The following is a 72,089-nucleotide window of genomic DNA, read 5'->3' as shown; positions in this document are numbered from 1 at the left end:
TTAAGATGTTGGAAGTAGGGAAGTAAGCAGGTTGGGTCTTATAAGACCCCATTTTGAAACAAGCCTTAAAGTTAGACCCAATCTAATGAGGGTCGGGTATGACTGAAATTTGTGGATCCAATCTAATTCTAAAAATTATATCTCAATTCCAATTAATCATTTCAAGTTGAAATAAAAACAAAAACTGACCATATAGTATGAACAAATGACACATTTCCTGAAATGCTCATAATTTTTGGAAATCCGCCTCAAGTCCAAATTTGTAAATGCTTAAATTTTTTAGGACATTTTTACCCTTCACACTGATGAACTTTCTAACATGTGAATCTCCTTTAAGTAACGATTATAAAGGAGGTGAAGAAATTCACATATATATAGTACACCATTCACGAGCTAGCATATGAGTCTCATTTAAGTAAGTGATCATCAAGGAGGTTTTCAAATGTGTGAAAAAATTCCCATATATATAGTATGACATTTGCAAGCATCCATATGAATCTTCTTTAAGTAATTGATCATCAAGGAGGTTTATAAATGTGTGGACAATTTTGCATATATATAATATGACATTTGTGAGCTACCATGCGAATCTCCTTTAGATAACTAATTGTCAAGGAGGTCTGCAAATGTGTGTGGAGATTCACATATATATAGTACAACATTCGCGCGCTACCATTTGAATCTCTTTTAAGTAACTACACCAACACATTTGCAGACCTCCTTGATGATCAGTTACTTAAAAGGAGATTCAAATGGTAGTTCATGAATGTCATGTTATATATATGTGAATTTTCTCACACATTTGCAAACCTCCTAGATGACCTGGAGATTCACATGGTAGCTTGCAAATATCGTACTATATATGTGTGAATATTTTCACATATTTGTAGACCTCCTTAATGATCAGTTATTTCAAGGAGATTCACATGGTAGATCGCGAATATCATACTATATATATGTGAATGTCCACACACATTTGCAGACCTCCTTAACATTTAGTTATATAAATGAGATTCACATGGTAGCTAGCGAATGTTGAACTATATATATGTGAATTTTTTCACACATCTGCGGACCTCTTTAACAATTAGTTTTTTAAAGGAGATTCATATGGTAGCTCATAAATATTGTACTATATATGTGTGAATATCCCTACATTTGCAAACTTCTTTGATGATTAGTTACTTAAACGAGATTCACATGGTAACTAGTGAATGTCATACTGTATATATACATATTTTCCCACACATTTGCAAAGGCTTCAAATCGCAAAAAAAAATGATGGACACATGTTCGGCATGCTCAATCTGCGTCGAATGCCCAACACGTCCGACGATTAGGTACTACTATATATATATATATATATATATTGATGCATAGGAGCGCAACCACTAGTGAAACACTGCTGCCTAACATCTTTTCCCCATAAAAATGTTGTTTAGTGTCAAAATCAATGAAAAAAGTCCTTTAGCGGAGGTTTTGACCACCATTAAAGGTCCCAGCGAAAAAATGGACCGTTAACTGCGGTGAAAACTAACACTAAAGAGATTTTTTAAAAATAAAGCGAGCATCTTCTTGGGGCTTTAGTGATAGTTTTGGCTGCTTGCTAAATCCCCACTTTTATGTGATTTTGATGTTGAACAACATTTTTGTAGGGAAAAGATGCTGAGCGTCAGTGTTTCACTCGTAGCTGCACACCTAAGGGTTGTGCAACTACCATTCTCTCTCTCTCTCTCTCTCTCTCTCTCTCTCTCTCTATATATATATATATATATATATATATATATATATATATATATATATATATATATATGTGTGTGTGTGTGTGTGTGTGTGTGTGTGTGCACCCTAACTTGGATATCTTTCTCCGCCCCTATTTATAATACCCAAGATGTGACCCATTTTTTTATAGGTTTACATTTTGAATTCGATCAAACTCTTGAATTTACTAAAATTGCGTCTGGTTGTGTATAATCGATTTGGGTTATCGGGTTTGGATATGCATGCACAACTTAGTAATACGGGTCTGGATTGGGTAAAATATGATTGCATAAATATTTGTGCATTAAGCACCTGATTGCTTTCCATCAGGCCTTGGGTCCCACAACTGAGAGGCCCTGTCCCCAAGATGAAGGGTTAAAAGTTGCACCTCACTTTTTCACTAGTTGCACCCCTAGTTGAAAGTTGCAATCCCAACTAAAAATAATAATTTTATAGAATCCATTCGGGTTAAAGTTAAGCAAATAAATAGTATGGAGAACTCATATAGATGCAATATAAAAGTACATAGGATGTGATTTAGCAAACCGGTTTGCGACAGTCCACTGAGGCATACGTCGATAAGCGGTTGGCAGCTATCCCCTACACTCCTTTAGAGAGAGAGAGAGAGTTTATGGCAATAAAATCTGGATCGTCCAACTGTGGATAAGTTGATGGTCCACATAGACAATCCAATTATCCACAGTTAGATGATCCAGATTATATTGCCATAAATCTCTCTCTCGCTCGTTGGCACATCTAACCTCATATATGGGACCAAATTACATGATTCATTTAGTGGTGGTCTGCTTTTGGATCTTCTAATTCTAATGCATACGCCCACTTTTTAAAAAATCTGCAACTTACATCTCACCAAAATTTTATGATCTAAAAATATATATATTATTTTATTATAAGAACAGAATCCAATGTCGATCTTTGTCAATTTGGTCATGTTAAACATATCTACATTATCAGATTAAGCCAAAAGAACTTGCACTTATTAAATTTTCAGGTCAACTGCATGTGTGGTGTGTGCGTGCACGTGCACGTGTGAATCCCATTCCTAACCGGCCATTCTAATGCTACGGCCCTTACTAGGGGTGGACATCGGGTTGGCCCGGCCCAGACCCATTTAGAGATCGAACTTACATGTTTTCAGTGCGACCTGACCCGGAGATGGCCCAACCCATTTACTAACAGACCGGGTTCTTAACAGACTCAGGTCTGAAGAGCTGCTCATGACCCAGCCTATTGGCTCAATGGGCCAGTGTAAAGAGGGAAACCCGGCCCAAACACATTTGTCAGTTATTTTTTTAATAAATTTAATTAATTAATTCTTATAAAATTAGTGCAACTAATTAGGTAAATAATAATAATTAAAAAGTTCTCATGTGCCTGACTAATTATCTTTCTAGTTTTCATAAAATTAATGCAATTAATTAAGTAAATAGTAATAGTTATCAAGTTATTATGCGATTAGTTAAATTTTTTACTTTTTATATTATTAGAAAATGCAAAAACAAAAATCTTTCTATTACTATTTTATTAAAAGCAACAAGATTTTTTCTTGCTAGAAAAGAGTAGTTGCTATTGACCCTCATCCTTATAGAAAAAGAAAAAAAGTTATTAGAAGGATAATAAGATCATAAGACATGTTATCTACACTAATCGAAGGTGAACCATCACCCCATTTAGATAGAAGAAGAGAATCACATTCCTAAAATGCTGGCGAGTGACTATTTGACACCTTCATTAGCGATGCTACTTTCCTTTGAAAGGGATCCAAATCCAAGCCCAGATTCTAATAATATTTGATGGGGTAGCATTGAAACCAAATCCAAAATATACTTGAAAATAATGAATAATCCAGTAAAAAAAATGATGAAAATGAGGATCTAGAATACCGACCAGAGATGAAACACCAAGCCCTTATGACCTGAACTGATCACATCCTAACACCTTAGCCCATCTGACTTTTTTCAGCTATACCCAAACCCGAACCTTGACCTGAATAAAAATGGGTTGAGTCGGTCCAATTAATCTTACACCCCATTAAAGAATGGGTCTATTGAAGACTCAACATGATTCTATGCTACTCGATATATACCCAAACCCATTAACTTATATGGATCTATAATTTCCATTCATACCCGAACCCAAATTAAATTTGGTCGAGTTTGGTCAAAGTTTAAGACCTGACTAGAACCAGACTGAGTCAAATGATGATCGAATTGCTCATGCAAGGCATGGACTTGGTTGAGGTTGACCTATACATAGATGAGCTGCAAGAGCTGCACCACTTTCTGCCATATCTTAGGTGAATATATACGAACATGAGTCTAAATACACCTGTTTTTGGCCCTACTACATGTTAACTGATCTCTAAAATGATTGACCTGGCCTAGACCCATTTTTTAGAACACTCATAGAGATGCAAATTCACACAAACTCTTTAATTTTCACAATACATTTCGTAAAGAAGCAAATAAACGTCTCTTGATTTTGAAAATCTTTTGATTGTGATATAGTTGAATGGGTTCAGTCAGATATAGTTATAGTTGTATTACGAATAATTTTGGGTCAGACAAACTTGGATTGGGTTGTTCAAGGACTTATGTTGGGTTTCACATTGATAACAACCCTAGTCATCTTTGTACGTAAGTAAGGGCGGATAACTGGTCGGGTGGCTCGATGGGCCAATCCGACCCCTCCCGTCATGGGCTGGGTTTGGGTCAAGCTTTTAGTTGATAGGTAATAGCCTGGTTGATAGGTAAGTATCTCAGTTATAAATCTTGCCTCTAGCTTCATCAATAACTATGAGCTGGATATCCTCTAGAATGCCTTGCCTCTGCATGCATCTCGTTGTTAAAGACATATGTATAATGGTGAGATTCTCTGGCCGTTAGATATTACCATTAAAATACTTTAACGACTATATTTAATGGTTATAAGATCTCGCTGATATAAATCAATAACGACGAGATCTGGATCTTGTTGTTATAGGGTTTTACTCTAGAACAATGATAGTTATGATGCCATTATAGGATTTTACTCTATAATTGTGATAAGTATATTATTGTTATAGGGTTTTTATATTTCTCTCTCTCTCTCTCTTCACTCTCCCTTTTCACACTGCTCCTCTCACCTTCTCTCTATCTACCTGAAACCCTGTAACCATCAGATTAGCAGGTGCCACCTTGATCTCCCTCACTCTGCATCTCAATTTCCTTCCAACCATTGGAGGACTCACCCATTGTCAAAGCATCGCGCAAAGCAGTGAGTGTGCACTTTCCCCTCTCTCTGCTTCTCTCTCAATCGATCCCTTCAGGTGAGGCGATCCTTGCTTGAGCCCCCTATCTCTTAAACGTTACTCGCCCGAGCCTCCCTCGTCTGCCTTAGCTCCATGGATGTGTCGTGCTCTCAAATCGGTGTAGCAGTTGGAGAGCTTGCCAAGGGATTTGAGAATCCAATTGTTGAGTTTGACCATAAGGATGTGGGAGGCAAAGGAGGACGTGGAAGATTAGAAGGAGGGGTTTGAGGGTTAGGGTTTGGTGGTATTGTTGGGAGGCAGAGGAGGAGTGGGCGTTTTACAACTCTATTTTTATTCGGTATGGTGTTTACAGGAAGTTTGAAGGAGAAATGGTTGACATGGGAAAGAAGAAAGGATGGATTTTAGGAGAGAGAAAGGGAGAGGGAGGGAGGAAGATGTTGGAGTGGGAGATGATGGTTAATCAAGTAGAGGAAAAATACTACTAGAGTATGGAGCATGGAGTTCCAAGAAGGATATTTGAAACAATGACATAGTTATCGACCATGAAAGCAGTACTTTTCATTAAAAACAAAAAAGAAAAAAAGCTTTTGAAGGCTCAATGAAATATTAATAGAAGGTGCCATCTTTCATTCAGGTTGAAGAAACTAAGAGAAAGGGAAGACTTGAAAGTTCACCATAAATTGTGAAACAAACCAAAGATTGTGTTTAGTAAAAATGAATGTTGTTTGAATTGTATTGAACTGGTCTGAATCAACTTATTTGTATCAAATCAATTCTTCACTAATTTTTGAGAAAATCAACTGAATCAGTCTTTTAGTATTTAGCTTTTAAAACTATAGTATATATTGAATGCATACAAAATTCAAATGTTTTGCTAAATATTTGTTTATTTATGATTGAACTTTAGGGTTTTTTTATGTTTTAGTTTTTGTTTTGGTATATTCTATTGTATGAATAAATGCTAAATCCAAAATTTTATTCTGACTAGAGTTAAGGTTTTAATAATACATGTTTATTTATCCTTTGATTTTAGGATTTTTTTTGTGTTAGCATTGTATCATGTATGTGTATTTTATTGTGTGAATGAAAGAAAAATATGTTGTTTTCTTTTGTTTTATTTAGGATTATAAAGTGATTTGATGCACCTATTTTTTGCAAAGAGGGTTTAAAATGTATGCATGTTTGTATCTATGGTATCTTTCTAGTTATCACTTGAGTTTTTTTTTCTTTTCTTCAAATTGATTTATTTATATATAAATTGATTATATATATAAATTGATTTATATATATGTTGATTTATATATATAAACTGAACTTATATATATACCACTGATCAAAGATTCTCTTGTTGAATATAGTGGGGTCACCGTCTATGAATATGGATCAATCGTGGATACATATTCTTAACAAAAGTTTAGAACCTTATACATATGAAATTTATCAATTTCTTGAAGCGTCATGTGTTAATGTTGATTCTGTTGCTCGGATGTGATGCCGATGTCAAGATTGCAATAATAACAAATTTAAAGTTCTACAATTAATGAAATTACACTTGATTTGACACGATTTCAGCACAAAGTATATTCAGTCTCATGTAAGTATGAGCTAAACCCACGTAGATGCAGTGCATGTACATCATTAAGAGAGTGAGGATAGGATAGAGGTTCATGATTGAGTTAAAAAAATGTTGGACAACATTGGATATAGCTTCAAATGCTGATGACCGACACAAGCCCCTTAAAGACTTAATGGGTGATGTCTGGAGTGATCTATATTGAGGTTCTACAAAGTTAATAAAACTAACTTTCATTCTCAAGTTGTTACGTATCAAAATAATGAATAATTAGAGTAATAGATCGTTCGATAAGTTGATTGATTTTTTGAAGGAGGTGTTGCCTGAGTAAAAAAGATTGTCAAACTCTTACCACAAGGCAAATAAATTTATGAATCACACCAGCTTTGATTACGCAAAAATATATGTACTCATGAAAGTCTATGCACTTTTCTAAGAGGAGCATGAGAATAACAAAACATGCCCAAAGTGTAGTGCTTAAGATAGAAACCAGACAAAGGCAAAGGAAAGAAAGTTTCTCAAAAAGTGTTATAATATTTTTTCTTAAAATCAAGATTGTAGCACTTATTCATGATAATAAAATTAGCATCAAATATGTGGTAGCACAAGACCTGATGTGAAAGTGATGAGAACATACTAATTCATCCATCATATTCTGTAGTGTGGAAGGAATTTGATAGAGAACATATATTGCGTACAACAAAACCTCGCAATGTTCATCTCGACTTAGTGAGTGACAGTTTCAATCAATTCAGAAATATGAATCAGTCATACAACACGTGACCCATAGTATTATTGTCGTCTAATATGCTTGTATGGATGTGTATAAAAGATTCTTTCATATAGCTTTGTATACCCATCCTTGGGGTAAAGGCACTTGAAAGTGACATAGATATTTACTTGCAATAGTTAATCAAATATTTGCAAGAGTTATGGGATGAAGGCACTAGCACAAATGATGTATTAACTAAATAGATATTTCAAATATGACTTGTGATAATGTAAACTATCAATGATTTTTCAATATATGCCAACTTATCAGGATGGTTTACAAAGAGAAAATTTGTGTGTACAAATTGCAATATCGATATAGGGTTACACAACTTGAAGTTTGGCAAGAAGACGTGTTACATGGCACACTATTGATTCTTACCATATGATCGCTTATGGCATTGTCAAAAGATAGAGTTTGATGGTAAAGTGGAGCTTAGAGGGCCACCAAATGAATTATCTAGATCTGAACCAGATGTACAGTTAGATAATGTTACTGTTGATTTTAGAAAACTATAGGTTGGTGGAAAAAGGAAAAAACATGATAACCAATATTATCTAAATTGAACAAAAAAAAAATATTTTTTCAACATCCATGTTGATCATCACTGAAACTAAAATACAACTTAGATGTAATGGATGTTGAGAACAACCTAGCGACAATATCTTATATACACTGCTCGATGTGAAAAAAAAACACACAAAGGATAACGAAAATGCATGAAAAGATTTAAGACTCAAAAAGATTGTATCTATATACACTATTTATAGTCTTTGGTTATATTATGTTACACATTACAGTCTTTAGTTATTCTGTTATTTCCTAATATGTATGACTTCTCCTACTGTGTGACTAGCCATGTAGCTCACATCTTCTTGTACAATGTATATTGCCTTCTGCTTTAATGGTATTTTGAATTGGGAAAACTTTATGATCATCTAGGCTTATTCTAATGCTTTCATATATCAGTGCTGATAGAGTTACTATCATTCTCATTTCCTTTTTTGTTACATATTACTGATAGAGATCTCTGATTGCATATTTCCTTTTACATTCTTAATCAGGTTGGGTCTTCAATAAACCTGATGTAATATGTTCTGGTCATGACAGGTTCGGGATTCATCTCTGATCGGTATTCCAGATCCTCATTTTTTGTACTGTATTCATGATTGTCATGTATATTTTGAATTTGGTTTCATCCCTACCTCATTGGATATTATTCCAATCTGGACTTGGATTTGGATCCCTTCAAAGGGAAAGTAGCTTAGCTTGGATGAAGGTGTGGAAAACCTATTCACTCACCAGCATTTTAGGAATGTGGTTTCCCTTCTTCTATCTTATGATCTTATTATCATTTTATTAAATTTTTTCCTTCGCTCAAGAGAGAGAGAGAGAGAGAGAGAGAGAGAGAGAGTACCATCAAAGGGAAGGTTCGGTTGAGAAATCAATATCTAAAGAGCTGGACCAACCATACAACATTTGATTTGTCAAATTAATAGGTAATTATGAATAGTGAAACAAGTTTGTATTATGAATCCAGTACATGATTTTAGAGAAACAAATTTCCAAAATAATTTTAATTTATTGCAATTTATTGGCACTTACAAGGTTGTTGTAACACAACCATGACATTGTATAGCAATCCAATTTATTCAGTTACCGTCTGCATGTTATTACATAGAAACGTCCCGTTTACCCTATACTGGGGACCTGAATAACTGTCCCATCCCTCTTGCTAACCCAAACCCATACCCTTTCGCAGTCAATATTAAGAATTACCTTTGAGCCTTCTTTAACAATAAAGGCCTTCACATTAGGGTTCTCCCTCTCAATGGTGGTTGCTGCAATTTGCCCATTCGCACCTACCAATTCTGGCCAAGAGCTCTTACCTGCAACTGAATTGTTTCATCTCCCTCGCATTAGCATCACATGGTCCAGCAGAAAAGCAGCAAAACAATGAAATAATACAATTGCTAGTTACTGTAAAGCCATACAACTGCACTGAAATTGGGGCAGTCCAAATCTGCCCCACAAAGACCCAGACTTGCTGAAATGGCCCAATCAAGATCTAGGCACGGCGGGCAGCTCTAGGATAGATGTTTGATATAGAGGGCTCCTTGTATTACGTCTTCTAGGAATTGATTACTCATCAATTCTTTTCATGTTGTAATTCTTCCTATCATGATATTAAATATATTATTCTGTTCTTTCAACAAAAAAAGAATCAATATATTTAAAAAAGAAAGTAGAGGAAGCGGGTGACAAGGAGTCACCACAACTCGCTTACAATACCGCAATACAGAACGACTCAGCAGACGAAAGAAAAAAACATCATACAGACGAAAGAAAAAAAAAGAAAAGAAAAGCTATGCCGATATAGAAACGTATGTGTACATGACTCGCCGGGTTCGACATAGTTTTAAAAAGATATTGAAATACGTTTGTGTGTGTCCATATATATATATATATATATATATATATCAAACATAACAAAATGTTATTTTTCTGAAAGAATAAAGTGGCTTTTTTTCTAAACAAAGAAGGGTAATAAAATGTTTTGCTCTATTACTAATGTAATTCTTGATTCTATGATACCATATAGGGTGTTCTTTTCCATACATTTATATATCAAAAGGTGTCTACCGTAATTCATAAAAGGTTTTGTCCGCTGCCACGTGGTCTGAGTTTGGGTCCCATTCTCTCCAGGTGGCAGCCACATGGCTTGGGTCAGGGTCAGGGGTAGGGGCCGGGCCAGGGCAAGTAGTTAGCAAAGCATTTGCCCGAGCAGTGGGGTGGTTTAGATACAGCTGGAAAAAGATAGCCATAGATACCCTGATAGGCATCATTACCGAATTTCTCAACGAAGAACAAAATGAAGACTCACCTACATGACATGAGTAACTTACAATTTACAGAACAAACCTTTTCGTTCTGATGCAATACACCTATATATGTGACATGAATAATATATGGTCATCAATCCATACCTTCGCAAATGTCTGCCATTTCTCTCTTTGAAGACGTTCACCTACGGTTAATTATAGCAAGCCATTGCTAGTGGGTATTTATAGATTTGGCTTGATAGTTATCCTTACATTTCGTAAGGTGGTGAATGCCTTGTTGGAGTGGTTTTCTTAAATATATATCTTCAAAAAAGTATGCCTTGTTTGAATGTTGACTATGATTTTGTGGTCTTGCTCTCTCCTTATGCTTCCATTACGAAGGATGTATAAGTCGGTTTGATCCCATGGCTGAAGTTTCTAATCAGCTGGCCATCTTAATTGAACGTTGACGATATTGCTCCAACCAATTCATACCTCTCTCTGTCTCTAATTGAAAAGGGTGTTGTGCATGTGTTGGACATTTACAGATTTGGTTTGATAAAGAGCACTGGGTTTCTCTTCAGCTGGCGCTCCTTTTTAATTGGAACTTGACCATATTGGCTTACGGTTTACGCCTCTTCACGAAAGCTGATCTGGTAAGATGTCAAAATACTTTTATTTGAAAATCATGATTTTTGTGAAAGAAAAACACGATCAAAAGGTAATTCCTACCAAATTGACCTTTTTTTTTTTTTTGAAAGAAAGGTAATTTCATTAAAGTATTAAGAAGAATTGAAGTAATATAACGTTTCAGCAAGTGATGAGATATCACTTGCTGAAATAAATTTATCAAAAAATTACATACCTGCAATGAAGGCAGTATCAAACCATCCAGCCAGTTAGAATACTTGGGTTTGAAAGATGACCCTGTTGGTTCTTGGAGGAGAGCGCCCCTACAAACATCCGGTTATCTTGCATATCCCTGCTGCTCCGGAACACCAAAACCAGCAGAGCAGCAGAGAGCCATATCCTACCGAAGAAAGCGCCAGCAGAAAAAAGTCTACAATAGACACCCGACCAGACACCATTACTGTATACATTGAGGTAGAGAATCCTGGCTCCCAGGAGGACAAGGCGTAACAGGTTACATGAGCCCCCTGATACAACTGCCCCCTTGCCAGTAGAACCTCCTCCAATCTGAACACTTTTGAGCCAAGCACAAAATTTCAAGAATTTGAATGAGAATTTTTGTAAACAATACAAAAATTTCTATTCCCTGCGTTATTGGCATGTGTGAGTGATTGTCTTAAACTAGTGTTTTCAGCTTAACTTTGATACAGTGACAATTAGAGGCTAACTGATAAATAAATTAAGAAAGTTGATCAGTCAGTAATTAAATTAAGCTATTAATTTCTTTGATTAAATAAATTAAGTGGGTGGCTAATTACCTTTGAAAAATCATACCTAACTATGCGAGTTAAAAAAACCATAGTCATTAGAAAACTTTAGCTAAGTATGAAATAAATAAAAAAATTAATTATTCTCTTGTGTGGAAAATTAAATTGATGTCTAACCGTCAATATTGGTGATGTTCGCTAATTAGGATTTATTAGTATATAATTATTAGACATTAAGCATTTATTCACTAATTGTAATTAATTAGTGGCGGGTCGCTAATTAACAAGCAAATAATGTAAATTATACTTAAAGTATTAAGTGAATTTTTAAATTTTGACTTATAAATATAATTATTTTTAAATGAGACCTAAGATGCAGATGATTAACAGATTCCAAAAAAATTGAATATTCTTGTGGATTTAGACCCACATCGGTTTGGTTTGGACTCAACTGGTTGAAAAATCCAAAAGGGGAACAAAGGAGAATTCAAACTTTTTATAGGAGGGAGTGGGCTCACTTCACCCCATCTCCTCGTAGGGTTTGAAAGCCTAAGAGGAAAGGTCGTGTGACCCATATGGGCTCTCTTTTGAGGAAAGATCAAAATAGAGCTTTTCAAAAAGAGGAGTTTCACCTCTACTTTTTTGTTTTTTTGCTATTCTAGTGAAAGCATGGGAGACATGCTTGTAAAGGGAGAGAGGTGGCTGGAGGCTGACCAATCTCAATCCTCCATCAACCCTACATCTTTATCTATTCCCCCCCCCCCCCATTTCATTTCTTATAAATCATGTTTAACACAATTCACTTTTTGTGAGGTGTCTCCTCCGTCCTCTTCTCTACCTTCTTCTATCTTATGATCTTATTATCATTTTATTAAATTTTTTCCTTCGCTCAAGAGAGAGAGCGAGAGAGAGAGAGAGTACCATCAATATCTAAAGAGCTGGACCAACCATACAAGATTTGATTTGTCAAATTAATAGGTAATTATGAATAGTGAAACAAGTTTGTATTATGAATCCAGTACATGATTTTAGAGAAACAAATTTCCAAAATAATTTTAATTTATTACAATTTATTGGCACTTACAAGGTTGTTGTAACACAACCATGACATTGTATAGCAAGCCAATTTATTCAGTTATCGTCGGCATGTTATTACATAGAAACGTCCCGTTTACCCTATACCGGGGACCTCAATAACTGTCCCATCCCTCTTGCTAACCCAAACCCTTACCCTATTGCAGTCAATTTCTTGAGTTACCATTGAGCCTTCTTCAACAATAATGGCCTTCACATTAGGGTTCTCCCTCTCAATGGTGCTTGCTGCAATTTGCCCATACGCACCTACCAATTCTGGCCAAGAGCTCTTACCTGCACCTGAATTGTTTCATCTCCCTCGCATTAGCATCACATGGTCCAGCAGAAAAGCAGCAAAACAATGAAATAATACAATTGCTAGTTACTGTAAAGCCATACAACTGCACTGCAATTGGGGCAGTCCAAATCTGCCCCACAAAGACCCCAGACTTGCTGAAATGACCCAATCAAGATCTAGGCACGGCGGGCAGCTCTAGGATAGATGTTTGATATAGAGGGCTCCTTGTATTACGTCTTCTAGGAATTGATTACTCATCAATTCTTTTCATGTTTTTTCTAAACAAAGAAGGGTAATAAAATGTTTTGCTCTATTACTAATGCAATTCTTGATTCTATGATACCATATAGGGTGTTCTTTTCCATACATTTATATATCAAAAGGTGGCTACCGTAATTCATAAAAGGTTTTGTCCGACGTCCCAAGTAGCTGCCACGTGGTCTGAGTTTGGGCCCCAATCTCTCCAGGTGGCAGCCACATGTCTTGGGGCAGGGGCAGGGGCAGGGGCAGGGGCAGGGTTATGTAGTTAGCAAAGTATTTGCTGGAGCGGTGGGGTGGTTTAGACACAGCTGGAAAAGGATAGCCATAGATACCCTGATAGGCATCATTACCGAATTCCTCAACGAAGAACAAAATGAAGACTCACCTACATGACATGAGTAACTTACAATTTACAGAACAAACCATTTCGTTCTGATGCAATACACCTATATATGTGACATGAATAATATATGGTCATCAATCCATACCTTCGCAAATGTCTGCCATTTCTCTCTTTGAAGACGTTCACTTACGGTTATAGCAAGCCATTGGTAGTGGGTATTTATAGATTTGGCTTGATAGTTATCCTTACCTTTCCTAAGGTGGCGAATGCCTTGTTGGAGTGGTTTTCTTAAATATATATCTTCAAAAAAGTATGCCTTGTTTGAATGTTGACTATGGTTTCCGTACGGTTCCAAACTTCGTGAAGGATTTTGTGGTCTTGCTCTCTCCTTATGCTTCCATTACGAAGGATGGATACGTCGGTTTGATCCCATGGCTGAAGTTTCTAACCAGCTGGCCATCTTAATTGAACGTTGACGATATTGCTCCAACCAATTCATACCTCTCTCTGTCTCTAATTGAAAAGGGTGCTGTGCATGTGTTGGACATTTACAGATTTGGTTTGATAAAGAGCACTGGGTTTTCCTCCCTCTGCTGGCGCTCCTTTTTAATTGGAACTTGACCATATTGGCTTACGGTTTACGCCTCTTCACGACAGCTGATCTGGTAAGATGTCAAAATACTTTTATTTGAAAATCATGATTTTTGTGAAAGAAAAACACCATCAAAAAGTAATTCCTACCAAAAAGTAATTCCTGCCAGTTAGAATACTTGGGTTTGAAAGATGATCTTTTCACTAGTTGCACCCCTAGTTGAAAGTTGCAATCCCAACTAAAAATAATAATTTTATAGAATCCATTCGGGTTAAAGTTAAGCATATAAATAGTATGGAGAACTCATATAGATGCAATATAAAAGTACATAGGATGTGATTTAGCAAACAGGTTTGCTACAGTCCACTGGGGCATACGCCGATAAGCGGTTGGCAGCTATCCCCTACACTCCTTTAGAGAGCGAGAGAGTTTTATGGCAATAAAATCTGGATCGTCCAACTGTGGATAAGTTGATGGTCCACATAGACCATCCAATTGTCCACAGTTGGACGATCCAGATTATATTGCCATAAATCTCTCTCTCTCTCTCGTCAGCACATCTAACCTCATATATGGGACCAAATTACATGATTCATTTAGTAGTGGTCTGCTTTTGGATCTTCCAATTCTAATGCATAAACCCACTTTTTAAAAAATCCGCAACTTACATCACACCAAAATTTTATGATCTAAAAAAATATATATATTTTTTATTGTAAGAACAAAATCCAATGTCCATCTTTGTCAATTTGGTCATGTTAAACATATCTACATTATCAGATTAAGCCAAAACAACTTGCACTTTTAATTTTTCAGGTCAACTGCATGTGTGGTGTGTGCGTGCACGTGCACGTGTGAAACAAATTCCTAACCGTCCGTTCTAATGCTACGGCCCTTACTAGGGGTGGACATCGGGCTGGCCCGGCCCAGGCTCATTTAGAGATCGGACTTCTGGGTTTTCAGTGCCGCCTAACCCCGAGATGGCCCAACTCATTTACTAACAGGCCGGGTTCTTAACAGGCTCGGGTCTCAAGAGCTGCCCATGACCCAGCCTATTGGCCCAATCGGCCAATGTAAAGTGGGGCCTGGACCAAACACATTTCTCAGTAATTTTTTTAATAAAATTAATTAATTATTTATTATAATATTAGTGCAATTAATTAGGTAAATAGTAATAATTAACAAGTTCCCATGTGCTCAACTAATTATCTTTTTAGTTTTCATAAAATTAATGTAATTAATTAAGTAAATAGTAATAGTTACCAAGTTATTATGTAATTAGTTAATTTTTTATTTTTTATATTATTAAAAAATGCAAGAACAAAAATCTTGCCGTTATTGCTTTATTAATAGCAGCGAGATTTTTTTGCTAGAAAATAGTTGTTGCTATTGACCATCATCCTTATAGTGAAACACTACAAGAAAAACATTAATTAGTGACATATTTTTCTGTCTCAAATTTACAACGGATTAGCTAGAGAAAACTAGTCGTCTTTAAAATTAGAATTTGCGATGGAATTAGCGACCGAAAATTTTCTGTCGTAAAATCTGTAGCTAATTAGCGATAGAATTTTTTTGTCTTAAACTCTGTCGCAAATTCGCAATGAATGAGCGACAAAAATTTTCTGTCGCTAATTAGCGACGGATTTTGAGACAAAACTTTTTTGTCGCTAATTTTTTATTTAAACTAGCCTATATAGGGCGCAAAATTCTCCCACCCTATCTCTCTCTTGCTCTCAAACGGAACCCTTGCCCCCCATCGTCTGGCCTCTCTTTCTCCGACCATCTCCATTGTCGACCTCTCCTCTCTCTCATTCGAGCCCTTGCCCCTGCTCTCTCCCTCTCTCTATCTCCCTTTCTCTTAGTTGATCCCTTGCCCCCATCATCGGCCCTCTCTTCGGCCACCACCGTTGTCGGCCCACTCTCTCCGACCACCATCGTCACTAGCCTCCTCTCTCTTAACGAAACCCTTGCCCCCATCGTCTGCCCTCTTTTTCTCTGGCCATCTCCATAGTCGACCTCTCCTCTCTCTCAGCCGAGCCTTTGCCCCTGCTCTCGACCACCTGGAGAGCCGTCACACCCTACCACCATCTGTTGTCGCTGGACGCTACCACCGTCGGTGAAACCCTACCACCCCAGGAGCCAGACCTTATATTTGTCATCGTTCACTAAGCAACCCTCTCTCTTAGATTAACCAAATTAGCCCGACGGGGAAGAGGGCGGCCTCGAGAGGATGCTCACCCCTCAGAGGAAGGGGTGGCCCAGATGGACACTCACCCCAGGAAAGGTCGATGCCGGCGGAGCCGACAAAAGCTCTGTAGCTGCCTCCTCCCTTGCGATGGGGAATGCCTTCCTGGAAGCCCATCCTCTACCAAGGACTTTGCTCGAAGACAATGGCGGAGTTGTGACGCCCGACACATTTTCTTCTTCGAGGGAGGCACAGATCTAGAGGTGGTTTAGTGAGCCCGACATGCTCGACCAGGCGTCACTTGTCGAAGCATGCCTTGTGAGTTACTATACATCAGTGCATTAATTTTATGTTATCCAGGCCTTCTAATTGACATAATTGCTACTATTCTATGCATCAGTGGTTTGGACATGCTTACTTTCATTTGCTCTATTTATTGTATGAAAATCTGACTTTTTAGTTTTCACTTCTTGATCCAGGAACCAGGCTGATGTTGATTCCATCATGTTAGAGCTTGATGGAACTCCCAATAAATCAAAGCTAGGGGCTAATGCTATTCTTGGAGTGTCACTGAGCATATGCAGAGCTGGTGCAAGGGCAAAGGGCATACCTCTCTACAAGCATATCCAGGTACTATTTGTTGGCCTCTGAATTCTTTATCACTTCATAGAGCGTGATAAGATGGAGAATGATATAAAAGGGAAGTTTCTTGAATCAGATTTTGTGCATGAGAATCTCTATGGTACAAGTATTGTTGTCGTGGAGGCAGTAGCAGATGCGGGAAAGGTATGCATACAAGTTGTTCCTTTGTGAGCAATCCCTCTCCTTTAAACCATGAAGTTTCAGTTTACACTGGGCATGTTTGGTCATGTTGTAGAAGTGCATTATTGACATCAATGTTCAAGGAGCAAAATATGTTAAGATGAGTTCCCTTGAAGCAATATTTGTCTTTATCTGCCCCCCAAGCTTTGAAGAGCTTGAGAAGTGTCTTCGTGAAAGGTAGTTTTGAATATCTAAACCTCTAAGCTTAGTCCAATTATTTATCTTCGTCAAGCTGAATGCAATTGTGCTGATTATAAACAGAGGAACTGAAACAGAGGAACAAATCCAGAAGCGTCTTAGAAATGCAAAAGCAGAGCTTCAGCAGGGTAGATCCTCCGGTGTCTTTGAACATGTATTGATCAATGATGATTTTGAATTAAACCTGCTATGAAAATCTCAAGGAACCCAATCCATCTATTTTGAGTTACACTTTCATTTGATTTACAGAGGTATCAAGATTTAGTACTGACCATATAGACTTTGATGTGTAGAAAATCGTGGGCCTCAACCATGGATTTGGTGAATTAAATCAACCAAGTAAGCACATGAGATTAGTTAGCTAATATGTCTCAATCATTTTATAGTTAAGATAAATAAAAATCAAAGCCAGTTGTTTAACAATTTAATGGAGTTTGGATGAAGGACTCAAACTAAATTATACTTAAATCAACATTCATTGCTTCATGTACATTGGTTAAGCATCTTAGTCACCCCATCCAAGAGGCAAAACAATTGTGCCACCTCTTAGTATGAAGTTATCGCTCATTTTAAGTGAGACTTATGATTTACAAGTGACCTTGCCATGCAGCAATGAAGAACATTGAGCTACTCATTGGTTATTCTGTTTTGCAATTGGTTACATGTCCATCCACAGTTGGTAACGTTGACATTGAGCGTCAACAATTACTCAGGCAGCAAATGATTCATCTTGGAGTTCTAGAACTTGCTTCAACTTCTTTGCCTCTGCACTCAAACTCATAGGTAAGTTTCTTTTTCATTTCTTTAGTACCAAAGTACTATATGGATCTGAAATATTTCAAACAATTTTTTAAAATTTTGTGATGGATTAGCGATGGATAATATCCGTCACTAATATTTGGTTTTGCGATGTAATGTAATATGTCACTAAAATAGCGACAAATTAGCGATGGATATGTATTCATTGCAAAACCAATTCTGTGCTTATTTAGCGACGAACTCATGATGGATTATGTTCATCGCAAATCCGTCACAAATTAGTGACAGATCAATTTTGTTGCTAATTACCGACCAAGGATATGCGACGAACACTATCTATCTCTAATCCATCGCCAATCCATCGCTAAATGCATTGATTAGCCATGGATAGCGTATGTCGCTAATCCACATTTTTCTTATAGCGAAAGAAAAAAATTTATTAGAAGGATAATAAGACCATAAGACATGTTATGTACACTAACCGAAGGTGAATCATCACCCCCATTTAGATAGAAGAAGGGAACTGCATTCTTAAAATGTTGGTGAGTGACTATTTGACACCTTATGCTACTTTCCTTTGAAAGGGATTCAAATCCAAGCCCATATTTGAATAATATATGATGAGGTAGGGTTGAAACCAAATCCAAAATGTACATGACAATCATGAATAATCCAGTAAAAAAATAGGATGAAAAATGAGGATCTAGAATACCAACCAGAGATGAGATCCCAAGCCATTATGACCTGAACTGATCACATCCTAACACCTTAGCCCATCTGACTTTTTTCAGCTATACCCAAACCCGAACCTTGACCTGAATCAAAATGGGTTGAGTCGGTCCATTTAATCTTACACCCGATTAAAGAATGGGTCTATTGAAGACCCAACCTAATTCTATGCTACTCGATATATACCCAAACCCATTAACTTATATGGATCTACAATTTTCATTCATACCCGAACCCAAATTAAATTTGGTTGGGTTTGGTCAAAGTTTAAGACCTGACTGGAACCAAACTGAGTCACATGCTGATGGGATTGCTCGTGTAAGGCATGGACTTAGTTGAGGTTGACCTATACGTAGATAAGCTGCAAGAGCTGCACCAATTTCTACCACATCTTAGGTGAATATATATGAACATGGGTCTAAATACACCTGTTTTTGGCCCTACTACATGTTAACTGATCTCTAAAATGTTTGACCTCGCCTAGACCCATTTTTCAAAACACCCATAGGGATGCAAATTCACACAAACTCTTTAATTTTCACAATACATTTTGTAAAGAAGCAAATGAATGTCTCTTGATTTTAAAGATCTTTTGTTTGTGATATAGTTGAATGGGTTCAGTCAAATCCAATTATAGTTGTATTATGAATAATTCTAGGTCAGAGAGATCTGGATTGGGTTGTTCAAGGACTTATGTTGCATTGTGCATTGATAACAACCCTAGTCATCTTTGTAGGTAAGTAAGGGCGGACAACTGGCCGGGCGGCCCGATGGGCCAAGTCGACCCTTTCCGTCATGGGTTGGGTTTGGATCAAGCTTTTAGTTGATAGGTAATAGCCGGGTTGTGTAAACACCCCAAATTTTCACTCACAATCGCAAACACCTCCACTCAATCATTGAGACATGTTCTCTGGGACTTTCGAAAATCAAATGGGTAGACATCTGAGCCTGGACCCCACAGAGGTCAAATTTTCATTTTCAATCCTCAATACTTCTATATTCTAGCTCAAATATTCATCTTCAGTGGCAAATTTTCAAAATCTTGTCTATATCAGGGGTTTGAAATTATAAATCTTTTGCTCAGAGTGCATTTCCCTGAAAATATTGCATGTCATTGCATATCAGTGCATAGCATTCCACATCATTCCACTGCACAACATGTCATCTCGAGGTCCAGAACTCCAGTTTTGAAATTTTCAATCCAGATTCGAATTTTAAAAGCTTTCTCAAAATCAATTCCAAACCCTGGGTTTTAAAATTGACATTTTATTATTGGTTAAACCCCTAGGACCTTACATTTTGAAATATTTCCTGAGAAAAAAATCTGGATTTCTTTCAAATTTTTTAAGCTGGATCCATTTTGCCAAGGGGGACGAAACTCTGAATTTTGAAGTTCATTTCAAATATATAAAAGCTTTTTATTTTAGTTTAAAAGTCTTTATTTCAAAATTTTTATAAATCATTTTAGTTCCTTTGGTTTTTCAGATAATTTTTAAATCATTCTTTTAAAAATAAGTGGGGCCCACTCCAAGTGGTGCCACATTTAAAAGAAAATTTCAATTATGTTAGGTTTAGTTAGTAAATTCTTGTTTAGGTTAGAATTTTTAGAAAAAATCCAAAATAAAGCCTAAGACTTTTCTTTTTCTTTTTAGTTCCAAGTTTGAATTTCAAACAAAAGCTTTTTCGAAAATTCGAATGTGGGCCCACCCCAATGTGGCACCACATTTGAAACTTTTCTTTTATTTTCAAGTTAAAAACCTTTTCTAAAACCAAAGGTGGGCCCACTCCAATGTGGCACCACATTTGGGAAATTTTGAAACAACATAAATTTTTTATTAAGAAATCCCCTACTTCCTTTCCCCACTTTCCTATTCCTCCTATTTCCCTATTCTTCCCTTCTTTTTCCATTTTCTCCTTTTCTTTATTTTTTTATTTTATTATTTTTTTTATCTAGCCTAGAAGGAGGAAGTGGACCCCACTAGGGAGGTCGACCTCCTCCCCCCTCTTCTATTCTTTCCTTTCTTCTCCCTTTCCCTCTTTCCTTTTCCCCTCTTCTCTTCTTTCCTTTTTTCCTCCTTCCTTTCTTTCCTTCCTTCTTTCTCCTTTTCTTCCTTCTTTCTTTCTTTCTTTCTCTTTATTGCCACCCTCTCCTATTAATCCCTCTCTTTCTTTCCAATTCCTCAGAAGCACAAGAAGCCACGGTTGTGCATTCCCTCCCTCTGGCTCCAGCAGCCACTCCCTCTTTTTTTTCCTTCTCACGCAGGCACTTGTGGTAGCTCTCTCCTCCTTCCTCCAGCTGTTGCAGCAAGGTTTCCACCAACCTATTCAGCCCCTCCCTTGACAGTAACACCTTCAACCTCCATTTGGTAGCAGCCTTAGTGCCGCAACCTCTTTTTCCATTGCAGCCAGCTTCCTTCACCGTAGCAGCTCCAGCCTCCACTTGGTAGTAGCCATTCTGGACGGTGCAAGTGCAAGCCCAAGGTAAACCGAGACACTCCTTCATTTTGCATTCTTATTCACTACCATCCTTTTTTAGAAGAATGAATCTGATATAAGACCGATTTAAAGCTCAGTTTCAGGAGGAGGTGGTGGATTGTTTTGAGTTTTTAATGGTATGCAACAGATAGTATAATGTTTTGAATGTTTAGACTATGTAAATGAGGTGGTTCATCCATTTAATAGATCTAACCTTCCCATTTCAATAGTCAATATCAATGAAATGTCATATCTCCCTTTTAGTTTCTGATTTATTATCATATTTCATGTAGTTTTCATGTTTAACCATTGCATTAGGTTAGTTTTAGTATTTCATAATCGTTTCATTTATATAACATAGTTTTTATTGATGCTCTGTAGTGTCTTAATCCATATATGTAGTATAGTCGTTATTTCATGCAGAAATTTCTGTCAATAAATTTTGAAATTTTTATTGTGAATACTCTTATATGTCTTTGATTTCCTGCAAAAAACCTGGATCATTTTAAGTCTATAGCCACACTAAAAAAATAAAATACCAAATCAGGTTTTCAATACTATGAAAATGTTGGTTACATCAGAGGCTGATTTTTTAATTTGAGATCTCCCTCATGGAAGATCCGATTAACAATCTGAAAAATACATTGTGTTCATAAAAGAACCCAGAATTTTATTTGATTTTACTGGAATTTTTTGCTACAGCCTGCTATTTTTCATAAATTGGGTTATACAGGCCATTTCACATAGCCTGTTACAGATCGCCAGAGCTCTAGATCGACTTAGGTCGATCATAGATCCCGGCCTGTAAGTCGGATACAGGGTCTATCAGAAGAAGAATTAATCTTCAGAATATTTACTATCAGTACTTAAAGTTTCAGGATTTTTTGACAATGCGTGCTATTTTTCCAGGTATTCTAGAGTAGGCCTGTCATTTTTCATTGATTTTAGGCTTGCCGGAATCCGATCTATGTTGCCGGAGTTGTAACTCTCCAACCATACATTGAATCACGTATCTGTAAAAGACAAATATGTTCTTCTAGCTGTCTACTGTCACTCTATAAAATTTAGTGAATTTCTATGGTAAGTTGGTACCCGAAAATAGGCTGACATTAGGATAGGTGCATATTTGTAGACAAAAATCATGCTTTTTAGGGTTTTATTTAATTTCTATATTAAAATAATGCCATAAAAATATTTTATTATTCTATTCAGTTCCTAAGGTTAATATAGTCGTCCATGTCAAATTTTGCATAGTTTTAAGTTCAATTGCTAGATGTTTTAATCAAATTATCAAAAAAAGATGTCTAATTCGCATGAAATACAAGTGAAATTCAATATTTTGGAGATATTTTAGGAAACTTTGCATTTTTAGAGTTTTGTTGCGTATATAGCCATATCATGACATCTCATGTTAGATTTTATTCCCATATACATTCATTTGAATTTCAAAATTCTCATTTTTACAAAAGTTTTCCTTAAAAACCCTGATTTTAAGGCCATAGTCTTCTTATCAGGGGCATTTTAGTTAATTTTATCATAATTTTGAATTTCAAAATCCTTTATTTTCTTATTTTCTTATTTTCTTGCATTTACATCATTTTCCATCGTGTTTATCTCAGGGAGGAATGGAATTGGGTTTATATCTGGATAAAATCTGATAATTTCTCGATATTGTCGAATAAATTCAGAAAAACCTACATATCTGCGCTAACCCATTTTCTAGTTTTTCAGGGATATTCAAGTGGAGGACATTATTTATTTCTTTTTTTTATTTGATACAAAATCAAATGTAACATTGGAATAAGAGTTTACATTTCCTGCATAGAATATGATTGCATTACATACAGTTTGCTTTCATAATTTTTAATATTTAACGAATGATAATTCATGCAAAATTTTGAAATCCACTATGGTTGACATGAATGGCACATGCACGAGCTTTTAGAAAGTTGACAAACTTGATGGCGTTTGTATTTATGGCCATAGTCAGAATACAAACGAGACCCAGATTTATCATCTTCGTATAAGCCACATTCAACCTACACTCTTAGGCTATTTTCAAAAATCACTGCATCTTTCAAATGATTCTTTACAAATTCCTTAGAAAATATCTTTTTGAAGTTATATTCATTCATTCATATTAGTTAATTCACATCATGAAAGCATTTCAAAGGGGCATATGCCTTTTTACTGATTTATTTCACTAAGAAATCGATTTTCTCAAAAAGAGTATTCAAATTATTTCAAAAATCGATTTTCTCAAAGTTTTCAATCCATTTTCTATCTAAAAAGAGATTTTTAAAGTGGTTCAAGATTTTCCAAGGATTATCTTTTCCAAATCTTTTTCCAAATATCAGAAGCAAACACAATGTTTTTAAAATGTGCATTTTTCAAAAATTTCATAGCACATGCATGATTCTTTGTGCATTTAGGAATAGAATATCGAAATTGATAACTGAGCTATAGTTAAGCATATGATTGATCATTGGTTTAATTACCCCTGGTTATGGCGTTAGAAATGATTGAACCGCGTACCGACAGGCGAATCCCATTCTACGAAATTTTCTCGCGAATTTAAAAAATGGAGGCGAGTTATTTTCAAAAACCATTTCCAAATCTTGGTCAGGTTTGACTCGCAGAATTGTTTCTCTTTCTCATAGAGGGAGGAAAAATTTTTGTGACGATAACAGGTTGATAGGTAAGTATCTCACAGTTGTTACTCTACTAAGGTTATAAATCTTGATGCTATTAGCTTCATCAATAACTACAACCCGACTATTATGTTAAAGACATGTATAATGGTGAGATTCTCTGGCCATTAGATATTCCCATTAAAATACTTTAACGCCTATATTTAATGGCTAGAAGATCTTGTTGATATAAATCAATAACGGTGACATCTAGATCTTGTTATTACAGGGTTTTACTCTAGAACAATGGCAATTATGATGCCATTATAGGATTTTACTCTACAATGGCTATAATTATGTTGTTGTTATAGGGGTTCTCTCTCTCTCTCTCTCTCTCTCTCTCTCTCTCTCTCTCTCCCTTTTCGCACTGCTCCTCTCACTCTCTCTCTATCTATCTGAAACCCTGTAAATATCGGATTAGCAGATGCTGCCTTGATCTCCCTCACTCTCTATCTCAATTTCCATGCAACCATCGGAGGACTCATCCATTGTCCAAGCATCATGCAGAGCAGTGAGTGTGCTCTTTCCCCTCTCTCTGCCCCTCTCTCAATTGATCCCTTCAGGTGAGGCAATGCTCACCTGAGCCCCCTCTCTCTTAAACATTCCTCGCCTGAGCCCCCCTCGTCTACCTCAGCTCCACTGACAATTGTGCCCTCAAATTGGTCTAGCAGTTTGAGAGCTTTCCAAGGGATTTGAGAATCCGATTATTGAGTTCGACCATTAGGACATGGGAGGCAAATGATGACATGGAAAATGAGAAGGAGGGGTTTGAGGGTTTGGGTTTGGGTTTGGGTTTGGTGGTATTGTTGGGAGGAGGAGGAGGAGGAGTGGGATTGGTGGTCAGAGCATACATTTTACAACTCTATTTTAATTGGGTATGGTGTTTACGGGAAGTTTGAAGGAGAAATGGTTGATATAGGAAAGAAGAAATGATGGATTTTAGGAGAGAGAAAGGGAGAGGGAGGGAGGAAGATTTTGGGGTGGGAGATGATGGTTAATCAAGTAGAGGAAAAATACTACCAGAGTATGGAGTTCCAAGGAGGATATTTGAAACAATGACATAGTTAACGACCATGAAGCAATACTTTTCACCAAAAATGAAAAAGAAAAAAAACTTTTGAAGGCTCAATGAATTATTAATAGAAGGGGCCATCTTTCATTCAGGTTGAAGAAACTAAGAGAAGGGAAGAAACTTGGAAGTTCACCATAAATTATGGAACAAACCAAAGTTTGTGTTTAGTAAAAATGAATGTTGTTTGAATTGTATTGAACTGACCTGAATCAACTGATTTGTATCAAATCAATTCTTCACTAATTTTCAAGAAAATCAACTCAATCAGTCTTTTAGTTTTTAGCTTTTAAAACTATAGTATATATTGAATGCATGCAAAATTCAAATGTTTTGCTAAATATTTATTTATTTATGATTGGACTTTAGGGTTTTTTATGTTTTAGTTTTTGTTTTCGTATTCTATTGTATGAATGCATACTAAATCCAAAATTTTATTCTGGCTAGTGTTAGGGTTTTAATAATACATGTTTATTTATGCTTTGATTTTAGGATTATTTTGTGTTAGCATTATATCATGTATGTGTATTCTATTGTATGAATGCAAGGAAAATATGTTTGTTTTCTTTTGTTTCATTTAGGATTCTAAAGCAATCTGATCCACCTATTTTTCGCAAAAAGGGTTTAAATTGTATGCATGTTTGTATCTATGGTATCTTTCTAGTTATCGCTTGAGTTTTTTTTTCTTCAAATTAATTTATTTATATATAAATTGATTATATAAATATATAAACTAATTTATATATATATATATATATGTTGATTTATATATATAAACTAAACATATATATACCACTGATCAAAGATTCTCTTATTGAATATAGTGGGATCACCATCTATAAATATGGATCAATCGTGGAAACATATTCTTAACAAAAATTTAGAACCTTATTGATGCAGAGCATCCTGAAGATCCGAGCTTTGAAGATGAATTGGATCCAAATTTAATTTGCAAGATCCGATCCAAGATGCGATCCATGGCAGATCCAATCATGCAGGACTATTTGTGTCCAATTGGATCTCTGCCAACACAAATCCATGTTGAATATCATATTTTAAATTCTAAGATATTTTGCATTTATCTTCTTAGAGATTATAATTTTGTTTGTTGATTCTATTTTGTCATATTAAGAAATCATATTAAATATTTCTTTTTATTTTTTTTAGGTACCAGATTCTATGGATCCGGATAGTTCTAGTGCCCTATAGGATCTTTTTGTGATACTAGAGGGTGTACGGGGTAATTGGGTAGTTTTATTTTTATTTTTTATAATTTTGATGTTGGATCCAAAGTAATATGTATATAAAGATCTAGTTTGAATATTAGATCTTATAACAAGATCCAATACCACTACTTGGATCCATATTGGTGCACTAGAGTTGGACCAATATGGACTTAGGTCAATGATATTCAAGCTTCCCTTGACCAGCCACATCATCCCATCCTCATTGGGCATGATTGAGGTACCTCCCTGCTGGTCCAATTAATTCAAAAGGGTATTGTGCCATTGGGCCAACTTGAGGTGCAATGAGAGCTAGAACTTGTTTGAATTAATCTCTCATTTGCCTTAAAGGAGGTTGTCTCTCACGTGACCAATGAGAGAACTTGCTCTCTTGGTGCCCCTTAAATTCCAGCTGAAAAATTAGGTTGGGGTCTTTTTGGCTTCAATCTTTTGGAAAAAAAATTCGAAAATGGCGTGGGAAGAGAATATTTGAAGGGTGAACACAGTTCCTATATTTTGACCGTATCTCCTTAGATAATGGTTCAAAATTTATGATCTTTAGCTTGTTGGAAAGCTAAGATCCTTCTCTACAAGTTTGTTGTTTACCATTTGGCTTAGTTCATCTCAGTTAAGCTACTAAAGTCTTGGACAAGTTTCTTGATGATGGCATCAAGGAAGAAGGTGATGCAAAACCTTGTACGGCTATGCGTGTGAGGGTGTTGCTGATCGTGTGATCAAGGTTTGGAAACCTTGGTACTGGTGTTTGAGATGTTGGAGACATTAGGCTGATCGTGGTCTACCATTGAAGCCAAGTTTGTGTTCATTTTGTGACTGCAAAGGAGATAAACAAACTCTACTCTTGTTTTCTCATGTTTAGCATTTTTTTGAGTTTCATTATTTTTGTGATGTTCTATTACTGCTCTTGATGATTGTAATCTTCAAAAAACTTGTTTATGATTGATTGAATGAATGTCCTGAGATTTTTATGTTATTGGATGTTCTCAAAGTTTGTTTTATAATCCTGCTCATTGTGGGTTGCTTACACTCAATTTCTTTCAAGAAACATGTTTTCTTTCTTACTCGGGTTGTCAAACATGATCCTAGTAAATTGATCATATCGACCTGGATACAGATCAGATTCAGGAGTTCTTTAGCTTGTTGGAAAGCTAAGACTTAGACCTACAATATTGTTGTTGAAGCCTTTGCATGATTCATCCACCTAAGTCCTCAAAAGTTATTGTTAAGTCTCAGACAAATAAAACCTATCTGTGTCTTGTCCTATACAAAACACTCCTAGACAGTGTTCCATATTTACTAGATATTTTCTTATTCCCTACTTGAAATTGTGATTGGTTTATTTTTGTAGAAAGTTAAGACGTGGGTCTATAACTTTCATGTTTACAGATTTTGTTGAATCATCTCGTAAGTTACTCAAAAATATGGTTCTTTCTGAGTCTTTAGAACATCTCATTATTTAAAATTCTTGTTATAATTTCTTGAATAGGTTTTCATATTTTCTGAATATCTTGATGTTCTCTGCCTCATTTATAAATCTCAAACCCACTTTGGTTAGAGAACATCCTATTAGTTCTTATTGTTGTTATGAGTTTTACTTGATTCATTCATCTGAATGCTTGAAATTTATGTTAGTTCGATTGCATGATTAGAACTTTAGTTCATGTTTTACAATGAATAAAACCTACTGTACCAAAAATTTAAAATTTTGTAGAGACCCGTAGGAATCTCCAAAAAATACAAACTTTTGTTTTTTGGAAAGGTCTTGAGTCTAAATCTTTTGTTCAAAGTTTTCTGAAACTCCATCATTAGAGGGTTCAAAATCCCCCTCGAACTACCTGCCTGCCAAAATCCAAACAGTTTGTCAAAGGTTAGTTTAACTAGTTCAGTTCTGTGTCTATGGATCGGTTAATTCAGGTATGTTTCCTATGATTTTGGACCCATTAGAAAGGTGCATGCATCACACAACTTTCTCCTTTGGACCGTCTCTGTTGAAACAGAGTTCTTAGGTCCCAAATTTCTGCTTTCTCGAGTCTTATTCGAACTCATCCACATATCAATAGCTTTTGCGCATATCGAGATCCATTTGAGTCTTGGATCATGGATCGGCTCTTGTGTTGAGTTCACATCACTTATACATATGAAATTTATCAATTTCTTGAAGCATCATGTGCTCTTGTTGATTCCGCTGGTAGGATGTGATGCCCATGTCAAGACTGCAATAATAACAAATTTAAAGTTCTACGATTAATGAAATTACACTTGATTGAACATGATTTTAGCACAAAATATATTCAGTCTCATGTAAGTATGAGCTAAACCCACCTAGATGCAGTGCATGTACATTATTAAGAGAGCAAGGATAGGACATAAGTTCATGATCGAGTCAAAAAAATGTTGGACGACCTCATTATGGGACAACATTGGATCTAGCTTCAAATGATGATGATGAATACAAGCCCCTTCAAGACTTAATGGGTGATGCCTAGAGTGATTTATATTCCGGTTCATTCTCAAGTTGTTATATATCAAAACAATGAATAATTGTAGTAATAGATCGTTTGACAAGCAGATTGATTTGTTGAAGGAGGTGTTGTCTGAGTAAAAATGATTGTCAAACTCTTACTATATGGCAAATAAATTTGTGATCACACAAAAATAGATGTATGTATGAAAGACAGTCCGCTTTTCTGAGAGAAGCATGAGAATAACAAAATGTGCCCAAAAGTGTAATGCTTAAGATAGAAACCATACAAAGGCAAAGGAAAGAAAGTTTCTCAAAAGATTTTATGATACTTTTCCTTAAAATCAAGATTATAGCGTTGGTTCATGATAACAAAATTAGCATCAAATATGTGGTAGCACAAGACCCGATGTACAAGCGATGAGAACATACTAATTCATCCATCATATTCTATAGTGTGGAAGGAATTTGATAGAGAACATATATTGCGTACAACGAAACCTCGCAATGTTCATCTCGACTTCGCAAGTGATAGTTTCAATAAATTAAAAAATATGAGTCAATCATACAATACGTGACCCATAGTATTATTGTCGTATAATATGCCTCCATGGATGTGTATAAAAGATTCTTTCATATACCTTTTCATACTCATCCTTGGGGTAAAGGCACTTGAAAATGACATAGATATTTACTTATAATCGTTAATCAAATATTTGCAAGAGTTATGGGATGAAGGCATTAGAATGAACGATTCATTAACTAAATAGATATTTCAAATGTGAGCGGTGATAATGTGAACTATCAATGATTTTTTAATATATGCCAACTTATCAGGATGATTTACAAAGAGAAAGTTTGTGTGTACAGTTTGCAATATTGATATAAGGTTAGACAACTTGAAGTTCGGCAAGACGTGTTACATGGCACACTATTAATTCTTACAACACGATCGCCTATGGCATTGTCAAAAGAAGGAGTTTGACGATAAAGTTGAGTTTAGAAGGCCACTAAATGAATTATCTAGAGTTGAACTAGATGTATAGTTAAATAATGTTACTGTTGATTTCAGAAAACTAGGAGTTGGTGGAAAAATAAAAAAATGTGACAACCAATATTATCTAAATTGAACAACAAAATTATTTTTTCAACATTCATGTTGTCATCACTGAAGCTAAAGCACAACTTAGATGTAATGGATGTTGAGAACAACGTATGTGACAATATCTTATATATAGTGCTCGATGTGAAATGAAAAACAAAGGACAACGAAAATGCATGGAAAGATATAAGACTCCGAAAGTTTGTATTTATATACACTATTTGTAGTCTTTGATTATATTATGTTACACATTACAGTCTTTAGTTATTCTGTTATTTCCTAATATGTATGACTTCTCTTACCTCAATGCCTTTTTTGTTACATATTACTAATAGAGATCCCTGATTGCGTATTTTCTTTTACATTCTTAATGTAAAAATTGTTTTTGAAAACTAATTTTTAGTTTTTTCTTTTTAGGCTTATGGCTTATAACGCCAAGATTCCTATCCCGCTGTAATAACCTATACCAATGTGTTAATTCTTCTAATTGTAGCCTATATTGGTGAGTTGATTTTCCTCGTTATAGCCTATAACAACGAAAATAGTCTGTTATAACCTATAGGTAGCCTATAATGGTGAGACAGGGATCTCACCGTTATATTCTATTTCACCATTAAAACAATCTTGTCGTTAAAGATTACCTCTCCGCTATTGGTGTACTTAGTTTCGGCAAGATTCTTTGTTGGTGTTGGTTCACCCTTTAACGACAAGATGTAAATGTCTTCGCAAAGGCTTTTTTTTGGTGACTTGTTAGCGAGTATTCTCGCCATTATAGGCCTATAGCGATGAGAAATAGGGCAATAGCGGCAAGATATACCACTTCTATTTATCTGCATTCTTGTAGTATTCTCTCAGAGAGAGAGAGAGAGAACCATGAAAAGTTCGATTCAGAAATAAGTCTCTAAAGTGCTGGACCAGTCGTACAACATTTGATTTGTGTAACAAATAATTATAAATAGTTAAACAAGTTTCTATCATGAATCCAGTGCATGATTTTGGAGAAACAAATTTCCAAAATAATTTTAATTTATTGCAATTTATTGGCACTTACAAGGTTGTTGTGGCACAACCATAACATTGTATGGCAAGCCAATTTATTCGGTAACCATAGGCATGTTGTTGCATAGAAACGTCCCATTTACCCTATAGTGGGGACCTTAATGACTGTCCCATTCCTCTTGCTAACCCAAACCCAAACCCAATCACAGCGAAAATCTAAAAGTACACTTGTGCCTTCTTCAACAATATGGGCCTTCACATTAGGGTTCTCCCTCTCAATGATGGTTGCTGCAATTTGCCCATACTGACCTACCAATTCTGGCCAAGAACTCTTACCTGCACCAAAGTTGTTTCATCCCTCGCATTAGCATCTCATGGTCTACCAGAAAAGCAGCAAACAATGAAATAAAACAATTGCTAGTTGCTGTTAAGCCATACAATGCAGTGCAATTGGGCCAGTCCAAATCTGCCCTACCAAGAACCAGACTTGCCGAAACGGCCCAATCAAGATCAAAGCTGGGTGGGCAGCTCTAGGATAGATGTTAGATATACAGGCTCCTATTACGTCTTCTAGTATTTGATTTCTCTTCAATTCCATTCATGTTGTAATTCTTCAGAACCTGATATTAATGATATTATTCTGCTTTAAAAAAAAAACGACCCAGACTTGCTGAAAGCTATATATATGCCACAATGATATAGGTAAGGACGTGTAGGTGACTCGCCTACGTGACACAGGTTCAAAAAAATTAAAAGTAAGATGCTGTGACACGTGTATATATATATATATGAAATATTTTGTATTGGTTCTTCAAAAATGCTTTTTATTTAATACTTATGAAAACATGTTGATATTAGTAATATAATTATTTTTTTAAAAGAAAAATACTTCATAGATTTAATTTTAGATTGAGAAAATTACTACTCGAATTGACCAAAAGTCACTAGACAAGTATTAAGAGGACTGAAGATCCTATAAAAAAGATACGTTCAAGTCACCAGTCTACATTGAAGGACTAGTTCATGAAGAGCAGCTTTTGCTAAGAAAGTGTGTTGGTGGCAACCCTCCATATGCACTCGGTAATTGCGTTGCAGCACATCTTATCTTAAGTTAGTTGGGGTATTTCATTGAGGGGCTGTGACATGCCAAACCAGTTTAAAGCATTCTCTTATGAATTTACATTCTCAAAACAAATGAATTGATGATTTCTCTTTCTTTTTACAAAGAATGCAGATGAATTCCTTAGATTTGAGCACTTGGTGGGTGAGTGACCGTTTATGAAGAATTAGCTAAGCATTGATGGACCCTCTAGCCTGAGTCAATATAGAATTCAAACAAGGTATAGCTCCATTGAATCCTAGGCCTTAATGTAGACAATCCCCTCAATAGACATATTAACTCTTCAAAAAAGATAGGAGAAGGATTCTCCTATAATTGGATTTCCCAACCATGTGTTTGGTTCCAAAATGTGGAAATTAGGTCTTCTTTACTTAGAGAGGCCCAATAAAGAACAGGATAAAGATCTTTCAAATACCCATTTTGATTCCAAGCATCGTTCCAAAATCTGGTTTTGGAACTATCCCCAATAACACGAAAATTGCTTCAACCCTTTCTAAAAACGGGATCCTCCAATTTCCATGGCCAGCCAAGCAGGCCATATTTATAAATTATTTTACTCTACCCACATAAGGGCTATTTTTCTAATATTTACTGAGTTGTCTCTCTCTCTCTCTCTCTCTCTCTCTCTCTCTCTGTCTCTAAACAGGTGATACTACAAAAGACTTTTTTTTTTTCAAAAAGTTTTTAACTGTAATGCAATTGAGACATGAGTCTGACACGTTTTTGGCGTGTGTCATCAGTGTGTCACATGATAAAATATGTGGGGCTTCATCATTGAGCGTGTCATCTGTGACACGGGCCCATTTAGGCATGTCACTATGACATAGGCTGAAAGGCTGACCCATTTAGGCATGTCATTATTTTCTCAGGTATTTTCTCACGATATTTTCATAAATCTCACGAGATTTGTCACTATGGGACCAACATCTCCAAGTAGCTGCCACGTGGCCCGAGTTTGGGCCCATTCTCACCGGGGTGGCAGCCACATGGCTTGGGACAGGGCCCCACTCTCCTCTAAGGTGAGAAGCCTGATACAGTGGCCAAGTACTTAGCAAAGTATTTGGCCCGAGTGGTAGGGTGGTTTACATCAGCTGAAAAAGGATAGCCATATATGGATGCCCTCATACGCATCATTACCGAATTCTTGAACCAAAAACAAAATGAAGATAATTTCACCTCCATGATATGAGTACCGTACAATTTGCAGAACGAACCTTTGCATTCCGATGCAACACACTTATGTGACACGAATAATATATGGTGTTGAAGCCGTACCTTTGCAAATGTCTGCCATTTCTCTCTTTGAAGACGTTCACTTACAGTTATATCAAGCCATTGCTAGTGGGTATTTATAGATTTGGCTTGATAGTTATCCTTACCTTTCCTAAGGTGGTAGTTGCCTTGTTGGAGTGGTTTCCTTCAAAAAATATATAAATATATATATATATATTCCTTCAAAAAAGTATGCCTTGTTTGAATGTTGACTACAGTTTCCGTAGGGTTCCAACCTTCATGAAGGATTTTGTCTGTCTCTCTCTCTCTCCTTATGCTTTCATATTACGAAGGATGGATAAGCTTGTATATGTATAAGTCGGTTTGATCCCATGGCTGAAGTTTCTAACCAGCTGGCCATCTTAATTGAACGTTGACGATATTGCTCCAACCAATTCATACCTCTCTCTGTCTCTAATGGAAAAGGGTGCTGTGCATGTGTTGGACATTTACAGATTTGGTTTGATAAAGAGCACTGGGTTTTCCTCCCTCTGCTGGCGCTCCTTTTTTAATTGATCATATTGGCTTACGGTTTACGCCTCTTCACGAGAGCGAATCCGGTAAGATGTCAAATACTTTTATTTGAAAAATCATGGTTTTTGTGAAGAAAAACATGATCAAAAGGTGATTCCTACCAAATTGACCTTTTTTTTTTTTTTTTGAAAGAAAGGTAATTTCATTAAAGTATTAGGAAGAATTGAAGTAATATAACGTTTCATCAAGTGATGAGATATCACTTGCTGAAATAAATTTATCAAAGCATTACATACCTGCAATGAAGGCATGCAGTATCAAACCATCCAGCCAGTTAGAATACTTGGGTTTGAAAGATGACCCTGTTGGTTCTTGGAGGAGAGCGCCCCTACAAACATCCGGTTATCTTGAATATCTGCAGAGGATCAGAGTGCCATATCCTGCCGAAGAAAGCGCCAGCAGAAAACAGTCTACAATAGACACCCGACCAGACACCATTACTTTATGCATTGAGGTAGAGAGCTCCCAAGAGGACAAGGCGTAACAGGTTACATGAGGCCCCTGATACAACTGCCCCCTTGCGAGTAGAACCGCCACCGATCTGAACGCATTCCAACCAAGCACAAAATTACAAAAATTTTAATGAGAACTTTTGTAAACAATACAAAAATTTCTATTCCCTGTGTTGTTGTCCTGTGTGATTGATTGCCTTAAACTACTATGTTTTAGCTTAACTTTGATACAGTGACAAATAAGGGCTAACTGATATATAAATTAAGAAAGTTGATCAGATAGCAACTAAATTAAGTTATTAATTTATTTAATTGAATTAATTAAATGGGTGACTAATTACCCTGATAAATCATAACTAACTATGATAGTTAATAAAACCATAGTCAGTAGAAAATTTTAGCTAAGTATGAAATAAATAAAAAATTAATTATTCTCTTGGGTGGCAAATTAAATTGATGTCTAACAGTCAATATTGGTGATGTTCGCTAATTAGGATATATGAGTATATAATTGTTAGACATTAGCATTTACTCAGTAATTGTGATTAATTAATAATGGGTCAGTAATTAAAAAACAAATAATGTAAATTATACTTAAGGTATTAAGTGAATTTTTTAATTTTGATATATATATATATATATATAATTATTTTTTAAATGGGAACTAAGACGTAGATGATTAACAGATACAAAAAAATTTGAATACTCATGTGGGTTTAGGCCTACATCGGTTTGGTTTGGTTTGGACCCAACCGGTTGAAAAATCCAAAAGGGGAACAAGGGAGAATTTAAATTTTTTTTAAGGAGGGTATGGGCTCACTTCACCCCATCTCCTCGTAGGTTTTAAAGGCCCAAGAAAAGAGGTCGTGTGACCCATATGGGCTCTCTTTTGAGGAAAGCTCAAAATAGAGCTTTTCAAAAAGAGGAGTTAATTTCACCTCTACATTTTTCTTTTTTGCTATTAGTGAAAGCATGGGAGACATGCTTGTAGAGGAAGAGAGGTGGCTGGAGGTTTACCAAGCTCAATCCTCTATCAACCCTACATCTTTACCTATTTTTCCCCCATTTCATTTCCTATAAATCATGTTTTGATAAAAAGGGGGGAAACACAAATTCATATGTTTTGTGAAGTGTCTCATCCCTCTTCTTCTCTCCCCTCTAAACTCTTCACAAACTTTGTTGAAGCCACACCTCCATCAAGTCTACTGTAGGGAGGAGAGCTCTTTGAACTCCTCTCTACACCGTGTTGGTAGAGGAAAAAAGATCTCTTAGCATTTCTTTTTTTTCTTTTTTTTGGCAATGTAAGGTCTAAAATACCACTTTCATCTAGTTTTTCATCTAGAGATATGGGTGGCATGATGTGTTTTGTGTTGAGACTCTTGCGTTTTTATTTACTTAACGAAGAGCATGTCGATATTCTTGTCTCAGCCATTTGTTCTCTTTTGTAAACATGCTTTTGTATTTTATTTCGTTTTAAGACATTAATCTAAGTGTGTTGATATATATTTTTTAGTTTGTTTGTCAACAACCATGTATTATTACAAACATGCTGGATATTTTTTTTTACTCCAAGCACATACGTTTTTGGCAACCATGTTGTGTTTCTTTGTTTTCCCTAACCAAAGCATCACGATTTTCATATTTAAATATCATTTTGCAACCATGTGTCCTATTTTATTTCGTTCTAATATAGTTACTAACATGCTGTATTAAGTTTTTGGCAATTTAGTGATGTTGAATATAGTTTTGTGTCTCATGTTATTATTATTTTTAGTCTACTAGTTGTTGTGTGTTCGGACCATGGTTAGAACCCGCGTGAGTTTAGACCATGGCCTGAACAAAAGTTTGGTAATGCATCTGCAGACTGCATTGGCGCAAGTCTGCTTACTAGTTTATAAAAAGTAGTTTGGCAATGCATCTGCATATGCATATGGTAGTCAGCGCCATCATATGCAGACTGCATTTTATAACCAGGCTACATAGGCGCAAGTCTGCATACTAGTTTATAACAAAATAAAAAACAGTTTGACAATGCATCAGCGCATATGGCAGTCAGCGCCATAAAACGCAGACTGCATAGGCACAAGTCTGCATGCTAGCTAGCTAGTTTATAAAAAAAAGAACAGTTTGGCAATGCATTTGCATATGGCAGCCAGCGCCATAGGCGCACACCACAAGAAAATCGTGGATTAGCGACGGACACTATCCATCGCTTATCCGTCGCTAAGTCATCGCTAAACTGTTTAGCGATGGATAGCGTCCATCGCGATTTTTTGCTCGCTAATTAGCGAAAAACCTTATATGTCGTTACTTTCATCGCTAATTTGCGATAGATTAGCGACGGACATTATCCGTAGCTAATCCGTCGCTAAATTTTAAAAACAAAATAAAAAAAATCCGTCGCTAAGTAGCGTGTTCTCCGGCGTCGCCGTCCTCTATGAACCGGCGTTTGCTTAGTTCGTATTTTTTTTTCTTTATTTTTGTGCGTTCGTTTTACCTCTTCTTCGTTGTGGTTCCATTTCTAGGGTTTCATTTCGTGCATTCGGGGAAAGGGGAAAGTGAGAGATGGCGCAGGAAGGAGGGGAGCACCAGAACGGGAGCGGAGCAGAAAACAGCGGCGAATCCGTTGTGAAGTTCTCGACGCTCAGGCTGAAGCACGTGGTTCAGGCGCCGAGGGCGGCCGATGTTGTCGCCTTCTACAAGGCGGCTTTCGGTGCTGAGGAGGTCGAGCGCTCCAACCACCCCAAGAGGAAGGCCGATCACGAGCTCCCTCTCATCCTCTTCTCTCGCCTCCGACTCGGCGTCATGGAGTTCCTCGTCGCCGACAAGACCGATGAGTCTGAAGCCGGGTTACTTTCTCTATCTATCTATCTCTCTCTCTCTCTCTCTCTCTCTCTCTCTCTCTCTCTCTCTCTCTCTCTCTCGTTTCCTTGCTTCAGTATCCGAAGTCGGTTTAAATCGAGCGAGGTCAGTTTAAATTTCGAATGGGCAGAGGGAAATTTTCGCGCTTGGTTTAAATAAAAAATTAGCGACGGATTTAGCGAGAGAATTTTTCCGTCGCTAATTAGCGACGGAAAAATTCTCTCGCTAAATCCGTCACTAAAATGTTATCTTATTTTGAGAATTAGTGACAAAAAAATTGGTGTCGCTAATCCATCGCTAAGTAGCGACGATTTAGCGATGAAAGTTTTTCATCGCTAATCCGTCGCTACTTAGCGACAGATTCATGAAAAAAGTTTTCTCTAGCTAATCTGTCGCAAATTTGCGACAGAAAAAATTCGTCTCAATATTTCGTCGCTAATTAACAATTTTCTTGTAGTGGCATGTCTTCATACTATCCAAAAAAAAAACAGTATTTATGCACAGCAATTTTTGAAATCAAAGGCTACACTTATAAAAAAATAGTAGTTATGTGCAGCGATTTTTGAAATCAAAGGTTGCACTTATAAAAAAAAAATAGTAGTTGTGTTTAGTGATTTCTAGAATCAAAGGTTGCACTTATAAAAAAAATAGTGTTGTGTGCAGCGATTTGTTGAAAAGAAAATTTTTCAGGTCTACAAGTTTGTTTAAATATATATATATATATATATATATATATATATATATATATATATATATATGCAAGGTTTAAAAATGATTAATTTAGTTTTGAAGATATACTTATACATGATTGAAAGTATATATATATATATGTATGTGTGTATAATTAACTATGTGTGTGAGCATGAACTTGATGATGTATATTCTTAATATAAAGCATGTTTTGAATAGATGCTCAATGTATGAGATCAACATATTGATTACTTGGATATGATGGCAGGTATGGTTCACGGAACCTTCCAGCTGCCAATGCGCACGCTCGTGTGGATATTGTTACTGTTGCTTTTGACTTTTGATTCATGTCAGTTATGTTTATGCTTGTGAGCTCATATACGGGGCTTTGGGTTTGTTAAGAACCTTAGGGGTGCGTAAGAAAGCACCATACTTTAACAACAGATGAATAAATCCTTAATATGTTAAATGTTGGTCACCTTCATTAGCGTATATCTCCTATGGGCTAAAGGCGCTCGAGCATTTGGAATGTGTTGGGTACACTACAAGATTTATGTGGATTAGCGACGAATGCTATCCGACGCTAATCCATCACTGAACTATTTAGTGACGGATCGACGATGGCTTAGCGATGGATAGCGTCCGCCGTAATTTCCTGGTCGCTAATTAGCAATAGAACTTATTTGTCGCTACTTTCGTCTCTAATTCATGATGGATTAACAAATTTTATTATCCGTCGCTAAATAAGCACTGATTTGGTTTTACGACAGATACATATCCGTCGCTAAAATTTAATAATGAATACATTTCTGTATCTAATATATGTCGCCAATTTAGCGATGAATTACATTTCATCGCAAAACATCGGCTGATTCAGTTTTTGAGACAGATAAATATTCGTCCCTAATTCGTCACTAAATTGGTGATGGATATTAGCAACAGATATTATCCATCGCAAACTTTAAAAAAAATTAAAATAAATTGTTTGAAATATAAATATCGAGAAAAATTTTCTTGTTATACAATTATATAACAAGTGTATAAAAAACAAAGTACACATAAAAAATACATATACAAAGCAGGTGTAACAAATTTAACAACCCAGTATAATCCTCAACAAGTTCTAATTAGTTACAAGTGAACATATACAAAGAGTTTCATTTGAAATAACAAGTACGTAAAACAAATTCAACACATGAAGCTAATCCTCGCCAAGATTCAGAGCATTATCCTCTTCATTGTCTGGAATTGCCCCTCCATCCATGCCTCCATCAGCTTCTCTACGTTGATCATCTCCAGCATCCTACAAGAGAACCGAAATGTTAGATTGATAAACAAAATATAATGAAATAAATTATATGCAATACACCTAATCTAAGGCAATCAAAGTGACATGGTTGAATGACACATAGACTAGCAATAAAGTGGACATTGACAAAATTCAAAGGTTTTAAAAAAAAAAATCATAGTGATAAAATCATGCTTATATGTGTTCTAAGGTTGTCAAAATTTTTTTATAGTGATTCAATCATGCATATATGTGTTCTAAGGTTGTCAAAAGAAATTATAATGATCCAATCATACATGTATGTGTTCTAAGGTTGTCAAAAAAATTTCATACTGATTCAATTATTTATATATTTGTTCTAAGGCTGAAGAAAAAAAATTCATAGTGATTCAATCATGCAGATATGTGTTCTAAGGTTGTCAAAAAAATGTCATAGTGATTCAAGCATGCATATATGTTTTTTAAGGTTGTCAAATAAATTTCATAGTGATTCAATCATGCATTTATGTGTTCTAAGGTTGTCAAAGTAATTTCATAGTGATGAAATCATGCTTATATGTGTTCTAAGGTTATCAAAAAACTTTCATAGTGATTCAATCATGCATATATATGTTATAAGGCAGTCAAAAAATTTCATAGTGATTCAATCATGCATATATGTGTTCTAAGGTTGTCAAAAAAAATTCATACTGATTCAATCATGCATACATGTGTTCTAATGCTATCAATAAAATTTCATAGTGATTCAATCATGCATATATATATATATATATATATATATATATATATATATATATATATATATATATATATATATATTCAATCATGCATATACTAGCTTGAAATCTAACGACATGAAACTTTATACCAGACGGACATCGAAGCTCATGTTGAATGCAGATGAAGTTTTTCTATCCCAGAAAAAGTTGCACAACTCATTATGAACAAGGTTGGGAATGGTTTCATATAAAAGTCATGCATTATGTTCTGAAGAAGCTGGTGGATACCATCCCAAGAAATAGCAGGGTCAATCGAACGCTGGGAGTTAATGCTGGCGGGAGAACTCTAAGAGCCCTGACTGCAGGGGGCAACGACTGGTGTGGTGTTTATATTACTCCTAAACCTGAACACACGACCTTTTTTAGATTCATCAGTTGCAGTCACCAATGCTGTAGGATCAAAATGCGGATGCTAAGTGGAGTCATCATCATATCACTTTACCATTTGTTGCTCGTATGACTCCTAAAAAGTAATGAATTAATAATTAAAAATTATAATATTTATGATAATGTAATTCATGATAACTTTTATATTATAATGTTTATTAATATAATAAATATGTACTGTTATTGCTCTTGTCTTCTTTGATACAAACTCTCTCATGCATACTCTTTCGTTTATGTGTTTCAATAAACACATCCTTGTAAGGCACAATGCCTCATTTTTTGGTTTCTTGTAATGTTAAATGATAAAAAAATCAATTAGAAAGTACGCAGAAATACTTATAAATTTGACCATATATATATATATATATATATATATATATATATATATATATATATATATATATATATATATATATATATATATATATATATATATATATATATTAATGAGTTACCATTTTCTTCTGGTGGCTCTCAAAAGTCCTAAAATCACTTGTGTGTAGATGGGCATCGGGCATCTTCGCTCAGTTTTGTGCAGCCTTTGTTGAGCAGTTTCAAAATTTATGGCTCGCTCACTAGTCGCACATTGCATCCCAATAATCTGACCTGATAGTAGAAGGGTCATGGCCCTTCCACTGCAGTGGATCATTTATCCCATAAGCTGCTTTTATTATTGCAGTCTTTATATTGTGAAGCATGTTGACAAATCGACTGGCAGCCACCTTCTGCCACACTAGCCTCGCGTCCTGTTGCTTTTTCGCAGTCGCGAAGCGATTCAAAGCCTACAAATAATTTTAGAAAGTTAGTATATATGACTATAACAAAAAATTAAATATGAAACACATTAGCTATGATAAACGATTATATACCATAAATGAAGACCATAATCTGTCCACCTCCTTCGGGTAATCTTTCCATTGAGCGACTGGTCCTGGAAGATGCTGAACTAATGACTTTTAATTTTTTGAATCACTTCTTGTGGCTCGAACCTCGCACTGCATATGAATTGGTACACATTAACAATTGACTATCGATATACACTATTTTTAAGATAAGTATTGGACAAGTGACAATGAAATACTTACGGATGACTATCGATATGCACTATTTGAATGAGTCATCGTGTGTCAGACTGAGAAGACCCATCATCTGGCGTTGTCTTGTACTATGTATGAGTAGCTCGTGTAGGTGGGTCATGTGTATGTAAAAAATCATCTAAAGAACAATGAGTTAAAAATTCACATAATGCATATTTAAACTAATTAAGTATATAATTATTTAAATGATATACCTATCGAAGCATTACGTGAAGACGAAGGCTGAGACTGGCTATCACTGAGCTGGTATCCTCTAAAGACGATTAACAAGTAAAAATTTGTATATCAACATATAAGCAAAAACATAATGAATGCATATATTTAAATATAACACAAAGACATCTACTTAATGTTGTCCCACGACCTCCACTTGGTCCACGACCACTGAGTGCTTAACTAGTGTGACCTTCATGAACTATATTCTAACAAATAAAAATGTTATTAGCATGGACATGACATATGCATGAAATATAAAGATTTAAAGGTCCTACATGAATCAGTTTTATAATAATGCATGAACTGTGCATGGATTGTAACATGATATGCAAGAGATAACACTATAAGAAAAATGTTATTTAGCGACAAAAATTTGTGACAAAAATAATCCATCATAAAGTTGTGATGGATTATCGAGAGAAAACTATCTGTCCCTAAAATTACAATTAGTTGCAGAATTAGCGATAGAAAAAATCCGTCATAAATGTCGTCACAAATTTATGATGAATTAGCGACAGAAAAATCTCGTCTCACACTCCGTTGCAACTTCACGACGGATGAGCGACACCATTTTTCCATCGCTACTCTATCGCAAATTTATGACGGCATTTGCGACGGAATTTTGCAATCGCAAATCCGTCGCAAAATTTCCCGTAAAATCCTAATGCAAGCCCCCTTTCTTTTTCCTTTTTGTTTCATTTATCGCACAACCCCTCCCTTTCTCTTGCCTAGTTGCTCGCCCTCCCTTCTCCCCCTTCCGGCGATCGCCTCCCTCTTCGGCAGCTTTGCCGACACCACCTCATTAGTCATCCGACCTTTCTCACCCCCTCTTGCTCGTCTCCTCTCTCCTTCCCTTGTCTGCCGACACAGGTAACCTCCTCCCCCAAGTACGTCTGCTCCCTTCCTTTCTTCTTTCCCCTCATATCTCTCTCTCTCTCTCTCATTTTGCCCTCTGTCACCCAGCGGGCTGGCGGAAGGGGTTGGGACCCCCCCCCCTCTTCTGCCTGTTTTGGAGATTTCGTCAGAAGGCTTTGGCCCCTGCTTTGTTTTTGAGAATCCAGCAGGGGCCAATGGTCCCTGTCCCAGTTTTCTTTTGAAGTTGGTAGGGACCATTGGCCTCTGCCTCCTCCTTTTCAAGAGTCACAGGGGCCTTTGGCCCCTGTGCCCCCCCAACCCCCCATTTTTTTCTTCTTGGTCCGGTAAGGGCCATTGGCCCCTACCCCTCTTTTATTTTGGTAGGGGTCGATGCCCTTGCCCCGCTTTTTATTTCTGGCACGGAGTGATGCCCCTACCCCTCTCTCGCCTATGCCCTTTCTCACCTTGGTCACTCGATGTAACCCCAGCCTCTGCCTCCTGATTTCAACGGGTGGGGTGCCACCCCTCTCTGCTCGCTCTCTCTCTGTCCTCTCTTTTTGACAGGGGAGGGGGAGGCCCTCCCTGCTCCCCGCTCTCTCTCTCTATTCTGATGGGGTCGGGCTCGACCAGGTAGCCGAGCCCACCTCTCTCTCAATCGAGGTTGGGGCTAGGCCCGACCTGGCAACTAATCAAGTATACAATTATTTAAATGATATACTTATTGAAGCATTATGTGAAGACGAAGGTTGAGACTGGCTATCACTGAGCTGAGATCCTGTAAAGACGATTAACAAGTAACAATTTTTATATCAACATATAAGCAAAAACATAATGAATATCTATATTTAAATATAACACAAAGACATCTACCTAATGATGTCCCACGGCCTCCACTTGGTCTTTGACCTCTGTGACCTCCACAAACCATATTCTAACAAATAAAAATGTTATTTGGATCAGTTACATAACTCTTGATCTTAGCATGCACATGACATATGCATGAAATGTAAAGATTAAAAGGACCTACATGAATCCGTTTTATAACTATGCATGAACTGTGCATGTACATGCTAAGTATGCATGAAATGTAACATGATATGCAATTCCATGAACATGGATACATAATCAAATCGAAAATGATTTCACCATGAAATGTCCAATTCTGATAACCACTGACAAAACTCTTCCTGTATAGGTGATGTCTAATGCCATGAGGTTCTACAAATCGATTGTTCTTACACATCGTGTAGGAGTACCTGATCTGACTGGTGGGATCTACTGTACTGACACTTGTTATTGCAAATTCAATAAAACTGTCAACACCATCCATATATTCAAGTGACACCTCATTATCAATTATCCTACAATACATCCATTCATGGTTTATAGTGAATTTATCCTATAATGTTACGAATATTATCCTAATCAGTTAAAAGAGAATCATAAGAATGCTATGTGGTTTACAAATCTGTTAGAAATTCTTGTTTGGTGATTGTTGGTGAGCAATTTTTTTGTTTTGGTTAATGCACAAATTTTTTTCTCCTCTCTACCACAAACATGTTTAACATAAAATACAATTTCATGAACTATTATGCATGCATTGATAATTCAATATTTTTGTGTGTAACACCATCACATCATATTTACACACATCATAAAGATATTTAGAAAGATAAATTCACATTCACAAACATGATACATTCAATTTAAGCATATTTTCATGATACAATTTCACATGGAATGCATAATCAAATCCAAAATAACTTCATGCAAGTATGGATAGTCATGTCACACATTGCAATATATTCAATCATTTATATTATAATAATGTCAAACATGTACCTGCAAAAAACACTCCAATATCCCGCTAACTACTACCATGCCTAGTATGAAATCCGAACTACACAAATAAGAGCACTTCTATTCTCATACATTCAAATCATGCTCAACATGATCTCCAAACTCCAGCAAAACAGTTCTAGATATCCATAACTAAGTGAGTGTGTGAGCAGAAAAGTGTTGTATCCAAGAAAGTAAATAACATGTGATGTGCTTGCATCACTTACTCACCACGGGTATTTACCCGATTTGCATGCTTCTGCATTTGCATTTTTTTTCTTTTTTTTTTGCATGGCATTTTAAGCTGCATGTGTTGCTTAGCATTAAGCATCACGCATTTTGCTTTGCTACATATCTTCAATGACAAACACTGTTGGCCAAAGACAAAGATACAAGTAGTCGGCTTCGCCACTCCCTACCTGAAGAAAGGGAAACACGACAGGGGGTAGAGCCCCCTCCCCTTGTCGGCAGAAGAACCACTCAGGTAGGAGCTTCGCCCTCCATGCCCAATGAGAAAAGACAACAGCAGGGATGTAGATTCCCTGTCGTCTGGAGACACAAAGTAGTCAGGGGGCGGAGGGGCTCTGCACCCTGCCGATTGAAAGAACCAAGGACAGGGGGCTCCGTCCCCTGCCAACCGAATGAAAACAAAGAAGGAACGAAGGAGGGGCTGAACCCCTCCCTCGTAACTCAAGCAACAAGGAGGGGGTCTCGGCCCCTCCCTTATGAAGAAGGACAAATGGGAGGGGGCTCAACCCCTCCCTCAAAACCAAAGAAAATGCAGACATGAAGAAGAGGGAGGGGTCTCGATCCCTCCCTTACGAAGAAGGAGAAACGAGAAGGGGATGATCCTCTCCCTCAAAACCAAGAAAAAGAAGACAGGGAAGGAACTCAACCCCACACTGGAGAAAAAGAAGGAAAGAGTGGGGCAACGACCTTGCCTCTACTTGTCGGAAACACCCAGGTAGTAGGGGTAAAAGCCCCTGCTAGCTGGAAGGAACGAGGCAGGGGCCCAAGTCCCTGTTGAAAAAAATTTCACAGGCGGCAGGGGGTGTCTCCCCTGTCGACCTATCAAAAAAACTGGCAGGGGCTTTAGCCAGTGCCGGCAGGCCATGGTTTGCCGGCAAGGAAGAATGACAGGCCCCTGTCGGTCGACATAAAAGAAAGAGAAGGAGAAAAAGAAGTAGAAGAAGAAAAAGACACAGGAGAAAGAGAGAGGGGGTGAGAGGTTACCTAGAGAGGTGAATGAGGGTTCAACTATGAGAGTCGAGCAAGGGAGAGGGAGAGGGGTCCGATCGAAGGAGAGAACTCGGTGGTCGGCAGTCGGTCAAACCTACTTGAACCTGCCTGACCTAGTTTGAGTCTACTTATGTCAAACCTACTTGACCTATGAGGTTAACTTTTCTCTCTCTTCTTTTAGTTCATGGTCTTAGCCTAGGTCAAGCCCACTTGACCTAGACTAAGCCTACTTGATATGAGCTTGGACCTCCCTGACCTGGACTGAGCCCAATTGATTCAAGACTACTTGACCTTGATAGCTTGACTTCTTCTATGTCTTTTTTGACTTTCTCAAACCATTTGACCTATACTAGCCCACTTAAGGTAGGCTTGAACCCAGTTGGAACTAAAGTAGGTCCGATCTGTTTTTGGCCTATACCTCTTTGTTTCTCCACGTCGACAAGTTCTACACAAAATGCTCTTAGTTGTCACTGTACCAGATATAAGGATGTATCAACCATGACCTAGGAGTGCCTCTATGCTTGCATTGAGTCACCTCTACTAGATTTTTGGTAGGTTTGCAAGTCGGTCTCTCTATTTCAAGTTATTTTATTGGAATAACTATTGTGTACATTGAGATTTTTCTTACCGTATATCTTTCTAAAATAATATTGGGTCCTTGTCCTTGGTTTACGCCCTCTAGAGTACTGCAAGCTTGCTTCGGTATTCATGCGCATGCCCTTAAGACTATTTCTCAATATTTATGGTGAATTATGTATCATAGGGTTCTAGTCCTCGGTTTACGCTTTTTAGGCCACCACAAGCTTGCTTCGGTGTACACACGCATATCCTTATGACTACTTTCCTATTTATTATACATATGTAAAAATTATATATATATATATATATATATATATATATATATATATATATATATATATACGTTGCTTTACGTACTTAGCCTAATGCGGAATTTCATTGATTGATTCTTGCTTATATACTTAGCTCGATGCATGATATCATTCACCAGGCCTTGCTTATGCACTTTACTTAGCCTGATGTATAATTTTATTCATCGAGCTCTGCTTTATGCACTTTACTTTGTCATTGCGCTAATATGTGTGCACTCTCCTACTTTATGCTATTTACCTTGCCATCACACTGTCATGTGCACAGGCTCCTACTTTTAATAAATATAACTTTACTATAATAAACATATAAATGGTGACTGATCTCTATCACCCAAAAGTGATTCAAAAGCCTTACCATATTTAAAATATTATTTGGTGAAGAAACCCCTATATTAAAAAGGTTTTAGATTTGCCCAAAACTGCATTTATGTAAACATCTAAGTCATCAGGGCAAGGCCTAGGTTTCTGATAAACCATGGGAGATGCAACATATGTATAATGATGTACATCTATCCAAAAACGAATGTAGCAATTTTTTTGTTAAATAGGAGAGATGCTGTCAAAATTTTTGACAAGGTGCTCTCTAAGATAAAAAGAAACGTAGTATTTTTTCCATTAAACAGGAGAGCTGCTGCCAAAAATGTTGGCAAAATTCTCACCTAGGCTAGTATGGATGGCATGATGATGCTCTCATTGTTGGAACCTGTCAGGATGGCTCATTTTATTTTTGCCTTCAAGGGCATCATACTCCTAAGGGCCATTGTGCCAGAGTAGTTGTTGTGCGTTGTTAGGTCAGTGCTCATTACGACTAAATATGTTGAGCAGTCGATCAAAAGTAATCCTTGATTGTGCACTCAAAACGAAGAAGTCTACATGATTAGCAAGGTTGAACCAATATTGAAAAAAATCATTATAATTCTGAGAGTCTATGTTGACTTTGCTGATCAGAAAGGAGTCACACAGTTATCTAAACCACTAGAGTGTGCTTGCACTCAGATCTACCAATATGACACTGAAATCAAGGAGAAAGAAGAAAATGCATGTATCCAAGTACCAGAAAAAGAGATTGTGCATGAATTATCCATTGTTGTTATCATTATAAAAGACAATAAGAAAGGTCTTGTCAATATTTTAGAAAAATAAAGTCATGTCATGGCTTTAGAAGAGAAAAGCCCTTTGAAGGCTCTAGATCAGTTCTCCCATAGCTCCAAAAGAAGAAGCACATATTGTGTTTGAATAAACCATTAGTTCTTCCACTTTAGAGGAAGAAGTGGTGTTTGAAATTCTTATCGAAGAAGTGGTATTTGAGTATGCTGATGCAGTGAAAGATTTTGACTCATCCAACTCAGCCGATGCAGATTACCATTTTCAGATGAACTGTCTATATAATGTTAAGGAGCTTTCTTAGGAAGTTGAAATCTCTCTTGCCTCTCTTGAAGAAAAAGAAAGTTTAGTTGATGAGATTTCTCAGGACTAGGGATGGCAGTGGACCGGGGGAAAGCGGAGCCCCGCCCCGCCTCGCCCCGTTTGGACCGGGGATGAAGGGTATGAAACAGGGATGGAGGCGGGGACGAAGGTTAAAATCCATCCCCGTCCGGGGGTGGAGGCGGGGATGGACTGGCACGTTCCCCCGCCCCGCCCCGCCCCATCCCCGCCCCGGCCCCGCCCCGGCCCATCCCCGCTCCGGCCCCAGCCCATCCCCGTCCCGGCCCCGCCCCGCCCCATCCCCGTCCCGGCCCCTCCCCATCCCCGCCCCCAACCCTTTATATTTTTACTGTTTACTAACCCTAATTTCCTAACCCTGGAGCCGCCGAGCCAGGCCGTCGCCTCTTCCCCTTCCCCATCCGCATTATCATTGTAGCCGGGCCGTCGCCGACCACCGTTGGCCATCGCAGGGGGAGGCCTCCACCGTTGGCCATCGCCGATCTCCGACTCGTCCTCGGCGACGCTTGGGTGCGAATGCACACCAAGAAGCTTCGGCAGTACATCGCTAACTACGAGCGCATGGCGCGGAGCGAGGTCGTGGCGGCCATGGCGGAGATGCCGGTGGTGATCGATGCCGAAAGCGCGAGGCGGGCTTTCAGGCGGTTCAACTCCGCCTTCCCGGAGGCATACCGGGCGCAGACTGCGTCGATCGTGGTGGAGGACATGAAACGGGGATGAAGGCGGAAATGGGGACGGGGCGGGGACGGGGACGGGGCGGGGACGGGGATGGGGCGGGGGTGGAGGACATGAAACGGGAATGAAGGCGGGGGTGGAGGATAAATTCCATCCCCGCCGCGGAGGCGGGCCGGGGGTGGAGGATAAAATTTTGAGGCGGGGCGGGGGTGGAAACCTTGTCCCCCGCCCCGCCCCGCCCCACTGCCATCCCTACTCAGGACAACTCAAAATTTGTTAAGAAAAGATTAAACTTTGTGATATCCATACTCATGTTATTCCTTAACCTTCTGGGACACAACACATAGCTATTTGGGCCGAGTATAGGATCCACTCACGAGGCGTAAACCATAAGCCAATGTGGTCTTTATCAAACCAAATCTGTCAATGTCCAACACCTACGTCCACACATGCACAGCAATAAGAGACTGAAAGAGGTATGAATTGGTTGGAGCAATATGGTCAACGTTCAATTAAGACGGCCAGCTGGTTAGAAACTTCAGCCATGAAATCAAACCGACTTATACATATACAAGCCTATCCATACTTAGTAATGGAAGCATAAGAATAAGGAGAGAAGGTGACAAAATCCTTAATGAATGTTGGAACGGTACTGAAAATATAGTCAACATTCAAACAAGGCATTCGCCACCTTACGAAAGGTAAGGATAACTATCCAGCCAAATCTATAAATACCCACTACCAATGGCTTGCTATAACCGTAAGTGAAAGTCTTCAAAGAGAGAGAGAGAGAGAGAGAGAGAGATGGCATCCTTTTGCAAAGGTATGGCTTGATGACCATATATTATTCATGTATTGCATCAGAACGAAAAGGTTTGTTCTGTAAATTGTAAGTTACTCATGTCATGTAGGTGACATGGTGAGTCTTCATTTTGTTCTTCGTTGAGGAATTAGGTAATGATGCGTATCAGGGTATCTATGGCTATCCTTTTCCAGCTGTGTCTAAACCACCCCACTGCTCGGGCAAATGCTTTGCTAACTACTTGGCCCGGCCCCTGCCCCTGCCCCTGCCCCAAGCCATGTGGCTGCCACCCGGAGAGAATGGGACCCAAACTCAGACCACGTGGCAGCTACTTGGGACGTTGGACAAAACCTTTTATGAATTACGGTAGCCACCTTTTGATATATAAATGTATGGAAAAGAACACCCTATATGGTATCATACAATCAAGAATTACATTAGTCATAGAGCAAAACATTTTATTACCCTTCTTTGTTTAGAAAAAAAGCCACTTTATTCTTTCAGAAATTATATATATATATATATATATATATATATATATATATATATATATATATATATATATATACACACACACACAAACGTGTTGCAATATATTTTTAAAACTTTCTCGAACCCGGCAAGTCATGTACGCATACGTTTCTATATCGGCATAGCTTTCTTTTCTTTTCTTTTGGTTTGTATGATGTTTTTTTATTTCGTCTGCTGAGTCGTTCCGTATTGCGGTATTGTAAGTGAGTTGTGGTGACTCCTCGTCACCTGCTTTCTCCACTTTCTTTTTTAAATATATTGAATTTTTTTTTTGAAAGAACAGAATAATATATTTAATATCATGATAGGAAGAATTACAACATGAAAAGAATTGATGAGTAATCAATTCCTAGAAGACGTAATACAAGGAGCCCTTTATATCAAACATCTATCCTAGAGCTGCCCGCCGTGCCTAGATCTTGATTGGGTCATTTCAGCAAGTCTGGGGTCTTTGTGGGGCAGATTTGGACTGCCCCAATTTCAGTGCAGTTGTATGGCTTTACAGTAACTAGCAATTGTATTATTTCATTGTTTTGCTGCTTTTCTGCTGGACCATGTGATGCTAATGCGAGGGAGATGAAACAATTCAGTTGCAGGTAAGAGCTCTTGGCCAGAATTGGTAGGTGCGTATGGGCAAATTGCAGCAACCACCATTGAGAGGGAGAACCCTAATGTGAAGGCCTTTATTGTTAAAGAAGGCTCAAGTGTAACTCAAGAAATTGACTGCAATAGGGTAAGGGTTTGGGTTAGCAAGAGGGATGGGACAGTTATTGAGGTCCCCGGTATAGGGTAAACGGGACGTTTCTATGTAATAACATGCCGAGGGTAACTGAATAAATTGGATTGCTATACAATGTCATGGTTGTGTTACAACAACCTTCTAAGTGCCAATAAATTGCAATAAATTAAAATTATTTTGGAAATTTGTTTCTCTAAAATCACTGGATTCATAATACAAACTTGTTTCACTATTCATAATTAATTTGACAAATCAAATGTTGTATGGTTGGTCCAGCTCTTTAGATATTGATTTCTCAACCGAACCTTCCCTTTGATGGTACTCTCTCTCTCTCTCTCTCTCTCTCTCGAGCGAAGGAAAAAATTTAATAAAATGATAATAAGATCATAAGATAGAAGAAGGGAAACCATATTCCTAAAATGCTGGTGAGTGAATAGGTTTTCCACACCTTCATCCAAGCTAAGCTACTTTCCCTTTCAAGGGATCCAAATCCAAGTCCACATTGGAATAATATCCAATGAGGTAAGGATGAAACCAAATTCAAAATATACATGACAATCATGAATACAGTACAAAAAATGAGGATCTGAAATACCGACCAGAGCTGAATCCCCAACCTGTCATGACTAGAACTGATTACATCAGGTTTATTGAAGACCCAACCTACTCGATACATACCCAAACCCGTTAACTTATATGATCTACAATTTCCAGGCATACCCAAACCCAAATTAGTTTGGGTTAGGTTTGGTCAAAGTTTTATGCCTGACCTGAACCAGACCGAGTGACAGGCTGATCAGATTGCACAAGCAAGGCTCTAAAACGCTTGACCTGGCCCGACTAGATGTTAACTGGCCTTTAAAATGCTTGACCTGGCCCAGACTCATTTTTCAAAACACCCATAGAGACTCAAATTCACACAAAATCTTTAATTTTCACAGTACATTTGGTAATGAAGCAAATGAATGTCTCTTGATTTTGAAGATGTCTTGATCATGATATAGTTTAATGGGTTCAGTCAGATCCAGGTATAGTTGTATTATGAATAATTTTGGGTCAGACTCAGACATGGACTGGGTCGTTCAAGGCCTTCTGCTAGCCGTTTTTGTAGGTAAGGCCCGTAACATTAGAATGGACTGTTAGGAATCGGTTTCACACGCGCACGCCACACGCGTTTGACCGGAAAAATTAATAAGTGCAAGTTGTTTTGGCTTAATCTGACAATTAGATATGAGATCCAAAAGCGCCACTAAATGAATTTTGTCTCACCCAGTGGATGGAGAGCTGATGCTGTACCACCCAGCGTTTACAACCACAAACCCCACCACTTGTACCACAAGTGGGCTACGATTGCCAATCTTACCACGTGGCCAAGCTGAAAATGAGCGTTTTTGCTCATGCTGACATCGTGGCCACCCAATTTGCATTTTAAAAAGCTCAAAAGTCAACAAAACCACGTGGCATTCATCCAAAATGCAAACAGACGGCCAAGATGCCCGCATGAGCAAAAACGCTCATTTTCAGCATGACCTGATCTGCTTCCCTCTTCCAGTGGATACATGTGTTCATTGGATACCATGAATAGTTCCACTTAAACAGTCGGTGGCCGTGAAAACTGTTTTATGCAGTGGGGTACCCATGCAATTTGTAGTACTTCTCCTTTATGTGGCCAGGAATGCCACAATGTGAACACATGGATCGTCCACGCCGAGCACCCATACTTTTGTCGCTTATGTTAAGCTGAACCCCATTCACGTTGAAATCAGTATTTTTAGCATGAGAAAAGAGAGTTGATTTCCTAGAGGTTGCTGCCGGCACCACATGGAGCTTCCCTACTATGCTCACCTACAAACACAAGAGCATCATTTTTTGCAACCGAAGGCAGTGGGTCTTTGAGAAGAATTTGCCCTCTAACAGTGTCGTAGGAATCATTAAGGCCCATAAAGAATTGGAACACCCTTTCACGCTCTTGTTGTTCTTTCAGTTGCTTAAACGCACCACACGTGCATGTTGGTAGTGGGTTGTAGAATGATAGATCATTTCAGTTTAGAAAAATATGTAGCAACTGGCATTGAGTCTTGGCAGAGATGCACAATGGCATTAAAGGAATTTGCATACTTTATTTAGTTACCATAGGATGCAAATGGATGCCATATCTCTCTCTCAATTATCTCAATTAGGAAGGATGTATGGGGTTGTACATGCGTACATGTGATTACGTCTGTTTGATACCAAGCTTGCAATCTTTTTTAAAGGCATGCTGGGGTTAGGCAGGCCCCCACCAGTTTTGAACACAGCACAAGGAGATTTGCGCTGACAGCTCCTACCAACCACGCGGAGCACCCCCCCCCCCCCCCCCCACACACACCTTGGTACCAAGCTTGTAGTCTTAATTGAACGTTGACCATATCATTTCAAGCTTGGTGAAGGGGCCCCTCTCTTTCAATTGGAAAGGCTGGTAGGCAGTATTGTGAAAGTGTGGTGTGTGTTGGATATTTGCAGATTTGGTTTGATAAAGACCACTAGTTTGTGTTGCTTTGGTACCAATACTCTCTCTCTCTCTCTCTCTCTCTCTCTCTCTCTCTCTCTCTCTCTCTCTATCTATCTATCTGGAGCTAGCTAGGGTTGTTGTGTACATAAGTGGTGGGGCCAACCTAAAGGCATTGATGGTCATGATGGACAGGCTTGTTTAGATAAGTAATTGAGGTAACAAAAATTCACGCGGAAGCAATATAGGATCTAATAAAGGCACAATCAAAACTCACACCACAACCAACACCTCTCTCTGATGATCAATGTGTGGTGATGAACCTTCTTCCTTCCTCTTCTTCTCTCCACTCTCTCTCTTTTACTTCTTTTCTCCCTGCACGCTGCACACAGCCACTCTGCTCTTCTCTCTCCAACACACAGCCTATGCACCCCTATTTATAGATGGCATAGAGAGTTCTATATGTGAGCCTTCTAAACTCATTCCAGAAACTGAAAGGGTTTTGACCCTTCAACTTCCTGCATTAATGGGAAGTGGGTGGCTATTTCACTTCCCCACATCATTAATGAAGGGATAGGGTTGGCTTTTCAACTTCTCATGCATTAATGGAAAGTAGTGGGTGGCTATTCCACTTCCCCGCACCATTAATAAGGGATAGGACTGGACTCAACAATCTTCCCCTCCAGCCCAAGGAGATACTCCAATTCAACTAATTAACTGGAGTTCATGTCGGCCAGCTGTCGACATGTATTTTGTTTCTCCATCGATAAGGCCTTTGTCAGCATATTTGCACCATTAGCTTTTGTGGAGATCTTTGCAAGACAAAGTAAATTTTTCTCAAACACATCTCGGATCCAATGGTACTCAGATTATTGGTGAGATGAATGGCACTCTGACTGTCGCAGTACACCAAGTACTTGTGTTGCTCTAAACCCAACTCCTTCAAGAATCTTTTCATCCATAGCATCTCTTTGCAAGCTTTTGTAAGAGCAATGTACTATGCCTCTGTAGTAGACAAAGCAATACACTTTTTCAATTTAGACTGTCATGATACAGCTCCCCATGTAAAAGTGAGTACAAAACCTGATGTGGACTTTCTTGTATCAATATCTCCAGTCATATCTGCATCTGTGTAACCTGTCAAGACAAGTGGTATACTCCCAAAGCTTAAACAAACTTTGAAGCTCCCTCTAAGATATCTAAAGATCCACTTTACTGTTTCCCAATGCTCTTTTCCTTGATTTGCAAGAAATCTGCTAGCAACACCTACTGCATATGTGATGTCTGGTCTCGTACATACCATCACATACATCAAGCTTCTGACTACTGAAGCATAAAGAACTTTCTTCATTTTCTCCTTCTCCTCATCATTTGATGGACTCTCCTCTTAGTTAAGCTTAAAGTGACCTGCAAAAGGAGAACCAACTGGCTTTGCATTATTCATATTGAACCTGCCCAACACCTTCTCAATATACTTCTCCTGTGATAACCATATCTTCTTGGTTTTTCTATTACGAGAGATTTACATGCCCAATATTTCCTTTGTTGGCCCCATGTCCTTCATTGCAAAGGTTTTACTCAGTTCCTTCTTGAGCCTGTCAATTATAGACATTTCTTTTTCAAGGATAAGCATATCATCAACATATAACAAGAGAATAATAAAATTCTCACTGAACCATTTTATGTAGACACAATGATCTGAAGTCGATATTTTGTATTCATTTTCAGCCATAAATGAATCAAATTTCATGTACCACTGTCTTGGAGCTTGCTTCAGCCCATACAAGCTCTTTTTCAACCTGAATGCAAGATTTTCTTTACCTTTGACTTTGAAGCCTTCTGATTGCTCCATGTATATCTCCTTCACCAAATCACTACAGAGAAAAGCAGTTTTCACATCTAGCTGCTCAATCTCCAAGTTCAGGCTAGCAGCAATACCTAGAGCAACACGAATAGAAGACATTTTAACAACAGGAGAAAAAATTTCTTCAAAGTCAATATCTTGCTTTTGACCAAAGCCTTTCACAACCAATCTGGCTTTGTACTTTGGTTGAGAACTTTGTTCTTGAGTCTTCAACTTGAAAACCCACTTGTTCTTCAAGGCCTTTCTGCCTTCTGGTAGTTCCACCAAGTCATAAGTGTGGTTCTTTCTGCCTGCTGCCGGAAAACGCGGGGGGGGGGGGGGGACCCCCTTAATACCTGTCTCTGGGCGGCGGCGAACGGCGGGGCCTGCGGACGGCGGACGGTGGGGCCGGCGGCAGCGGGCGAACGGCGGCAGCGGGTGAACGGCGGGAGCGGGCGAACGACGAACGGCGGGAGAGGGAGCAGCGAAAAAAGAAAAGGAAAAGAGGTTTGGGATTAGGTTTATGCGACAATTCGTGACGGGTTAACGACGGATTAATTCTGTCGCTAAGCCGCCGTAAATCAAATTTACGAACATAGCGACAGAATATATTCTGTCGCTAATTAGCGACGGAAAATCTTTCGTCGCAAACAATGTCGCTAAATATTGCGTCTGTTACGACAAAATATTCCGTCGCTATTTTCGTAAATTTCATTGATTATAGCGATGAATGTTTTTCGCTCGTTAATCCGTCTCTAGTTAGCGACAGAATTATTCTGTCGCTAACAACCTATTTTCTTGTAGTGTTTCTAGAATCGTCATCTTTTTTTGCACCAATGGAGGAGAGGGTACTTAAGCCTTTGCAATCGCATCAAACTCCAACGCTAATTATTGCTGACAAACATGGGGATATGAGATGCAAATGCTTAAATACGTGGTGCTTTTTGGGACCTCCGAGCATGAGATGCCCTGTTCGGGGGGGGGGGGGGGGGGGGTAACATATAACCTGCTTCGGTTTTTAAGTGAGATGTAGGAGTGCCAATGAAGTATTTGGGGATCCCTTACACAAGGGGTAACAAAGCCAACTCTTTGGACTTTGCTGGAAGTAAAATTAGATGTAAAATACAGACTTGGAAAGTGAAGGTGCTGTCAAAAGCAAGAGGGTATATAATAGTGAAACTTGTTGTCACTTCAGTAGCACAACATTTTCTGGGCCTTTTCGCCACCTAATTCGGTTCTCAAACGAATAAGGTTTCTATAGGGAGGTCATGGAGAAAATTTGGTTTTTGCACCTACTGGATGGGATATGGTCACGCTACTGCACTCACAAGGGGGCCTGGGGATAATGGATATGTGACATTTTAATAACGACCTTTTGGATATGCGACGTTTTAATAATGACCTTTTGATCAAATGGTGGTGGCTGATTGCAAGCGAAGAGGGATGGGGGCAGGGTAGCACATTTTTTAAAATGTAAATACAAGGATCTACCGGAACACACGCTTGCAGACCACGACACCTATTTCTCTCTCGTAGGTCGGGCATTGCAGGCGGCAATGGAAGGTTTCCGGTGGAGATGCTGGATCTTAGTCGCTTTGCACCAGATTTGGAAGCACAGGAATGAGATAACCTTTAATACTGTTATTCCAAACTGGTTCCTGATACAACGCAAAATCAGCAATGAACTCAGTGAATGGTTACAGTTGAGGTCAGTCCAAAGAGAGGCCTATGGTTTGATGATGGCCTTGCAACTGTAGCTGAACCTGGTTTGATTTTTGGTGCAGGCTGTGGACGTTGCTTTAAAGGGGCTGATGATTCACCTCTGGTTTGTGTACATTACATTATCTAAAGATCTTATTATCCTTTTAAAAAAAGACTTCCTTCGAGAAGAGAGAGAGAGAGAGAGAGAGAGAGAGAGAGAGAGAGAACCATCAAAGGGAAGGTTCTGTTCAGAAGTCAATCTCTAAAAAGCTGGACCAGCCATACAACATTTGATTTGTATAACAGATAATTATGAATAGTATAACAAGTTCTATTATGAATCCAGTTCATGATTTTGCAGAAATAAATTTCCAAAATAATTTGAATTTATTGCAATTTATTGGCACTTACAAGGTTTCTGTAGCACAACCAAGACATTGTATAGCAAGCCAATTTATTCAGTAACCGTAGTTATGTTGTTACATTGAAACAACCCATTTACCCTATGGTGGGGACCTTAATAACTGTCCCATTCGTCCTGCTAACCCAAACCCATACCCTATCGCAGAGAAAAACTTGAAGTACTTTTGTACCTTCTTCAACAATATCAGCCTTCACGTTAGGGTTCTCCCTCTCAATGATGGTTGCTGCAATTTTTCCATTCTCACCTACCAATTCTGGCCAAGATCTCTTACCTGCACCAAAATTGTTTCATGTCCATCGCATTAGCATCTCATGGTCTACCAGAAAGCAGCAAACAATGAAATAATACACTTGCTAGTTGTTGTTAAGCCATACAATGCAGTGCAATTGGGCCAGTCCAAATCTGCCCTACCAAGACCCAGACTTGCCGAAATGGACCAATCAAGATGTAGGCTCGGTGGGCAGCCGGGGCAGGTTATATGTGCACCCCCCCACCCCCGAACATGCACTGTAGCTACAGTGCGTGTTCGGGGGAGAACACGCAACACCCTCTCGTGGGCAGCTCTAGGTTAGATGTTTGATATACAGGGATACTTGTATTACGTCCTTTAGTAATTGATTTCTCATCAATTCCTTTCATGCTGTAATTCTTCCGATCCTGATATTAATGATATTATTCTGGGTCTTTAAAAAAAAAATGACCCAGACTTGCTGAAAGATATGCATACATGACTCTCGTACATGACACGGGTTCGACAAAATTTTGAAAAGTAAGATACTGCACAAGCCCAGCCAAATTGGTCAGGTTATGTATATGAAAGCCCATATGAATGAATGGGTGAAGGACCAAACATGGTTGGATGCGCGGCTGAGTGCCACACATCAACAAATTTTTGAAAAAGAAAACGATTTAGCTGTGGTTCTTGACCACATGGCTTAGGACGAGGTACTTAGCAAAGTATTTGGCCTGAGTAGTGGGGTGGTTTACACCAGCTGGAAAAGGATAGCCATAGATACCCTGATACGCATCATTACCGAATACCTGAACCAAGAACAAATTAAATGAAGATCACCTTGTCACCTCCCTGACAAGAATAATATATGGTTTTGAAGTTATACCTTTGCAAATGGATGCCATCTCTCTCTCTCTCTCTCTCTCTCTCTCTCTCTCTCTTTGTATATGTTCACTTACACTTTTAACAAGCCATTGCTAGTGGGCATTTATAGTTTTGGCTTGTTTGTCATCCTTACATTTTGTAAGGTAAATGCCTTGTTTGAATGTTGACTATATTTTCCGTATGGTTCCAACCTTGATTTTGTCACCTTATGCTCTCTTATGCTTCGATAAGGATGGATAGGCTTGTATATCTCTATACGCCTGTGTATAATCTTCTAACCTGGCCGTTTTAATTGAATGTTGACCATATTGCTCAAAGCTTCATACATATCTCTCTCTCTCTCTCTCGTTTAAAAGGGTGCCCTGCATATGTGGATCTGGGTGTGTATGCATGCTGGATATTTACAGATTTGGTTTGATAATTAAAGATCACAGGTTTGTCCTCAGCTGGCATTCCTTTTTAATTGGAACTTGACCATATTGGCCTACGGTTTATGCCTCTCCACGAAACAGTGGGGCCCTCCATATTTGGTGGAGCATACCATCTAGCGTGCCGCATCAGTGGGTCCAACATTTGTAAATATTTTATCAATTAATGAATCAATGGTTGTAAAATGTAAAATCCTTTTATTCGAAAAATCATGATTTTTTTTTTGATAAAACATGATCCAAAGGTTGTTTCTATCAAATCGACCATGCTGAATCCATCTAGAAGGTCAGATTTGGAAAAAACAACAGTTTTCTTATTTATAACCCGAAGAAACTGCACTCGGCACGAAGTCCTGGCCATGCTGGCTCAGCCTGCCATACTTATGGTCATCGTGTCAGCAGCATAAAATTCTGAAGCTAGAACCCTGCTCCTAGGTCCTATACTATGCGTTGGCTTGTGCAGAGTGGCGATAACCATGAGAATCGAACCTTGACTACCCGTTTAGCAGCGAAGGCCCCTTGCCACTATGCTAACCCCCTTGGGGTGATATTATGCATGTACACAATAACCCTTGCCAGCTCCAGATAGAGAGAGAGAGAGAGAGAGAGTATCGGTACCAAAGCAACACAAACTAATGGTTTCTTTGATTAAGCATGAGAAAGTCCTTGTGTGATTTGAACAATATAGAACACTTAGGTGTAATTTTAATCATGCCCAAACTTTAGGTGTGTTTCTGATCATTTTTCTTTTTTAATTAAAACTATTTTATTAAATGGATAACGAAGTCATAGTGGGTAGAATAACCAAAGGGTGGATCATCACCCCCATCAACATAGAGAAAAACCATTAAAACACAGGTGGGTGGGCACTTACATCACAAGATCAAAGTTCTGACAATACTAGCAAACGAGCAAGTTGCTTGGAGTTTTTTTTTTTTAAGGAATAAATAAATTTGTATTAACAGTCAAAATGGAAAGTATTACTAAGTGATGAGATATCACTAAGAGTGAAGAGAATGGCTCTACATGGGATTCAGAAAGAGAAACCAAAGTCGAAAACGGCAGGGTTTCAAACCATCTCAAAACGACCCAAGCGGTGTTGGACGATCCATTTTACATCCAGGCCTGGCCACATCAGCCATGGCTATCTCTCGCTCTCCTCTAATCCGGCTAAGGCTGTAACCGTAGAGCGAGAGTCACGAAATATTCTGTTGTTCCTTTCAAGGCACAAATGCATCTCCAAAGATTAAGATCTAGCACCTCTAAACAAACATTTATTTAACATATAGGAATCAAATTTCTTTAGCCACAGGCAGCGGTGTATTGGGCTTCCATGGTAGGATCAAGTCACCCCAAGACAGTGAGAACAATGCTTAGGTAAGCTTCAAATTGTGTTCTGTAGGAATTTTGTCCCATAAGATCAACCAAACTGTGAATGAGCCTCGAATAGGGAGACCATTATAGTGACAAAGTCATATCTTTGAGCTCATAGCATGCTTTTTTGCGTTCTTAGGTTCATTGGAAAGCTGACAAAAATGGCTCTGTTTCACATGTTTGACCCGTTTGTATATTCTGTCTGTACGACATCTGAAAGTTGGCATGAACAGTGAAAATGATAATTTCAGTGACTGTTTTTCTTAAGGAATATCTGTTCTTTATTGCATATCCAAGCAGTCCAGCGATGAAAACTCGTGTTTTCAGGCTCTCTGTACAACTGAAATTCAGATCTAGATCTGTAAAGTTTTGAGTAGGAGCCAAAAAAATCCCCTGGAGTGATCATTTTTTAGATTCCAAATCTTAACGGTATTTTTCTCCTGCTCTAAAATAGTCGACCAGTTTTCATTTTCGGAGGCTTATTTTCTCAACCCTCTTTCTCTGTTCTTTATATTGTTTAATTTTCTTATTCTCGATGTCATACATCATTGAAAAGATCTTTTTATTTGTTTTATTTTATCTGTATGAGTTTTTTTAGAATCCTGTGTTTTCAGTGTCCAAAATCAATAGTAGCATCTGCTATTATTTCTTGGCTTAGAAAAATTTCAGTAAAAACACCCCATTTTTTGGATAAGATTCGATTTTCTTTTGGGTTTCATAGCCCCAGTTCTTAACACCTGTGTGTGTTGCTTTCCTGTGTTTTTGGTGTCGTTTGGACCTCAGTATACCTTTTGGTAAAGGCCTAGATCTGATCTATTTTTATTTTCTCCCGTGAAAATCATTTTCGATACAAAACCATAGTGTTTTCTCCCATGCATTTCTTGTTCTTTCCTAAGAAAAGACAATAGGTAGATTGTTTGCTTTATTGTTTTAGCTTTAGAAAAATAACTTAGAAAAACTTGTAGATTTGCATGACATTTAGAATTTCTTATGAAAATCTTGAACCTCCAACAAGAATAGAAAATCATTTTGCATAAAAACAATGTTTGCTTCATCTATGTTTTCAAATCTTTATCCTCTTTCGTAGGACTTTGATTATGGAGAATCTATTTTACTGCTTGGATTTTCAAAACCCCCCAACTTATCCTATCTATTTAGATCTACGGATCTCCCCACTAGTACCAGAAGTCTTCAGCTTGCGTATATCAATGGTGGACCAAAGAGATTGTAAACCCACTTACAGTAATAGGAACCTTAGTTTGGGTATATTGTGAAAGGTCTGGTACACAGATCTTTTCTCAATAAAACCCATTTGGAGCGACCTCGCATTTCATGGAGCATTCGAGGACATCCTAAAAAAACTTAGTTTAAAAAATTTGGACCTATGTGTTGTTTGAATATTTGGACTCTTGTTTGATTTAGATCTTAGACCATAGTTCATCATCAGAAGGATACCAATATAGATCCTCTTAAAAACCCAAGACTATCTGATCAGGCCCAAAGTTTTTAGAACCTTAACCAACTTGAGTCCTCAAGTCAAAACCAACCTAGGAACCCTAAAAAGAAACCCACGGGCACTAGGGAGCTCCAAGCTCTGTTGGGTGGCGATCCATAACTGGGAGCAATGGTGATCTTCTCACCTATAGAGGATTCTCTTGACCAACACGATGGAGAAGAAACAAATCCAGATTTAGAAGAAGAGAATGCGGAAGAGATCCAATATGCAAAAATCTATAAAGGTGAAGGTGTGGTAGATGAATTTTTGGATCAATCCATCTTAGAAGAAGTGGAGAACTCCAATGCAGTCTTAATGGCCATTATGCATGAAATCAAATAGCAATTTTTAGAAAACAATGCACAGTTAAGAAGTAATAAGCAGTAAAGTCCTAAGCCCAAGGCCCAACAGGGACCAACTCAAAAGATATAGTCGACCTATGTGCCAGAGTTAGTGATCACAGTTGTTTGGAATATTAATTCATGATCCGATGAGTATGAAGAATGAGTTTGGACACTTAAGGAAGAACTCAAAAGTTTGTCCCGTCAGATTAAAGGATCCAAAGGAGAAAGGAGACTTTACGAGATCCAAGACTTCATTTTGGGTCCAAGTTGTGAACCTTTTGAAATCTCTTCACGAAAGTTCATCAAATTCAATAGAATGGGTAACCTTGAAACTCATGTCACCTTCTTCCTAGACGCATGCTTTGACTGCCTACACGATGATCGTGCCCTAATCTGATGGTTCCCAAGAAGCTTGGAAGGAGAGGCTCTAACTTGGTTCTCGACTCTGAATGTTCATCAAATAAGATAGTTTCAGACCCTCATGAACTTGTTCATTGAATAATTTAGATTCAAAGTGGATGCCCAGCCGATGATCAATCAACTCTATAGTCTCAAGAAAAAGTGGCAAGAGATCAGTGTACCATCGCATGAAGAACTCAATTCAAGAGTCTGATGTTGTCACCCTTATAATGAACAACTTTAGTCAACCTCTCAAGGGTCTCTTGCCTACTCAAAGGTGTGAGACCTTAAAGGATCTGATTGATGTTGCCACTTGGATAGAAGAAAACCTTAAAAGTGGCAAGTATAATGAGATCTTGGTCAATATTGGATCTAAGAGAAATAAATTCAAAAAAGAAAAAAATACTTGGGATCCAAGTTAGTGCGGCTACTCAAAGGAAAAAGAAAAAGGCAAAATCTCCCAAGAAAAACAAAGAGTTGACCCAATATCCAAGACGGCATAGCTACACAGAGTTCACCGAGATCTAGCAAACTCAATCTCAAGTCTTGGATATTTTATTGGAAAATGAGGAATTTTAATTGCCTAAGTGTCGGATCCTCTCTAGATGAAAGAAAGGTACCCAATCAAATTCTACAAATATCATCAGGCTCTAGTTCATGACACAAAAAATGTATTTCACTTAGACACATAATCAAGCACCACATTAAAAAAGGTGAACTGATATTGGAAAATAAAAAAGCTTAGAAGGAACCAACGTGCACTCAAAATGAGGAAGTCTACATGATTAGCAAAGTTGAACCAATATTGAAAAAATTTATCATAATCTTGAGAGTCTACGTTGACTTTGCTGATTAGAAAGGAACCTCATGGTTGTCTGAGTCACCACAGTCTGCTTGCACTCAGATCTACCAATGTGAGAGTCAAATCGATGAGAAAGAAGAGAATGCTTGTATCCAAGTACCATAAAAAGAGATTGTGCCTGAGTTATCCACTAAGGCTGTCATTACAAAAGAGAATAAGGAATGTCTTGTCAATATTTTAGAAAAAGAAAGTCTTGTCATGGCTTTAGAAGAGAAAATCCTTGTGAAGGAGCTAGATCAGTTCTCCCATAGCTCTAAAAGAAGAAGCTCATAATATATTTGAATCAACCATTAGTTCTCCCACTTTAGAGGAAGAAGTGGTGTTTAAAATTCCCATCAAAGAAGTGGTGTTTGAGTATGTTGATACAATGGAAGATTTTGACTCATCCAACTCAACAGATGTGGATGACCATTTTCAAATGAACTGTCTAGATAATGTCAAAGAGTTTTCTTAGGAAGTTGAAATTCCTCTTGCCTCTCTTGAGGAAAAAGAAAGTTCAGTTGATGAGATTTTTTAGGACAACTCAAAATTTGTTAAGAAAGAATGCAACTTTGTCATTTATGTATACAAATTTATTTCTGCAAAATCATGCACCAGATTCATAATAGAACTTGTTTCACTATTCATAATTATCTGTTATACAAATCAAATGTTGTATGGCTTGTCCAGCTTTTTAGAGATTGACTTCTGAACAGAACCTTCCCTTTGATGGTTCTCTCTCTCTCTCTTTGAAGGTTTTTTTTTTTAAAGGATAATAAGATCTTTAGATCATGTTATGTACACAAACCAGAGGTGAATCATCACCCAATTAAAGCAACGTCCACAGCCTGCACCAAAAATCAAACCAGGTTCAGCTACAGTTGCAAGGCCATCATCAAACCATTGGCCTCCCTTTGGACTGACCTCAATTGTAACCATTCCCAGAGTTCATTGCTGATTTTGCGTTGTATTGGGAACCAGTTTGGAACAACAACATCAAAGGTTATCTCATTCCTGTGCTTCCAAATTTGGTGCCAAGTTTGTGAAAGAACAACAAGAGCCTTAACGATTTTTACGACAGTGTTAGAGGGCAAATTCTTCTAAAAAACCCACTGCCTTTGGTTGCAAAAATTGACGCTCTTGTGACTCAAGATGAGAATAGTAGGAAGAAGCTTGTGTGGTGCCGACAGCAGTCTCCAACAAATCAACTATCTTTTCTCATGCTAAAAATACTGATTTCAATGTGAATGTGGTTTAGCTTAACATACGCAACACAAGTATGGGTGCTCGGCGTGGATGATGCATGTGTTCACATTGTGGCATTCTTGGCCACATAAAGGAGAAGTACTACAAATTGCGTGGGTACCCACCAAGTCATCACTTGCATAAATCAGGAGCAATTAGTTCCTCACCAACCATAAATGCAGCATCAACTCAATGTAATGAAATAATGGATGAGACGGTTGCACTCATCTAGATTGAGTACAACCAGCTTGAAGATGAGTCAAGCTCAAGAGAATCTTGAACCAAAGGTCAATGGATCTATACAAGTTCCAGGCAGTTACTAAGTTATAAAACATATACTCAACCATTTGTATGAATGTCTAAATGCTAGAAATAGCAACAAATAGTAACAATCAAATGTAATCTGAGCTTTCTGAAGACAGTAGTAAGGCTTAGCAAGCTGCGGTTAATCTAAGAGCCTGCCTTGAGCCTTATACCATCAGCATGTGTTTGTGAAGCTCATTCACTGCCTGCTAGGTCCATAAAATTTTGTACACACAGGCTAGTTACAGAGTGCCATAAAAGTTTTCATTTACATAAAATTTACAACTTAAGGGAATGAGCTTACAAGATTTCACACAGCCTGAGTTTGCATGGAGGCTACTGATCATAGAGAAATGGACATCGTAAAAGTGAGATCTAAAATGAATCAGAAGGAAATATCACTACAACCTAATCCAGTTTCTTACAAAATCCACAAATATACAAAGATCAAAAGGATGGCAGAGAGGGGAAAACAGAAGCACACCTTGGCCGATATTAATCGGGTATTATGATCTTTTTCATCTGAGACGAGAGCATAATCGGCCAAGATGACGACGTTGGTTTGGATCTCCTCTGATATGCACTTGGTTCCGGTCGAAGGAAGGTTCAGCCAAATGCCTTGCACACATCCAAGGCCCAGCCCCCAAACAAAAACCAAAAGGATGCCTAAATTCATCATCGTCATCTCTCTCTCTCTCTCTCTCTCTCTCTCTCTCTCTCTGCAGAGCTGCTTTGTATTGTTTCAGTCCCTCATGGAACCCTTGGATCTCTTTCTCTGTCTTCCCCTTTGCTTCTTTCAACGGCCCTCACTCATCAACGTTATAAGCGTACAGGTGATGTCGGTGCCCGACGAGGGGTATCGACGGGGCGACAAAGTCGTCATGGCTAGAGGTAGACGAGGAGGAGGAGCCACCCATTGTGTTGTCGAAGGGACGCCGCCTCTTGGCGCCGGAGGCGGTGGTGCCGCCACCCGCCGCTCCAATGGAGCCCTTGCACAGAGAGAGAGAGACAAGCCCGTCGATGCATTTGGTGTGGAGGCTGCGAGGAGAAAGGAGGAGGGAAGAGGGAGAGATCGTGCCCTAAATGAGCCTTTTAATATTGAAACTTAGCGACAGAATTATTTCATTGCAAAAGTCGTCACTATTTAGCGACGGCTTCGCGATGGCACAATTCTGTCACAAACACCGTCTCTAATTTGTTGCATAGTAGCTACTGATTTAATTTCATCGCGCATCCATCACGAATTAGCGACGAATGAGCGACAAAATATTTTCTGTAGCTAATTTCATAAATAATTCAAATGTTAGCGACAAATATTTTTCTCTCGCTAATTCATCGCAAATTTACGATGGATTTTTTTTGTCGCAAGTTTCCGTCGCTAATTGAAGTTTTTCTTGTAGTGGCATAGTCTCTTTCCTTTTATCGTTAGGATAGAGACGAGACCCTATCCAAATGGGTGTTATGTTATGTACAAGATTTTAGGGATTAGTTTCTGTGTATAGATTATCGTGTTTGTGATCCCGAAAATAGTGGGATGGTTGTATATATTGTTTGTTCTTTTCCTAATGAGATACGATGGAAATTCTTTCTCGTGATTTTTGGCTCTTCTCTTCACATGGTATCTGAGGCACTAAAAGGTCTATCATTTTGAAGTTGAATGCCCATTGAAGCTAGTTTTTCCATATCTCACTCGTTAAAGTAGATCATGAAGTTTGTTTCAATCGCAATAGGCATATCTTTGAGTTTGGCTGTGGTGAACCACAAGATAGCGTCAGTAGCCCTATCGTCATCATCGTCTAGGTGGACAGTAGGTCGACCTCTGGTTTTGCACTCAAGGTTGCTCATCACAAGTTAAGTCATTACTTCTGTTTTTGTGATCTCCTTTGATCGTTATGGCTAAATCTGTTACTACATCTTCAAACCCATCCGATGAAACTACAAATCCTCTTTATTTGCACCATTCCTATAGACTCAAAACTGTCTTAATATCTCAATCCCTTGATGGGGATAATTACGCCACCTAGAATAGAGCCATGATAATGGCTTTGAGTGCCAAAAATAAGATTGAGTTTATAGATGGCTCCGTCTCAAAACCGAAAAGTAGATCCACAAACTACCCAAAGTGGGTGCGATGTAGCAACATGATCTTATCATGGTTGTTGAACTCAATTTCATGGGACTTGGCACATAGTGTGATCTATACTACTACAGCCCATGAAGTATGGTTAGACCTTCATGAGAAATTTTCTTAAAGTATTGCTCCCCATATTTATCAAATACAATATGCCATTGTGCATCTCTGCCAAGACTCAATGCCAGTTGCTACATATTTCTCTAAAAATTGAGGCTCTTGTGATTCAAGATGAGAGTAGTAGGGAAGCTCGTGTGGTGCCGGCAGCAGCCTCTAGGAAATAAACTCTCTTTTCTCATGCTAAAAATACTGATTTCAAGCGACAAAAGTATGGGTGTTCGGCGTGGACGATCCATGTTTTCACATTGTGGCATTCCTGGCCACATAAAGTACAAGTACTACAAATTGCATGGGTACCCCACCAAGTCATCACTTGCATAAAACAGTTTTCACGGCCACCGACTGTTTAAGTGGAACTATTCATGGTATCCAATGAACACATGTATCCACTGGAAGAGTGAAGCAGATCAGGTCATGCTGAAAATGAGCGTTTTTGCTCATGCGGGCATCTTGGCCGTCTGTTTGCATTTTGGATGAATGCCACGTGGTTTTGTTGATTTTTGAACTTTTTAAAATGCAAATCGGGTGGCCACGATGTCAGCATGAGCAAAAACGCTCAATTTCAGCTTGACCTGATCTGCTTCCCTGGAAGAGTGGACACTGGAACACGCTGGGTAAGATTGGCAAATTACAAGTGGTGGGGTTTGTGGTTGTAAACTCTGGGTGGTACAGCATCAGCTCTCCATCTACTGGGTGAGACAAAATTCATTTAGTGCTTTCGGATCTCATATCTACTTATCAGATTAAGCCAAAACAACTTGCACTTTTAAATTTTTCCGGTCAAACGCGTGTGAAACCGATTCCTAACAGTCCATTCTAATGTTACGGGCCTTACCTACAAAGACGGCTAGCAGAAGGCCTTGAACGACCCAGTCCATGTCTGAGTCTGACCCAAAATTATTCATAATACAACTATACCTGGATCTGACTGAACCCATTAAACTATATCATGATCAAGAGATCTTCAAAATCAAGAGACATTCATTTGCTTCATTACCAAATGTACTGTGAAAATTAAAGAATTTGTGTGAATTTAAGTCTCTATGGGTGTTTTGAAAAATGAGTCTGGGCCAGGTCAAGCACTTTTAGAGGCCAGTTAACCTCTAGTAGGGCCAGGTCAAGCATTTTAGAGCCTTGCTTGTGCAATCTGATCAGCCTGTCACTCGGTCTGGTTCAGGTCAGGCGCATAAAACTTTGACCAAACCCAACCCAAACTAATTTGGGTTCAGGTATGCCTGGAAATTGTAGATCATATAAGTTAACGGGATTGGGTATGTATCGAGTACCGTATAATCAGGTTGGGTCTTCAATAAACCTGATGTAATCAGTTCTGGTCATAACAGGTTCGGGATTCAGCTCTGGTCGGTATTCCAGATCCTCATTTTTTGTACTGTATTCATGATTGTCATGTATATTTTGAATTTTGTTTCATCCTTACCTCATTGGATATTATTCGAATCTGGACTTGGATTTGGATCCCTTCAAAGGGAAAGTAGCTTAGCTTGGATGAAGGTGTGGAAAACCTATTCACTCACCAGCATTTTAGGAATGTGGTTTCCCTTCTTCTATCTTATGATCTTATTATCATTTTATTAAATTTTTTCCTTCGCTCAAGAGAGAGAGAGAGAGAGAGAGTACCATCAAAGGGAAGGTTCGGTTCAGAAATCAATATCTAAAGAGCTGGACCAATAGTGAAACAAGTTTGTATTATGAATCCAGTACATGATTTTAGAGAAACAAATTTCCAAAATAATTTTAATTTATTGCAATTTATTGGCACTTACAAGGTTGTTGTAACACAACCATGACATTGTATAGCAATCCAATTTATTCAGTTACCGTCGGCATGTTATTACATAGAAACGTCCCGTTTACCCTATACTGGGGACCTCAAAAACTGTCCCATCCCTCTTGCTAACCCAAACCCATACCCTTTTGCAGTCAATATTAAGAATTACACTTGAGCCTTCTTTAACAATAAAGGCCTTCACATTAGGGTTCTCCCTCTCAATGGTGGTTGCTGCAATTTGCCCATACGCACCTACCAATTCTGGCCAAGAGCTCTTACCTGCACCTGAATTGTTTCATCTCCCTCGCATTAGCATCACATGGTCCAGCAGAAAAGCAGCAAAAACAATGAAATAATACAATTGCTAGTTACTGTAAAGCCATACAACTGCACTGAAATTGGGGCAGTCCAAATCTGCCCCACAAAGACCCCGACTTGCTGAAATGACCCAATCAAGATCTAGGATAGATGTTTGATATAGAGGGCTCCTTGTATTACGTCTTCTAGGAATTGATTACTCATCAATTCTTTTCATGTTTTTTCTAAACAAAGAAGGGTAATAAAATGTTTTGCTCTATTACTAATGCAATTCTTGATTCTATGATACCATATAGGGTGTTCTTTTCCATACATGGCTTGGGTCAGGGTCAGGGTCAGGGGCCGGGCCAGGGCAAGTAGTTAGCAAAGCATTTGCCCAAGCAGTGGGGTGGTTTAGATACAGCTGGAAAATGAACGAAGAACAAAATGAAGACTCACCTACATGACATGAGTAACTTACAATTTACAGAACAAACCTTTTCGTTCTGATGCAATACACCTATATATGTGACATGAATAATATATGGTAATCAAGCCATACCTTCGCAAATGTCTGCCATTTCTCTCTTTGAAGACGTTCACTTACGGTTATAGCAAGCCATTGCTAGTGGGTATTTATAGATTTGGCTTGATAGTTATCCTTACATTTCGTAAGGTGGTGAATGCCTTGTTGGAGTGGTTTTCTTAAATATATATATATATATATATATATCTTCAAAAAAGAATTTGAACACCTACGCAGTCAGATCCTTATGGTTGCTGACATTCCATCAGTTAACAGTGTGTGCTCTAATATTATGAGAGAAGAATCCCGTAAGTGCGTCATGAATAGAGATACTATCCAGGTTGATGATAATCACAAAGAATCCAGTAATAAGGCAGCATTTACTGCTTCTTTCTCTAAATATGATGATCGTATCAATACCAGCTACAAAGGCAAAGGAAAAAAAACTTACTTGTACTCACTGCAAAAGGGATGGTCATTCTCGTGATAGATGTTGGAAGCTTCATGGGAAACCTGGTGTTCAGAAATCTGATCAACAAAATACTACAGCTCAAGTTGCTTCAACAAATCCTAGTGACACAACTTTGCAAACATTAACAGAGCTGCTTCAAAAACTCTGCAAAGAACATGAGAGAACAGCAATGGTAGCATCGGCCTCTAGTCATCCTCAAATCGGTAAGTCTTTTGTTGTCTTAACTGATCAAAAAAATACAAATACATGGATTATTGACTCTGGAGCATCTGAAAATATGTGCAATTCCATGACAAACTTGCATAATGTTAAAGAAGCAGATCAGAGAAATCAGGTTACTATTGCTGACGGCTCTTCTGTGAAAGTTGCAGGAATAGGTGAATTATCGTTTCTAAATGAGAGTAAAAATTTAGATGTGCTTGTTGTTCCTAAGTTATCAGCCAATCTTTTATCTGTCTTCCGGATTACTCAAGAGTTGGATTGTGATGTCATTTTCTCACCGTATAACGTGGTATTTCAGGACCGGATATCGAAGAGGAAGATTGGTGAAGGAAAACTTGCGAATGGTTTATATACTTTGAACAAAAGACATGGGCTATGCTTACCAATAGAGAAGAATGTTCCTTGTGGCACAGACGTTTAGGTCATCCCTCAAATCAGACTTTAAAAACTTTATTTCCTGCTTTTTATTATGATTGTCAACAATGTGATGTATGTCGGTATGCAAAAATGAGTAGACCCCCGTTTCCTCAGTCTGAAAATAATGCTGAACATTTGTTTGACTTGGTTCATTCTGATGTATGGGGACCTGCCCCAATTATATCTTATTCTGGCTTTAGATATTATTTAAGCTTTATTGATGATTTTTCTAAAGTGACATGGCTATATATGCTTAAATCTAAGGATGAGGTAATCGAAAAATTCAAAACCTTTTACACTATGGTGGAAACACAATATGGGATACAAATCAAGTCTCTCAGATCTGACAATGGATCTGAATTTAAAAATGCCTTGTTTGAGACATTTGAAAAGGAAAAGGGCATTGATCACCAGTTCACTTGTGTTGGGACTCCTCAGCAAAATGGAGTTGCTGAAAGGAAAAATAGGCATCTTCTTGAGGTAACTCGGGCTCTTCTTCTTCAAATGAATGTTCCCAAAATTTTTTGGAGCGATGCTGTTATGAATGCGTGTTATATTATAAATAGGCTTCCTAGTCAACGTCTTCAAAAATGTGCCCCTATTGAAATTCTTAAAGGGAGAAAGTTGAATATAAATCACATACGTACCTTTGGGTGTGTCGTCTATGTGGCCAAGCAAAAACAAAATATTGATAAACTTAGTAGTAGAGCTTCCAGGTGTATTTTCTTGGGTTATTCTACCTCTCAAAAGGGATATAAGTGTTACAATACAGAAGAGAGGCGTCTTTATATATCAAGAGATGTATCCTTTGATGAAAAAACGTCATATTTCTTTCAAAAACCCAGGGACGTTACATCTCAGGGGGAGACTGCCTTACCAAACATTGACACTTATGATGAGTTCTTTTATGTAAAAGAAAACCAAGAGCAATCCAATACTTCTTCTTTGTCTCAAGGGGATGATGAAGGTGATATTTCCATGAATCAAGCTGAAGTTGTTGAAGAAGTTCAACCGATTTTGAGAAGATCGGAACGAATTACTCATACGCCACCTCGGCTGAATGATTATGTCTCTTATTCCTCGATCACATATCCAATTGAAAATTATATTGGATACAAGAATATTACCAAGTCTTACAGTGCTTATATCAACAACCTAGAGACTTGTCAAGAACCTACTAGCTATGAAGAAGCAAGAAAGCAAACTGTATGGGTGCAAGCCATGAACGAAGAGTTAGATGCCCTTCACAAAAACAAGACTTGGAATATTGTTAAGTTGCCATCAGGGAAAAAGGTTGTTGGATGCAAATGGGTGTATAAAGTAAAATACAAAAGTAATGGTACAGTTGAGAGGCACAAGGCCAGGCTAGTTGCAAAAGGGTACACTCAAACGGAGGGTATTGATTATGAAGAAACATTTGCTCCAGTTGCTAAGATGAATACTGTTAGAATTATTCTCTCTATTGCTTGCAACTATAATTGGCCATTATATCAGTTAGATGTTAAA

General features: G+C 38.0%; 1 protein-coding gene and 4 long non-coding RNA genes across 5 annotated transcripts; 1 reads left to right on the top strand and 4 right to left on the bottom strand.

The window, feature by feature from the left end:
• Window positions 1-8,837: 8,837 nt before the first annotated feature.
• LOC149831563 (uncharacterized) lies at window positions 8,838-9,768 on the bottom strand. The gene is made up of 2 exons (XR_016433034.1): window positions 9,372-9,768; window positions 8,838-9,272 (listed from the first exon to the last, which is right to left on the bottom strand). It is a non-coding gene; the product is annotated as an uncharacterized LOC149831563 (long non-coding RNA).
• Window positions 9,769-30,906: 21,138 nt separating this feature from the next.
• Window positions 30,907-33,427, bottom strand: LOC149831562 (uncharacterized). Its single transcript, XR_016433033.1, has 2 exons — window positions 33,293-33,427; window positions 30,907-31,233 (listed from the first exon to the last, which is right to left on the bottom strand). It is a non-coding gene; the product is annotated as an uncharacterized LOC149831562 (long non-coding RNA).
• Window positions 33,428-49,174: 15,747 nt separating this feature from the next.
• Window positions 49,175-50,791, top strand: LOC149831561 (uncharacterized). Its single transcript, XR_016433032.1, has 2 exons — window positions 49,175-49,358; window positions 50,459-50,791. It is a non-coding gene; the product is annotated as an uncharacterized LOC149831561 (long non-coding RNA).
• A 6,216-nt stretch (window positions 50,792-57,007) lies between these two features.
• On the bottom strand, window positions 57,008-58,231 carry LOC149831560 (inhibitor of trypsin and hageman factor-like). The gene is made up of 2 exons (XM_090012120.1): window positions 58,182-58,231; window positions 57,008-57,334 (listed from the first exon to the last, which is right to left on the bottom strand). The coding sequence occupies exons 1-2, from the start codon at window positions 58,198-58,200 to the stop codon at window positions 57,138-57,140; spliced, it is 216 nt and encodes a 71-aa protein (XP_089868246.1). The 5' UTR covers window positions 58,201-58,231; the 3' UTR covers window positions 57,008-57,137.
• Window positions 58,232-68,601: 10,370 nt separating this feature from the next.
• LOC149831559 (uncharacterized) lies at window positions 68,602-69,644 on the bottom strand. Its single transcript, XR_016433295.1, has 2 exons — window positions 69,509-69,644; window positions 68,602-68,934 (listed from the first exon to the last, which is right to left on the bottom strand). It is a non-coding gene; the product is annotated as an uncharacterized LOC149831559 (long non-coding RNA).
• Between the last annotated feature and the right edge of the window lie 2,445 nt (window positions 69,645-72,089).

Source organism: Nuphar pumila, chromosome 7 (assembly GCF_984573655.1).
Source record: "Nuphar pumila chromosome 7, dmNupPumi1.hap1.1, whole genome shotgun sequence".
NCBI lineage: Eukaryota > Viridiplantae > Streptophyta > Magnoliopsida > Nymphaeales > Nymphaeaceae > Nuphar > Nuphar pumila.
Note: the sequence above shows the minus strand (reverse complement) of the source record. Positions and strands in the feature narration are given on the sequence as shown.